General features: G+C 39.4%; 1 protein-coding gene and 2 long non-coding RNA genes across 4 annotated transcripts; 1 reads left to right on the top strand and 2 right to left on the bottom strand.

Moving 5' to 3' along the window:
- Positions 1 to 2,237: 2,237 nt before the first annotated feature.
- LOC309844799 lies at positions 2,238 to 4,465 on the bottom strand. Its single transcript, XR_014300911.1, has 2 exons — positions 4,158 to 4,465; positions 2,238 to 2,410 (listed from the first exon to the last, which is right to left on the bottom strand). It is a non-coding gene; the product is annotated as an uncharacterized lncRNA (long non-coding RNA).
- On the top strand, positions 3,394 to 8,986 carry LOC309844797. The gene is made up of 3 exons (XR_014300909.1): positions 3,394 to 3,426; positions 6,031 to 6,066; positions 8,385 to 8,986. It is a non-coding gene; the product is annotated as an uncharacterized lncRNA (long non-coding RNA).
- A 4,215-nt stretch (positions 8,987 to 13,201) lies between these two features.
- Positions 13,202 to 66,661, bottom strand: STARD3NL (STARD3 N-terminal like). 2 transcript variants are annotated; one of them, XM_082692030.1, is made up of 10 exons: positions 66,458 to 66,655; positions 56,787 to 56,840; positions 37,691 to 37,958; positions 31,489 to 31,566; positions 28,334 to 28,411; positions 25,635 to 25,688; positions 25,404 to 25,521; positions 25,100 to 25,195; positions 14,841 to 14,916; positions 13,202 to 13,699 (listed from the first exon to the last, which is right to left on the bottom strand). In XM_082692030.1, exons 3-9 carry the CDS (start codon positions 37,913 to 37,915, stop codon positions 14,858 to 14,860), a joined length of 708 nt encoding a protein of 235 aa, XP_082548156.1. In that variant the 5' UTR covers positions 37,916 to 37,958; positions 56,787 to 56,840; positions 66,458 to 66,655; the 3' UTR covers positions 13,202 to 13,699; positions 14,841 to 14,857. The 2 variants fall into 2 exon arrangements, with proteins under 2 accessions (XP_082548156.1, XP_082548155.1); XM_082692029.1 differs by lacking the exon at positions 56,787 to 56,840 and having other exon boundaries at positions 66,458 to 66,661.
- Positions 66,662 to 72,089: the final 5,428 nt, after the last annotated feature.

Here is a 72,089-nt window from a genome sequence, read left to right as displayed (position 1 = left end):
ACATTTATTTGATCATTTATTTGATTTCAAAAATAACCAATGGAAAAGAACAAAAAAATGCTAAACTTTCATTTGTCAGAGGATGACTAATATAAAGTATCAAAATACTTAACTGTGTAAACATATTCAAAAATGTATAAGCTAAGTTTTTTTCCCCCTAAATTCAATCTATTAAATTTGTTCATTCTTCGCTAGCCTTAGAGATGAAATTTTGCCTGAATGAGGAAGAACATCTCACAGGGACGTTTCTAGCATACTGGGTCTGCACAAATAAAAGTTTTCAAGAATTTCAACAAAGGCAGTAAAACATTGAAAAAAATGAAAGAAAGTATACATTTTGCTTTTCTTAGTGGTTGTGATGATAGGTACATATGAATTCCTAAACTGAAAAACAAGGTTCTGGTCTTTTTTTTTTTCCAACTGACTGCATAATCAATGTGCATTCTAGCAATCGAATTAAATAATGCTTAGTGAACTATTATATTGAGAAAACTTGTGGAAGTTCAACACACATTTTAATTTTTTATAAACATATATATATATTTTTTTTTAATTAAATTTATTTATTTTCAGCATAACAGTATTCATTATTTTTTCACCACACCCAGTGCTCCATGCAATCCGTGCCCTCTATAATACCCACCACCTGGTACCCCAGCCCCCCACCCCCCCACCACTTCATTACCCTCAGATTGTTTTTCAGAGTCCATAGTCTCTCATGGTTCACCTCCCCTTCCAATTTCCCCCAACTCCCTTCTCCTCTCCAACTCCCCATGTCCTCCATGCTATTTGTTATGCTCCACAAATAAGTGAAACCATATGATAATTGACTCTCTCTGCTTGACTTATTTCACTCAGCATAATCTCTTCCAGTCCCTTCCATGTTGCTACAAAAGTTGGGTATTCATCCTTTCTGATGGAGGCATAATACTCCATAGTGTATATGGACCACATTTTCCTTATCCATTCGTCTGTTGAAGGGCAGAAAGATTCCCTTCTTTTTTTTTTATATATAAACATATATTTTTATCCCCAGGGGTACAGGTCTGTAAATCGCCAGGTTTACACACTTCACAGCACTCACCAAAGCACATACCCTCCCCAATGTCCATAACCCCACCCCCCTTCTCCCAACCTCCCTCCCCCCAGCAGCCCTCAGTTTGTTTTGTGAGATTAAGAGTCACTTATGGTTTGTCTCCCTCCCAATCCCATCTTGTTTCATTTCTTCTTCTCCTACCCCCTTAACCCCCCATGTTGCATCTCCACTTCCTCGTATCAGGGAGATCATATGATAGTTGTCTTTCTCTGATTGACCTATTTCGCTAATCATGATACCCTCTAGTTCCATCCACATCGTTACAAATGGCAAGATTTCATTTCTTTTGATGGCTGCATAGTATTCCAATGGAATACTATGCAGCCATCAAAAGACATATTTTATCCAAAGAATAAAACACCAAGAATCTAAATAAGGAAAAGGGACAGAAGATAAAAAACAGTGTGTTACTGTCTAGAAACTTTTCAAGTTCATCATTTGATTTTCAATTTCTTTACTATAATGAATCAGAAGTATTCCTATTAAAAAAAATACAAAGTTTCTAAGATGAAAATTAGATTCCTTAATATTTGAGTAGAGGTTAAAATTATGTAACTATTATGTGCAGTTGAAAAATTAATTTTTAACATGATTTTTAAATTAAAAACAATGTGTATGGTTGGAGCAATACACAGTGTCTTACTATTATAATCAATAAAATACTATTTGCACTGCAAGCAAGATGTATAAACTTAAAATAAGTATGTTATCATCTAATTCTACTTATACCTTGAATAAGAACTCATTGTTTTCTTACTGAATTAATATGGAAATCAGGAGTTTTGCTACAAAGGTAGAAATTCTCATGAATTTTTTTGGAAAAAAAAAAACAACAATATTAAGAATCTCTCCAAAAAGAACTTTTTCCTTCTCTTCTTAAATGAGAAATCCAACTCCTCTCTCCTTAAGAAATTGAATTATTAAACTAACTTCAAAATAGCTCAAAGAGAATATCAGAAAAATACTTGAATTTCATTTGGAAATCAATTTTAAAATGTTTCTAACATTTGTAATTTCAATCATTAAATTAATAGTAAATGTATAATCAAGTAACATACCAACATTTTCAAGTGACACATCCTTTAAAACTATGTTTTGTTAAATATTTTGACATTATTTCAAAAAAGTCTGGAATCATAACTTTTATACTACTAGTTATATATCTATTTTATTCAGCAGGTGAAATTACAGAATATTATGGCATTCTAAAAATATTTAGCAGTGTTCTAGAGTAGATTCAACTTTGAGGGGAGATGCTGAGAGTCCAAATTCTTCATAGTGTGTCTTCTTCTTAGGGTGTCTTCTTAGTTATACCTAAAGTACAAATGAAATTCCAATGTAAAATGTGTTTTCAATGAACATTTTCCAAAACAAAACAAAATTCTGAAAAGTGTGTTACTTGATAAAGTTAATATAAAAGCATTCCTGAAAATAAGCTTTCCAATAGCAGTTTTGAAATACTGCCCCTTTGCTTCTAAATTCAAGGCATTATAAATAATTGGGAAGTACAGTTTTAAACATTGTCTTACTTAAAACCCTGGAGTCATTCAGATGTGAGATTGAGATATTTTATAAAATCAGGAATTAAGAAGGAGACCTCCACTACTTCAGAGTGGGCATGGGATCCATATTTGAAGAGTTAAATGTCAACTTGATAGATGGCCAAATACATGTTAGTAGAACCCATTCAAAAAGTGAGCGTGTACTGTTTCAAAAATCTCACATTTTAATCCAGACTCTAAGGCTTACTAGCTGTGACTTTGGGCAAGTTATATGATTTATTGAATCTGTTTTCCCACTGAAAATAAGAACAATCAATATCTCATAACCCACTGTGGATGAAAGACCATGATAAGCACTAATTCTAGAGCAAATCCCCCCCTCACTTCACTCTGTACTAGGAGTTCCAAACCACACGATGTTTGTATTTCTCTAATGTGTTTTCTAGAGTCTTTAGTTGCTATTGTCTTTAATTGTCTTTAATGTTTTTAATTGCTATTCTATTTTCCCCTACAGACAAAAGCCTTGATGCAGACATATTCCCCAAGCCCATAATTTTTTTCCCTTCACTTGCTGAAATAAAATTCCACATGTCCGGTACATATATTTGTCTTCTTGAGAATTTTTTCCCCAAAGTTATCGAGATACATTGGAAAGAAAAGGATGGCAAAAGAATTCTGAAATCCCAGCAGGGAGACACCATGAAGACTAAGGACACATACATGAAATTCAGCTGGCTGACCGTGGCTAGAGAGTCATTGGCTAAAGAACAAAAATGTATCATCACACACGAGAGTATGAAGAGATTGTTTTTCGTTCAATGAAAAAAGGTATATGCATATATGGAGATATAACCTCTCATTACCTATTTTTTTCCAAAGGAAATACCACACCTTTTCTGTTAAATATTAATGAAAAGAAACAAATAGAAATATCTCTGAATGTTGTTACCTTTAAAGGCAGTATAAATGTCCTGCTATTTCCCCAGTGAATTGAAATAATATGGGCTTTGAAATATTAAAAAAGAAAAAGGAAAAGAAAAATTCACTTATTCTTTCTTGCTTCAGTTTATCATCCAAAATATGAAGGGCACAACGATTTTTTTAGGGTCATTGTAGAGATTAAATGAAACAATACACATGAAAGTATATAGCAAATTAGCGCACCATATATGTTTAAAAAGAGAGTCCACTTTTGACGATCATACTTAGTCAGGAAATAAAAACAATTATACACCTTTCAATAATGTTCTACTCAGAAGTCAAAGTCCCTCTCACTTCAACCTGGTCTACTCAAGGTATAACCCATCAACGATGAGTTGGTGACAAGATGCTCTTCATTTGATAGAACCAGATCCCAACTCAACAAAAAACAAACAAAACAAACAAATAAACAAACAAACAAAAAACAGAATAATTTGGGAGCTGAAGTTTTAGTATGGTCTTGGGTTTTTTAGATTTGAATTTTATATACGCCATAAGGTGAAATTTGGTAATTGAAGATTGAATGAGGCTAATGTGTATATATATTCTTCATTCAACCCAATGAACATATTTCTTACCTTTGGTAAAGCTGCTCAGCAGCATTCTTGCAGTCCTGGTGTGTCCCAGGCCGGGGAGGGATGCAGGATGAACTACTGTCCCAAGGAGGACCACTACAGTAGAGAGAACATGCTTTTCCTAATCACTCTGGGTCACTTGTGATTCAGGCATGGTGTCCCAAATGAACCTCATTGGTGCAGATACTGGATATATTTAGACAGTGTGGGCAGACGGCTGAATGCGCCCTGGCCCTGCGGTGATCCAGTAACCCACTAGACTCAGTGAAGTGCTGGCATTAACATCACAGACTAAGACCCAGAGGGCCCATAAGAAGGAACCAGTTTGTACTTTTCGCTGTGGTTCACAAGCCCTTGGGAAGCAGCAGGGGACAAACACTAACAAGATGTGCAAAGACCATTGCAGTATACCACTCTGAATTGCTGAGGTGATTCTTTATCTTCTTGGATCTTTAGTTTTTCTAACAATCAGATTGGGGTGGAACAATTATCTTCCCTTTTTCCTGGCATATGGTGAAGAAGCAGCACAATAATGTCTGAAAATGCTTGTTTTTGAAGACATAACATGTATATATTTATTCATATATTTATTGTATTTATGTATATTCTTCCCTAAAATAACTGAAGTGAGACTGAAAACAGTCTGAATTCTTTTTATTTCTACAACTAAGAAACAGAGAGGAGGCAAATGAGCTAAGCATAAGGTTAATGTAACCACTGGGCTGAAGTCCTTTAGGTATTGATTTTTATACTGATCAATGTGAAAATATACTATAGTAACATCCCATGGTGATGATTATAACAAAAGGAGAAGTTCTTATGATGTGTTCTTTATGATGTGTTTTACTTGGGAATTAAATTATGAAAGGAATGTCTCCCAAGGTCTTCTCATAGCAAAAAAGCTAGTGAGGCCATCTTGTTAATGTTTTTCCTCAGCAAATTTCTAATGCTATTTCTTGTTTGTTCTTTTTGTTTTTGATGAAAACTAAAAATATATAGAACATGGAAGCCCAAATTGATGAAGTGATTTTGAAGAGGTAAAACTATCTGGTCCAAGCTTTCAACCAAGCTTGATTGAGAAAGAAGTATTCTTTCTTGGGTGGGAGATTTTAGTAAAAAGGACATTAGTTGTGATGAGCACTGGGTGATGTATGGAAGTGTTGTATCACTATGTTGTACACCTGAAACTAATATTACACTATATGTTAACCAACTGGAATTTAAATAATAATTTTAAAAGTAATAAAATAAAGTGCAAGAAAGGGCCGATACCAAATTTTCTGCAACTTTAGGAGGTCAAACTCACTCCTTTGTCTTTCCTGAATACCCTCATTTTAGCCACGATGTTATATGATAATTTGCATTTATTATCCTTTGAACTTTTTTAGGAAATACATGATGTCAAGAAATAATTAGTGCTAACAATGGTGGGACAAGTTGGCTACTCAATGAATGATCAAGCTGAGTCTGTTCATACGGAAATTTCTTTTATGTGTTTATCTCCAAAGAATCAGAAATTCAGAATCATTAGCCCTTAGCCTGGAAAGCGACCTTGAGTGTTGCTGTACTCATAACTCCTTGCCCTTGGCCTGGTAATATGTTAGCTAAGGTCCACAGACCCCTTGAGTTTGGACATGGAGGACAGATCAGCAGAACTTCATGTGCAGAAATACAATATATGAATTGATCTACTGAATTACAAAGAATCAGACCAAACATTTCAGGAAGTGTGGGGCTCATATTTGCAATGGATCTCTCCTCTCTGTTTACTAATAGTTATCTACTTATCATCTACCTATCCATTTATCCACAACACAGATACTTGTCTAATAGTAGATATGAATATTTGAATAATACTTGTTCTCATTTATTTTAGAGCTCACTGCTATTGATTCTACAAAAATTGAAGATGGTAAGTTGTTGTTTTTTTTTTAATATTTTATTTATTTATTTATTTATTTGACAGAGATCACAAGTAGGCAGAGAGGGAGGCAGGGGGTGGGGGGGAAGCAGGCTCCCTGCTGAGCAGAGAGCCCGATGCAGGGCTGGATCCCAGGACCCTGGGATCATGACCTGAGCCGAAGGCAGAGGCTTTAACCCACTGAGCCACCCAGGTGCCCTGAGGATGGTAAGTTTTTGTCTATGTTTACCTTTATGTTATGCTGTAGCATTTTTTTCTTCCTGATCAACTTAACTTTTGAACTCCCCTGGCTTCAGGTAGAAACCTCAGAATAGCTGGATCTTGCAAAAGAGACTGAGTGTTATGTGAAGTCATCTTCACACAGCAAATGCTATTTGGGTGTAAGAGGACTATAAGTTAGGGGTACAATGATGTGATCTGAATTCTTTCAACAATGGACTTCATTTCTGGGACCTTTGTTTCTACTGATTAAGGAAACCTGGTATTAAGTTGCTTCTAGTGCTTTTTTAAATCTTAGTTCTTGATGGTGAGTAATAACATGAACACCAAGAGGTTCTCATACAGAAGGTGTTATGCTGCACCAAGAGTGCATTTTGTTTAATTCTCCTAACACTCACTGTGAAGGATTTTATTCCTGTTTTACACATGAGGGCAAGGAACTGAAATTAATTAAGTCCCTTGAACCGTGCCACACAGCGAGATCTGGGGCATCAACCCAGACCTTCTGAATCAACAATACAAACACTTACTCAGTTTTTTATTCTTCTTCTATGATGTAATCATAGAGCAAGAAATCCCAAAGCTAAGGCCCTGAGACAGGTGTACACATGGGGGGAGGGTCAGTGAGTGCAGGGCTTCAAGTGCCACAGACTAGACATTAACAACTGGCTTTTAAATATTAGTTGCATGAATATGGGTACAGTAGTTAACATTTCTGAGCCAACGAGGAATAACATGAGTATCACTTCACTCAGTTACTGAAGATATGATGTCACATATGTGGAATACCTAGCATAAGGTATTACATTTAGCTGATACATTTTTTTTTAAAGATTTTATTTATTTATTTGGCAGAGAGAGATCACAGTAGACAGAAAGGCAGGCAGAGAGAGAGAGAGGGAAGCAGGCTCCCCGCTGAGCAGAGAGCCCGATGCGGGACTCGATCCCAGGACCCTGAGATCATGACCTGAGCCGAAGGCAGCGGCTTAACCCACTGAGCCACCCAGGCGCCCTAGCTGATACATTTTAAGTACTGGTTTCTAGCCCTTTCTCCCTGCATATGTACAAAGAATGTGACAAGGACCATTGACTCTAGCCCTACTGATCTACCCTCCATGAACACAATCAACCATGAACCTACTATGAACACAATCAAATTTCCATTGATTGTACCCTTGATAGGAATCTCATTGATGCACAATATGTAATGGCTGAGATGATTCTAAATCAGCAGTTCAAGGGTGCCTGGGTGGCTCAGTGGGTTAAAGCCTCTCCTTTCTGCTCAGGTCATGATCCCAGGGTCCTGGGATCGAGCCCTGCATCGGGCTCTCTGCTCAGTGGGGAGTCTACTTTCCCCTCTCTCTCTCTCTCTCTGGCTGGCTCCCTGTCTGCTTGTGGTTTATCTGTCAAATAAATAAATAAAATCTTAAAAATAAATAAATAAAAATAAAAATAAATCAACAATTCATATCTTTATGCTTAACTCTGTTGTCAGGGCTGTTTATTGAATGTGGAGGTTCAGAATTACAGAGTAGGTAAATGTGTTCTTGAATATTATGTTGCTGGGATAAAATCTGGCTTTTGGTACTTACTGTTTGACATCAGGCAAATTAGTTCTCTGTTCTCAATTTATTTGTGAAATGCAAATGAAAATAATCTCATAGATATTGAGAACTTAAATAAGATTAGAGCTTTGCACACAAACCTCTAAAATTAAATATCTGCCATTTAGTTAGTGGTTAAAGCATATGTGTTATTATTATTACTTACAGACATGGTAGGAGTAAAGAAATGATAAAAGCTGCCTACCACCAGTGCTTTTTTCAGGTTGACTCATCCATCTAAGACCTAATCTTACTTTTTAATACTTGAGAATGTTCTAAGTGAATTTCCCAGAGGTTGTTGTTTGACTTGATGTACAAGCTGGATTCTGAGTTGTCTTGGTGGCAATGGTGGATAGATGTTCACTCTCTGGTTGTTTTGTGGTGGGGGTGTCCTTCAACCTAGATATTAAGAAATATGTGACCCCCCCATTAATAAGACCTGGTCTTTCAAAAAATAATGTGAAACTAATAAATGACCTCTTTTAGCCACCCTGCAGCTACAGCTCAAGACCACCTCTGCCTGCTACACCTACCTCCTCCTCTACTTCAAGAGCCTGGTCTCCTCCACCATCACCACCATCTATCTGTTTGGGAGACCAGCACTCGCTGGCAATGGGAAGAGTTCCTAGCACATGGTGGCACCAAGGATCCACTTTTCTCCATTGGCTGTTGTCGTTAAAAATCTTTCTTTCTTGGTTAGCTTTATTTCAGTTCATGCATGCATTTTCAATTGTGTCATTTCTGCAGAATGGGTTTACAAATCACTAGGCAAACAGCAATTTTCAGTCTGCAGCAAGAACAAATTCTGCCATGACTCCAGGGCAGGGCCAGGGGGCATCTAGAGGGGCATCAGCACGCCGCTCTCCTTAATGTCCACCAGCTCCTCAGCCACCCAGTCCCCGTGCCTGAGTACAGCCAGCATGCAGCTTCTGTCCCCTGGGGCTCTTTAATCAGATAATTGCCAGGAAGCCTTTTACTCTGCACATCCAAAGAATACAAGAATAAAAGAAGCCTTTTATTCTACACATAAGCTGCAATCTTTGCTACGTGAATTTTGTACTGTTTTACAATAAAAACAATTAAATGTCTACTTTGGCCTCTGTGTACTTTCACTTGGTGCAATCTGAGAGTCCAAGGTGAGGGACAGGATGACAACTGAGCCTTCCAATTCAGCAGTGATTGTAATAATGGTCAATTCCACATTTCTAATTTTTTCTCTGAGGTAGTCCTTATGATGCCTTCTTTGGGGGCACCAGCTGTAAGAGAGCCACAGCCAGTGAAGGTGCCCTGGTATTTCTCCTTCAAAGGTCAGCAGATTCACTCATTTGGTTAAAGATGCTCCAGTGGTGACAGTATAACCTGTCGCATGACTGGCAGGTGTGCTCAGACCTGTCCCAGTATGTCACCGGCACCATGTTCCTGATCTCACAAGAATCCCATGACAGCAGCACTAACACTGGAAAGGTAGGGTGGGGAGGGGTTAAGTGCTTGGACTCTGAACCCCAAGTGCCTGGATTGAAATCTTTGGTCTACAGCTATTTGAACTCTCTGTGCCATTATTTTCTCATCTGTCAAATAGAGTTGTCAAATGTGTCCTGTCTCCTGGGGTTGTGTGGATGAGAAGAGTTAATTTTGGGGATACATGGGAGTCCTCAGCAGCATTAGCATCTACTGTTGGCAGCTCTCCTTTAGAAATAATAGTTAACACACCCACCCAGCCCCACACATACAAAAGGTATGCACTAAGATTTATGTGTGATACCATAGTACCATTCACAAAGGTCCCAAATTCACTCAAATGCCAGTAAGAAACTAAAAAATAATTAAATGGTATTATATGATGGAGTAGTATGCATCTACAAAAAATATAGGTTGTCAAAGAAATGTAAAATTAATCAGAAAGTGTTGCTGAAGAACTATGCAAGCCAGGACCTTTCTAAAATTCTTTTTTTTTTTTAAGATTTTATTTATTTATTTGACAGACAGAGATCATAAGTAGGCAGATAGGCAGAGAGAGAGGAGGAAGCAGGCTCCCCACTGAGCAGAGAGCCTGATGTGGGGCTAGATCCCAGGACCCTGGGATCATGACCTGAGCCCAAGGCAGAAGCTTTAACCCACTGAGCCACCCAGACACCCCCACTTCTAAAATTCTTAAGAGTACAACTTCACATGGTTCCAAAATCAAAACACTCTAAAAATGAAACGGGAAATCTTCCTTCAACCACTGTATCAACCTCCCCGGCACTTACAGGTCACACTTTAGTTTCTTGTGCAACGCTCCAATTTTTTATTTATGAAATATGAATGTACATATAAAAAACAAATCCACATGAACTAATTTTCTTCCTTCTAACACAAAGGGAGTATACAACATACAATATTCTGCACTTCTCATTTATGTATCCTTGAGCTCTTTATATGTCAGTATACAGGGACACTTAGCTCCAAAGTATTTTACAGGTGACTCTAAAACTTTCTAAGAGACATTATAAAGTCAGTTCCTTGTGATAGACCAATGGATTATTTCCAGTCTTTTACTGTTATAAAATATGCTGAAATTATAATATTGCCTTATGTCAATATATGCTTTATGTCACTATGGACATGTGGACTGGTCATTTTACTAGGTACTGTCAGCTTACCCAATAGAGACAGCACCATCATGCATTTCTACCACAATGTAGGTGAATGTCAGGACACTGCTGCCGAACATCAGGATTTTGCTAATCTGACACATGAAAAACAGTATTCTATCATGTTTTGAATTTGTCTCTGATGAGGATAACCACCTTTTCATTTTTTGAGTTTTTTACATTTGTGTGTGCAATATTTATTCAGTCCCTTGACCACAATTTCTATTGAGTAATAATACTAACAAGTATGACACTGATTTATATGTGTGTGTATCTCTTCAAACATGAGTATAAAACAAAATGTTCAATGTATGGTCAGTAGAGGAACAATAAGTGGTTGTTTTTCTTCTTTTCTAATGAATCCTTTTAAAGTAGAAGTTTTTATATATTAGAATAAAACAAGACCTCATTTAAAATTCGGAAGGAGGGGCTCCTGGGTGGCTCAGTGGGTTGAGCCTCTGCCTTCGGCTTGGGTCGTGATCTCAGGGTCCTGGGATCGAGCCCCGCATCGAGCTCTCTGCTTGGTGGAGAGCCTGCTTCCCCCGTCTCTGTCTGTCTACTTGTAACCCTTCTCTCTGTCAAATAAATAAATAAATAAAATCTTAAAATAAATCTTTAAAATCCTAAAATCTTTAAAATCTTAAAATAAAATAAAATTGGAAAGTTTTTTTTGTTGTTTTTTGTTTTGTTTTTACTTAAAATCAGCTTTATTTTCTGTGAAACAGATTCTGTTGGAAACCAAGTAGAGGTTCCCATGTGGAAACAACGTTAAGACCCACAAGATACAAAAAAGTGGAAATTTAATTTTGTTCTATTCATTGATTCTCAAGAATGTGATCAGACTTATTTAGGGCAAATGCCTGGCCTCTACTTAGAGATCTGAACCTGTTTCCACATGTGGAAAGCAGAGAGACACAGAGGGGAAACTAACAAATGACCTACAGCTCTGTGGGCTAATGTCACTGCTGGGCTCCTAGGCAGTGTCTCCTGTGGCTTCCAACTCCCTTCCCCAACTGGCCCTGAGCTGCCGTGGACTGGGAGGTGCAGAGAGCAGGAGGGTGGTGGTGCTGGAAAGCCTGTGAGTGGCAGGAGAGCTCTGCTGTGGCGATGGTGTCTATTTTCTCAGGCTTGTTTTTATCTACGTGCTCTGTCAAATGTGGTTGATTCGTGGAAAATGCTTGAAGTCAAACCGGTCCCTGCTGGTTGGGGCTCTGCAAGCATTGGCTTTGGGTCTTGTAAGATCAAATAAGGACAGTTAAACCACAACCAACTAGCTCACTTCCTAAAGGCCACAGCTAATAGAAAAAAACATATCCATCACACAGGCATGCTCCTGCTGTCAAACATACTCTCAGGCTGTGGGTGAGGGCCCCCTATTTTATACTGAGTTCATTCCAAGTAGCTGCTATGTGAGTTGGGATCGTATGACTAGGACTGTCGAGATGCTGCTCCCTCAGTCCACTCCGATGACACTGTTCTGAAGGAGAGAGCAGGCACACTCCTTGTAGTAGCACTAAGTGATTCCCGACATTCCTCCAGGGTCTGCGCTTTTCCACGGCAGGTGATTTACCATTTTCAGTCTCATTTTGTCAGTGTAGGCAGGGTGAAACGAGATCCTTGCCATGAAGCTACCAACACAGGTAGACTGTAGTCAACACAACAGCAGGTGCGTCTTTCCTCACAAGAACACAGACATACAGAGGCCCTGAGTTCAACTATGTCACTGGAAGTCACAGGCTGAGTCATCTCAGTGCGTTCAGTAGAGTCAGGCTGAGCCAGGCTCCACAGAAGACATGCACATCAGGTAAGTGTGCGGGGGTGGGGGGGGGAACCAGACCTGATCTGACCTGCACAAAGATCACTTTCTAGCCAAACCAGCCCCAGTCAGTACTCACAACTGAGTTTTTCTTGAAGAACACAATGAATAAGGAAAGAAAACTAAGAGACACAGTGTCTCCGCATGAAGCATTAAGGGAAATATTCATGCTGGAAAGAAAGAGTTCACAATATAATTCAGTTTATTTTATTTTTTTTTTTTTTTTTTTTTTTTTTTTTTTTTTTTTTTTTTTTTTTTTAATTTATTTTTTATTTTCAGCATAACAGTATTCATTATTTTTCACCACACCCAGTGCTCCATGCAATTCGTGCCCTTTATAATACCCACCACCTAGTACCCCAACCTCCCACCCCCCACCCCTTTAAAACCCTCAGATTGTTTTTCAGAGTCCATAGTCTCTCATGGTTCACCTCCCCTTCCAATTTCCCCCAACTCCCTTCTCCTCTCTAACTCCCCATGTCCTCCATGCTATTTGTTATGCTCCACAAATAAGTGAAACCATATGATAATTGACTCTCTCTGCTTGACTTATTTCACTCAGCATAATAATCTCTTCCAGTCCCGTCCATGTTGCTACAAAAGTTGGGTATTGGTCCTTTTTTTTTAATTCAAATTAGTCACACAAGGAGAATGATGGCAATGATTTCAGACTGTGGATTCAAAATAAGAGTCTCACACTATTTTGATAAGAAAGATGCTATTGCATAATGAAAATAATACAAAAATGTCTGGTTACCCTATATATGTACTCACATTCCGTCCTGGCCCCCTCTGGTAATTCCAATACTGCAAGCCAAATACATAATGAAAAACAAGAAAAATAAAATGAACCATTTTGATATGTTGGTATTTATTACTTTTTAAAACTGTACAAAGAGCGCATCAGCGTGAGTTAAAAAAACACAAGGGAAATGTTGGATGTTAAAAAAGAAATACAAAAGAAATCTGAGACATGAAACAAAAAATTTCAAACTGCGGATCAAATAAAAAGATATTTTGCTTACTAAAAAAAGTGTTATTCCAATATATTCAGAAGTCTTTTGATCAGGAATATAGCACAAGACTTTGCTCCCACTATTCATGAACAGATCAGACTCAGTCTCACTGAACAAGGGATGGATCATCACATTATCTTACCAGCCACAAGCAGGTCCTAAATGTATGTGATCTGGTACAATGTCTATGAGGTATTACAATAAATAAATTCTTTATTAACTGTTCATTAAAGTCAGCAGTGGATGTCACCTTCAACTTTCAATAGCAAGACCCCAGCTCTGGTCCTTTTTTTTTTTTTCTTTTCCTCCAGTGACTTTCAGTGATGAATTTTCACACTTGGAATAAAAGAGAAGAACGTAAAAATATTTGAGCTGCAGTGTTACAAAGTAAAGCGCTACGCTTTGCCTTATGTTTTTATGAGAAAGTCTGTGTGCTGAAGACAAGCTGTTACAGACACAAAAAGACTTGGGTGTGGCCACACAAGAATTTATCATAAGGCATATTAAAGCTTTACTATTCACAGGGCCCCATCTCAGCTGCGTCTCAACCACAGATGCAGAAAGCATGTCTCGAGCATATGGGGGTGTCGGGGGTAGAGAAACAGGGTCCACCCACTGGCCCAGGCTGCTCTGCAGCCGGTCCCCACCTGTCCCCGCTGCTCGCCAGCTCCAAGCCAGCCACTGCTCTCTTCTGTCCTCACATAATTAGGCAGCGCTGCTGCTACTACAGTTCACTTATAATGCTGGCATTTTTGAGGTGGAAGTGATTCCCTTTGATGATCTGAACAACAGGCCCCACCTTGAGGCCCATCACCTCCTGCTCTGATTGGACCACATGCTTTCATCTCAGAAGCTCCACAACACGTGGGGGACATCGGGATGCAGGGCCCCGGTGGACCCTGGTACCAGATTGGGTACCAGGTGAGTCCCAGCTCTGCCCCTTGCCTGCTGTGCTGCCTGGGGTGGTCACTCACCATTCCAGGCCCAGGGGCTCAGATGTAGACAGACACTCGGTCCCCACACCCCATCCCACTGCTACCCTCACTCAGCTATTAGGGCCTGTAACTGAACAGCATCTGACACGGAGACATGCTGGCTAAGTAAACAATAATGAACTCATCCTTATTCTATAGAAATGGAGATGGTAACTAGACTTACAATGGCAATCACACTGTAGTGATTTGTACCATATACAAATACCAAATTCTAATGTTATACACTTGAAATTTACATGTTACATGCCAATTTTACCTCAGAAAAAAAAAACAAAACTTGAACTCTGAGGCATTTTTCATACTTTACAAATTCACATCTATGCAAAAGAATGTTAAATTTTACATGAATAAAATATAATTATAAGTCCATGTGACTAGGATAAATCTGACTATATATTTGTACTCATATTATTGAATTTGACCTTGACAGTACCCAAAGAAATGATCCAGTTTTTGTTACACTTTTACTTTCAAACACTTACTTTAACAAAAGTAGTACTCATAGCTCCAAAAGTGGTTTTTCACTGTCCTGTTTTTCTTCAGCTTCTTCTTCAGATCCTAAAAGGTAGGGAAAAGGGAAGGAGAGAAAAAAATGGTGAATCTTATATCATTCATACATTCAAGCCCACCATTTCACTCTGGAATTATTTGTTTAGGAAGTATGTCTAACGAAATGATATTTGTTTTTCATTAAGTAGATTTTGACAAAAATGAGGGGGAAAAAATCTAGATGCCTGAGGCTAGAAGAAAGTTTAAAAATTATTTTATTTCCACAAAATATTTCATATCCACTTGCATTTATGTAGTTCATTACAGCATGGAAAATGCACATTTTATAAAGTACAAGCAAATATATAATGAAAAGAACTATATCCAATAGGATCGTAATTACAAAAATAAAAACCCAAGTACATATGTGCCAATCAGAAAGCCTACAAGAAAATAACCAGAGGACAGAATCATTTCCGGATATTCCAAAACGTGTACAACAAACCAACTTTGTAATTTTTAAAATTATGTATTTTTTTAAAAAGGGTCCAAATAAATACCTTTATTTATATCCTTTATACCCATAATAATAAATTATGTGGAATTACAAACACAAAGCCAGCAGGAGACAAACTGCTGTCTACACTGCTGTGGCACAGAGTGAAGGACAGGTTCTGTGATTGCTGTTCTGTGCACATTTTTATAAAAGCATGTGATACTCTCACAGTCAGGGAAGGAACACAAAAAGAGATCTGTGGAAAGACAAGGTAGCGGGTGAGGGATAGAGCCGACTCACAAAGGAACAGCCTGCCTCACTGTTGCTTTCCTCTGGTCAGATACCACACCTCAAACAGCACATTTCTGCTTCTGAGAATGTCTGCCTCATTAGAGCCAAGAACTAATTTGGTCCAAGAGAACAGTTATAGTAGAGAATCTTAAGATTGTACTCCATGTCTTAACCTCATAAATGGCACACGGCTCAGGTTAAGCTTGTGGTAACATACACACATGAAGGTATAGGGGTTGGAAGGCTTCACTTTTCATCCTATTAAATTGCTGTAAGTCATAGTCACCCTGAGGCAGACTAAATGCCTTCTCACTTTGAAATGAGTCTAAGGCAGATCGTCATACCATGTCTTCCTGCTTCTGGACTTAACTGTCCACCTGTCAGACAAATGGCACTTGAGCCACAAGAGCTGACATGTCTTGTAATTATTTGGGAGTCCTAATTAAAGCCAAACTTTTAATTAAAACATAGGAATATATATGTTTTACATAATTTAAAAATAAATGCTAGCAAGGCCATCTTGTTATGGTCAAGTGAAGTTAACAAATCTCCTTGAAAAGCAACTATAAAACCGGACTAGATGAACAAAATTAACCATTTCAGCAGTTGGGCAATGTCCAAAATACACAACAATCAGAAGTGATTTTGCTTGAAAAACTGCAGATCAGAAACAACAGTAGTGCTCTTGCCTGGAGCTGAGCCCATTCCTCACCACCTCCCAATACCCAGCTCCACGGGCATGAAGATTTTTCTATGACAGGATGGCCCATGAGGACTAGCAGTACAATTACACAGTGTAAGGAGCTGGGTTAATCTGGGATGGGGAAGCACACAAAGGTGAGCTGACAAGCTGTGTGGTGTGCAAGCAGGAAGGCCAGGGGCTCTGTTGGTCTGCGGTTGGGGTCATGACTGCAGCAAGCATGTGCTCGGCTGAAACTGTGTGCGTGCTTAGGGAGACTCAAAAGAGCCCACACCAGCCACACACTTCCTGCTTGACCCTGAGGCTTTGGATATATTGCAGAGGAGATGTGAAAAGACTCGGTAAATAGTACAAGTAGAGGAAAACTTGAAATTCCCTAAAATCTGAATATGCTACTCAATATAAACACATAACTATCTATCAGAGGATGGAGGTCTTTATTTAAATTTCCAGTATGACTAATGTATACTGCTATATTTGTTTCAGACGTACAATATAGTGATTCACCAATCCCAAACATTACTCAGTGTTTATCCCAATAAATATACTCTTAATCCTGTTCACCTATTTCACCTATCTGCCTACCTACCTCCCACTCTGGTAGAAAGTTTGTTTTCTATATTTAAAAGTCTGTTTTTTTGTCTTTTTTTTCTTTCTTATGTTCTACAAATGAGTGAAACCATATGGTATTTGTCTTTCTCTAACTGATTTATTTCACGTAACAGAGGCTGGAATTCTTATCAAGGTGCCTGAGCACAACCTCCACCCAGTCACTGGCTATGACTAAACCACGTAGACACAAAGGTGGTCCCTGGGGAGCCAGGCTTAAAAATAACAGAGTAGAGCCACTGAGAGACACAAACTGCAGGGGACATAATTTCACAGATTTAGCCTAAGCAATTTTTTAAGCAAAAGAAGAACAATAAAAGCAACCTTTTGGGGAAAGAAGTCAGACTCTAGAGTTGCTACAATGTTTTTTCCACAAAATATTTTTCAATTAAAAAAAAAAGAAAAAGAAAGGCAAAGAATCAATAATTGGGTGGCAGAAACCCTGATAATTCAATAGAAACTGTCTCTGGGTGTGTCCAGGTTTTTTTGTTTAGCAAAGACTTCAAAGCGGCTATTATAAATATGTTCAAGAAAATATGGAAAGCCATGTTTAAAGAAGTAAAGTATGACAATAATAAATGAACACACAGATATTCTACAGGATGCAATAAATTATAAAAAAGAAAAGATTCTTTAGAAGTAAAATGTAGAATAGAAAAATATAATAATTTAAGTATTCTCTAGAGGAGTTTAAGAAAATATTCAAATTGGCAGAAGAAATAATCTGTGAACCTGAAGATAGCACTGTATGTTATCCAAGCTGAGTAACAGAGGAAAAGACTGAAGAAAAAATGAACAGAGCTCAGAGGCCAATGAGATAGCATTAATGGAATGGGACTCCCAGATAGAGCAGAAGAAAAAAAGAACAGGAAAAATGTTTGAAGAAACAACGGCCCAAACTTCCTTATGGCTAACACGTCCAATATTGTCGAGAAATATTAATCTATAAGTCTAATAAAGTAAAGGAATACTAATTAATATATATACAAATATATTCACCTAATAGGCAACCTTCTGAAAGCCAAGAGTACATGAAAATAAACACATAATACATCAAATCTCCTAAGAGGTTGCTAAATGTCTAAAAGAAAATTAATAGCTTTAAATACCTACATTAGAAAAGAAGAAAAATGTAAACTCCAACATGGAAAAGAAGAGCAAGCTAAACCCTCCCAAACACAATAAGGGAAATAAAAACTGGAACGGAAATAACTGAGGTAGAATGCAGAAAAACAAGCGAGAAATACCAATGTAAACCGGATGGTGTTTTGAAAATATCAGTAAGTTTGATAAACCTTAAGCTAGAGTTACAAAGAGGGAAGGAGAGAAGACAAATTACCAAAACTAGGAAACAAGAACATCACTACCAATTCTGCAGAAATTAAAATATTAGGAATATTAATTAAATTATTAATTAAATATTAAATATTAGTAATGATTAATTAGGAATAATTAAATAATTAGGAATTAAAATATTAGGGATAATTTATGTCCACTAAGTAATTTAGAAAAAATTGTGAATTCCTATAAATTCACAAATTATCAAAGACTCCAGAAGAAATAAAAAATCTGAATACATCTATATATAAAAGGTAAAGAAACTGAATGAGTAATTAGAAGTCTTCTCACAAAGGTAACTCTTGCTCCAGATGGTTTCACTGATGAATCTATCAAACATTTAAAGGAGAAATAATATTAATCACTCATAAGAAGAATTCATTCAGAAAATAATATGTTTGGAAAGACTTTCTAATGTATTCTATGAGGTCTGCATATTAAAGGTAAGGACAAAACAAGAGAATTACAGACCAAAAGGTAAAATATCGTGAGTATATGTTTTATATCTACACATAGGTACAAACATTCTCAGGAAAATATTAGCAAATCAAATCCAGAAAACTACTACTGGATTATACAACATGACCGAGTCAGATTTATCCTTTATATATAAACAGTTGATGTGATATACAGATAGTACTTAATGTGCGTCATCATATCAACTGAATATAGGCTAAAAACCATACTATCGTTCAACAGATGCATATAAAGCAGGCAAAACATTTAATGTTTATTCAGGAGGAAAACTCTTACACTAAGAATAAAAGCAACCTTTTTTAACCTGATCAAGGGCATCTGTGAAACCCACAGCTGACATCATACTTAAGGCTGAAAGACTGACCATGTCCCCCCCAGACCAGGAACAAGACAGGGTGTCTGCTCTTGATATTTCTATTTAACACGGTACTACAATTCTCGACAGTGTGGCTAGAAAAAAAATAAAATATATTTAACAGAAGGAAATTAAAAGTAAAAAAGTCTTTTACCACAAATGACATGATCTTGTATGTAGAAAACGCCATGGAATCTATATGTACACAAAACCAAAATTAGAACTCATGAACAAGCTTAGCATTGTCACAAGGTACACATTCCATATACAAAATATCAGTTAGATTTTTATATACTAGCATGGAAAACTGAAAATAAAATTAAGGAAACAATTCCATTTACTATAGAACTAAAAAGGATAAAACACTTAGGAATTACCTTAACAAAAGAAAAGCAAAACTTATATGCTGAAAATTACAAAACAATGCAGAGAAAAATTAATGGATATCTAAATAAATCCAGAGAGGATCCATGCTAATGGATTAGAAGATTCAATATTGTGACACCAATTCTTCCCAAATTCATCTATAAATCCAATGTAGTAGGCTTTACTCACAAAAATTAACAAGCTCAACCCAAAATTGACATGCAAACCCAAAAGACCTAGAATAGACAAAATAATGCTGAAGAAGAACAAAGTTGGAGAACTGACGTGGTCACCCTACAGAAGCAATTGGGGGGGGCGCACCCAAAATTTGATTTGGATGATGAGACTGATGATGCCGCACACACAGAGGGTGTGGAAAGCTTTGTCACTGACACATGGGGACATGTGGGGACATGGGGACAGCAGGGTGGGCCTTTCAAGCACAGGCTTGCAGCACCTGATTTCAAAGCTACAGAAAGATTAAGTTACAGAGTAAGGCCAGTGTGGTACTGGTGCAAAGAGAGCATACAGGTCAGTGAAAGAGAACTGAGAGTCCAGAAATAAACCCTTACACTTATGGTTAAATGGTTTTTGACAGATGTGCTGCATTAATTTGGTGCAGGAAGGGAAAGTCTGTTGGACAAAGTGTACTACCACAGCCAGATATTCGAAAGGCAGAAGAATAAACTTAATTCCCTACCTTTTCCATAGATGAAAATTAATTCACAATGGACCTTAAACTTAGTGGAAGAGCTAACACTATAAAATATTCTCTAAGAAAACATAGGAAGGATACAAGACTAAGGCAAGGAGTTCTTAGATATGGTACAAACACATTATCCATAAAAAAATATATTCTGATAAACTGGATATCATCAAAATCAAAACACGTGCTTCAAAAGGTTCCATGAAGATGAAAAGTCTACAGCCGGCAAAAGAAATATTTGCACATCATTTAAAGGACTTTTATCCGAAAAAGGACTTTTATCTATTTTATCTAGAATTTCTAAGGAACTTCTACAATTCAATAAGACATACAACATAACTTAAAAAAAAATAAAGGCGGTAAAATAGACATTTCTCCAAAGAAGACATATGACTAATTAATAAGCTCATAAAAAGGTTCTCAAGGTCATCCATCAGTCCTTAGGGACAAATGAAAACAACAAGGAAAGAGCACTTCAGACCTGCTAGAATAACCATAATCAAAAAGCCCCTGCCAGGTATGGAAGAGTACATGGAAAAACAAACCCTTACACACTGCTAAAGGGAACGTGACATGGTACAGCACTTTGGAGAACACTTTAGCAATCACTTGAAAAGTTCAACAGAAACTCACCCTAAGATTCAAATCAAAACAACATTGAGATACCACCTTACACCAGTTAGAATGGCCAAAATTAACAAGACAGTAAACAACAAGTGTTGGAGAGGATTTGGAGAAAGGGGAACCCTCTTCCACTGTTGGTGGGAATGCAAGTTGGTGCAGCCACTTTGGAAAACAGGGTGGGGATTCCTTAAAAAATTAAAAATAGAGCTTCCCTATAACCCTGCAATTGCACTACTGGGTATTTACCCCAAAGATACAGATGTTGTGAAAAGAAGGGCCATCTGTACCCCAATGTTTATAGCAGCAATGGCCACGGTCGCCAAACTGTGGAAAGAACCAAGATGCCCTTCAACGGACGAATGGATAAGGAAGATGTGGTCCATATACACTATGGAGCATTATGCCTCCATCAGAAAGGACGAATACCCAACTTTTGTAGCAACATGGACGGGACTGGAGGAGATTATGCTGAGTGAAATAAGTCAAGCAGAGAGAGTCAATTATCATATGGTTTCACTTATTTGTGGAGCATAAGGAATATCAGGGAGAACATGGGAAGATGGAGAGGAGAAGGAAGTTGGAGGAAATTGGAGGGGGAGACGACCCATGAGAGACTATGGACTCTGAGGAACTAACTGAGAGTTCTGGAGAGTAGGAGGTTAGGAAGTTGGGTGAGCCTGGTGGTGGGTATTGTGGGGAGGGCATGTATTGCATGGAGCATGGGGTATGGTGCATAAACAATGAATTCTGGAACACTAAAAAGAAATTTAAAAAATAAATAAAAATTAAAAAACAAAAAAAAAAAAAGGAAAAGAAACTCGCCCTAATACCCAGTGAGTCCTCTCCTAGGAATCTAAGAAAAATAAAAGCAAATGTCCCCAGAAAGACATGCACATAAAAGTTTGTAGCAGGATTAGTCATGATAGCAAACATAGCCAACAATTCCAATGTTTAACTATTGATAAAGAAAAGACTGTATGTCCCTAAAATGTAATAGTATCAAGTCACATAAAGGAATGAACTACTTATACATGCCACACCATGAATGGCTGTCAAAAACATTATATTAAGTAGAAAAAGCCACATGCAAAAATTACATACTCTATGATATTGATATTAACTGTCCAAAAAGGGCATATTTTTAAGACAGAGAGTAGATCAGTGGTTTATCTGGGACTGGAAGTAGGAGTGAGGGTTAGTTAAAAAATATTTTTGGATGATAAAAGTGCTCTAAAATTATACTGTGATGTTGGCTTAAAAAGTACAGGTTTACTAAAAATCATGCAGTTGCATATTTACAATGGATCAATTTTATTTTCCAAATTATAACTCATTAAAGCTACTCTTTTTTTAAATTTTTTATTTCTTTTCAGCTTAACAGTATTCATTGTTTTTGCACCACACCCAGTGCTCCATGCAATCCGTGTCCTCCCTAATACCCACCACCTGGTTCCCCCAACCTCCCACCAACCCCTCCCCCTTCAAACCCTCAGGTTGTTTTCAGAGTTCATAGTCTCTTTTTTTAAAATCAAGGTTAGACAGTATCTTCAGTGGTGATGTTTTAATACACTTCAAACTTTTAAATAAAAAGTAGTAAAACTATGTTTCAAATCTGTTGATTACAAATCAAGTGACTATAGAACTGATCATCTAAACGAGAACATTTCCAATAGATCAAAGAAGCTCTAATAATAACTACATGGAACCACAGGACACTGCCAAGACTGTCCAGGGCAAACCAGCATGTATGTTGCTATTAGAAAGTGTAAAATTATAATTACAGTGTCTTTCTCTAGATTTGCTTACCACAGATTGTATTATGCAACTGAACTGTTCTTCAAATTAAGTCTTCTGATGATTTACGAGGTGGCTAACTTTTTCTCAGCATCACAACCGGTTCACTTCAGCTGTCTGACCCCATATAACACCTTCAGCCCAACTGTCTGACAGAGGATTGTGGTTCCTTGTTCCTTCCACTGAATACACAGGGAAGCAGGACACAGACCAATACGTAAACTGGCAAACACATCACAGTTATAACCCTTCAAAGTACATCTAACAAAAGGTGCTAATTTTCCAAATCTCTATGATAATAAAACTCAACCCATCCCTTTACAAGGAAAAGTGCTAACATTTTAATTTTAATTCTCTTCTCATCCATTCCTTCCACAGCTATCCTCTACTCTGTGCCGTTGCCTCACTAGGTGCTAGAGAAAGAAAGTCAGGAGAAGGCCAGCAGCCCCCAGACGCCCTCTCCTCCACCAGGGGCCCATCAGCGCTGGATCCGTCCCAGAGCAGCAGGAGCCCAGATGTCCTGTTTCATTTGTAGCCACTGGCCGAAAGAGCCCACAGTGCTTTAGAGTCGAATCTTACGTTGTAGGAACCTTATTCCAATAATAGTTTCAATTTTAATAACTTCCTAACTTGATGGTCAGACAATGAAAATATAATAGTAAAGTCAGTCATTTTGAACACTCCTTCTCTGCCTGCTACTCAACTGCATTTTGTCTTGAACAAAGCACAACACCGCGACAATGTTTGTTCTAGCTCAGCTCCTTGATCCAACGAAATGGTAATGCTAACAACTACCACTAGGTGGGGGTAAAAGTCAGAGGCAGGAAGACAACCATAGATTCAGAACCAGAAAGCTTGACGAAGAATGTCTAAGTGGTATTCCTCCTGTTACTATTCTGGTCCTCTGAACTTCTAACTAAGTAAATACATTACTACTAAGAACGTTTATTACTCTTAGAAAAAGAAAATCTATATGAAAGCATGAACAACATTGTAAACTTCCTTTTTTTAAAAGGAGTCCTATGACAAAAAAAAAAAAAAAAAAAACTCAAGGAAATAATTCTCTTATGAGGTAAGCAGAAGTTTAACACTTATTTCAGTTACTGTTGGCTGAAAAAGAGATCTTCTGCTAGCTTGCATCTGTATCTTATCTAACTCTGTGCTTTCATGGTTTAATCTGCAAGAGTCCATAATACAAAGTTACTTAAGAGTTCCCCTGACTCACTGTCCCATGGCCATGGCCATGCCTCTGATCTTTAAGTCTTTCTGCCTGGAATCTGCTTTACTATTGTGTCTGTGTGTTTCATTACTTACTTAGGGTACTTAGGGTCAATGCTGGGAATAACATAACACAGTCTCTAACTCAGTTTACTATCCCAGTAGTGGAAACAGGTCAGGTCAGTGCAGAGGGCAGTGCAGCCAGCACACAGGACAACGTTGGGGAGAGTTCCTAAGGAAATGCAGAGAACACCTCCCAACAGCCAGGGGTTGGGGGTGGGGTGGGAGAAGCCTTCTCTCCTGGCAGTGGAGAGTAGGACTACAGAGCAACAGTGTGAAGGAGAGAGAAAGCAAGCTGCCGAATGGCCTGAAGGTTTGTTTAGGCGCACAAGGTCTTCAACAAAGTTCAGAAGAGAACACAAGAGGCTACGGGGAGGTTGGACTACTGTAAGTGAGGTCAAATGGTGCTTCTGCCAGGCCAAGGACCCATCACTTCCCTTATCCTTTTTGCCACTGAAGGATTTTGAACAGAAGAAGATGGGATCAATGTTACATTTCCATAAATACTGAGAGCCCCCACATGGATTAGCTGTGAGCGTGGACTCCAGCACTGAGACGGGGTTCAAATCTGAGCTCCCCTTCTCACTCTTTATATGGCCTTCCACAATTACTCCCTTTCCTATGGCTCAATCTGCTCATCTCTGAAATAGGCTCCTAGAGTGGATTGAGGAACTCATGGAACAATGCAGTGTTCTATGTCCCATGGCACTCTGGTGGGGCGGGGAGAGGCTGACTGAGGCAGGGAGACAGGAGCTGGTGCAGGATGAAACACGTGGTACAAAGCATGAGGCACAGGAGGCAGGAACACAGAGGATGGAAATGGCAGGTGACCAGTGGGATGGGGGCCTGAGAAAGCGCAGCTCCCCAAGGAGGCTCTGGTCTCTGTCTCGGGCAACCTGGAGGACAGCGCTCCCGCCTCACACAGGGGGTGTCGGAGGACGGTCAGGTGAGGGGATGACAGGGAGTAGGAGAGCATCAAGACCCTTCCCCTGCTCTGTCTTCTGAGATGCAGATCACACATCACAGGGTCTGTGGCCCTCGGTTACATTTATTTTACACTCTGGGTCTCACCACAGGTCCCACAGCAAGGCCATGTCTCAACGCCTGCTGTGTTCAAGTCTGCTCAGGTTCTAAGAGTAGGTGAGGGAAAGGAAAAGGAGGGAGGGTCGAGCTATTGAGTGATGGATGAAAACACAAACGATAATCACATTATTTTACCTGCTTCAGATTCAGGAGGAGAATAAAACTGACCATCTGAAAGACCACCAGGTATAAGTGCTGCCCTCTCTGAAGCATCCTGAACTATCAGGAGTCCTAGAAGAGAAGAGATTGAGTTGCTGGGGATGATGGCACAATTCTGGGAGCTTCTTGGCAAGGTTAACCAAAATAAAATGCTGCTATCATTACATTAAAAAGAAGTCTTGGCAAAAAGCTAAGCTCTGTTCAAATCATGACTACCAGAATCTTCCTTCTGGCCTGCTCCCTAACCACTCCCGGGAGACTAACCTGGGGAAACACTTACTGTTTTCCTCTTCTGCCTCTTGAGGTAAGACTTTGAAATCCAGGAACCACGTCTCAATCCAGGCAAGGAGAAATGAAATGATGGGCAGCACGTAGCCGAAAGCCCCTTGGGAGAAAAGCTGGAAGGACAGACGTGACGAGGAGAGGGACATGCAGTTACCGGGAGCTCACACTGGAAAACGAGGCTTCGCCATTAGAGACGATAATTGTAAGAAAACGTGGGAGGCTGTACCTTTGAGAGGATCACTTTTGCGAGTAAAAAGGCACTGGTCACTGCTGTTGTCAACTGAAAGACACATAATCCAGCACCATTTGAATTAGACATTTGACATTGGGAAGGCACCTGCTCCCAAGACACCTGTCTGAGAGAGAAGCTTCTAATGCCTGGAGAAGCTCTGCCAGGCTGGGCTCCTGCCCACATCACTCTGTCTCCAGCTCCTGAACATGCACTGGGCCTACGCGGGCTTCTCCGTGGTGCCCCATCCCTCCCTGGCTGCTGGTGCTCTCCCTCCTCCCAGGGTCCAGCAGGCTAGTGTGTTGGCAAACTAAGTTTTGTCCCCCACAAGGTGCAACAGTCAAAGGCAGTCTCCCCACAGAAGGGACCCCTGAAATGTAGAGGTGGCACTCCCCTTACTGGTTGGGGACCCAGAGATCATCCCACAGGACCTGGGCCTTGTCCCTCCATCCACCAGCTAGGACTCCTAGTAACAGGAATGCTGTCTGGAGTGATGCCGACAGTAGCCCGACTCACAGCATGGGGTTGGGGGGACATCGAATGTGAAGCTCTGTACGTATTAAGACAGCTGCAGAGTCAGTATTTGTTAGCAATTCACAGCGTGCGCACACACACACACACACGCACACACACACCCCCCAGTCAAAGTAAGCTCTCTGGAAGAGGAGGCATTTTACATTCCGACACTCATTAACTTTATAGGCTGACATTTAGTACCTTTTCAGGTACTAGGTGAGTCCTCCTTCCAGCTGCCTGATCCCTCACTGTGAATGTTTTTAAAACGAAAAATCAAAAATAATCAAATGGATGTGCTAATCATGATTCATCGCTTCATAACTTGGTTTAGATATTGAAGATACTTGGGATGCCTGGGTGGCTCAGTCAGTTAAGTGTCTGCCTTCGGCTCAGTTATATCCCAGGGTCCTGGGATCAAATGCCGCATCGGGCTCCCTGCTAAGTGGGGAGTCTGCTTCTCCCTCTCCCTCTGCCTGCTGCTCCTCCGGCTGTGTGTTCTCTCTCTCTTCCTCTCTGATAAATAAAATCTTCAAAAAAATTTAAAATAGATATTGAACATACTTCCTAAAAAGTTCAGACTTTCACTGAAAGTCACTCTCTCCTCTGAAACAAATACTGACACTGACAGTCTGACAAACACTAGTGTACATTAAGGAGATCTGGAGTAGAACGTCTTAAATGGGATGGCTGTAGAAAACTGGGAACAGACAATCACAGCAGTTGGTTATCAGCAAAAATGTATTCAGGAAAGGGAATCAAGTCTGGCTAACACCGTCAGCCTACAGCTGAGACACATTAGCATGGGGCTCAGCTGATGGTCCGATGTCAGTCCCATGATACTGGGGGTGCTCAGAGAGATGCCCCAGGCCAGTGCAGCTCCTGGTGGACTGTGTCTTAGAAGGGAGTCTGTCCCTCTTAGAAGGGAGTCTGTCCCCAGCTGGGCAAGCCATGCGGGCCCCCACACACACCCCAAGGCCTCACTCCAGGAGCAGGTCTACAGGCACTGCTAAACAGGTCTCTCCAGCTGGGGGAGTTCAGCATTCCTCCCCATACACCTGCCTTATCAGAGTGCTCCAAAGGGTGAGTGTTCAGACATCTGTGAAAATGGCAAAAATAATTGAGGCAGAATGGCTTATAATTCTTCTTTTAACCAGTTAATATTCACTGACAGTGAAGAGCAGGTGCCAAGCTCCGTGTCAGATCCAAGAAACAGAGATGAGCAAAAACACCACTGCCTTCGGGGCTTCTGGGTGGCTCAGCCAGTTAAGTGTCCAAACCTTGGTTTCAGTTCAGGTCCTGATCTCAGGGTGGAGAGATCAAGATCAGTGTCCAGCTCAGCACTCAACTGGGAATCTGCTTCAGGTTCTCTCTCTCCCTCTCCCCCATCCCTGCATTCCCTCTCTCTCTGTGTCTCTAAAGTAAATAAATCTTTAAAAATGCCACTGCCCGGGCACCTGGGTGGCTCAGTGGATTGAGCCTCTGCTTTCGGCTCAGGTCATGGTCTCAGGGTCCTGAGATCGAGCCCTACATCGGGCTCTCTGCTCGGCAGGGAGCCTGCTCCGAGCAGACCGCCCGCTTCTCCTCCTCCGCCTGCCTCTCTGCCTACTTGTGATCTGTCTCTCTCTCTCTGTCAAAAAAATAAAGTATTAAAAAAAAAAAAAAGTATTTAAAAAAAATTAAAATGTCACTGCCTTCAAGAAGTCTGAAGGCAACAACAAAAAGGAACATGGAACTTTTCCCTTTAATATTGAAGGGAGGGGATAAAATAGCAAGAAAGTCAATTATCGAAATAAGCAGAGAACAAGTCATGAAAAATTACCAAGCAGTTTCAACCAAAGAGGAAATTTTCTAAGTATCTTTGTGCACCAGGGCTGATTTCACCACTCATTTGCAAAATGAGGCAGAGGGTGTGCTGGTGCTTGGCCAAGAATCACTGCTGGGGCTCTACGTTCCTCATCCGGCTCAGAGTCCACCGAGGCGAAGCTAGTTACTCATCACCACTGGAATCACCACCACCCCAGCGCGTCGAACCTCCTGAAGGGTGGAGGCAGGGGACTCGGGAAAAGCTAGCAGAGTTCAACCCAGAGGAAAAGCGCATTTTCTCCCAGCCTGTCCCTGCTGTGAGCAGGCCTGGGCCACCAGCATTGGACGGGATGAACCAGCCACACAGACATACTCACCGCTATGGCCCACCAGTGGCGCAGTCTGCATACAGCATATGCAAGTATTAACACTTTAAATCGAAAAACTGCCAAGAGCTACATTAAAAAAAAAAAAAAAAAAGACAAGGTAAGTTTTTAAAAAGAGATACAAGTATCAAATAACTGAGTTTTATGAAGAACTCACCAGAGCATCTTTACTATTCTAACTTTAGATGGGCACTGGGCTGTAGACCCATATTTGGATCTCTGCTTGAGAATCTATGCAGTACTGCCCAAATGAGAATTCAAATTCACGTCCCATTAGCAACACAAGAATATATAATTACATGTTTTATTTTTCCTTTCTGTTTGAGTGCACATATATTTCTGATATCCTTTTAAGACTGGAGAAAATGTTCTGAAGTTGACTTTTCCACTCCTGGTATAAACACCTTTGGAAGATACCAGGTTCTTAGTAAAGTCCACTGCAGAGCTTTAGGTTTTGGGGTTATTGGGACAGTTCTATCCAAGTAGCTACCACCCGGTTATTCAGGGTGGCTCTGGGACTTTTGTGAAATCCTTTATGTGTATTATTATCCCATGTAATCCCTTCCTTAACAATCCCATGCATCAGCTACTATCTTAATCCCATTATACACATAAGGTGGTAGAAATAGTGTACAAGGTCACACAACTCCTTAGAGAAGAAGAAGAGGACTTGAACCCTAGCCGCCAGACTCTACTGAGCCACTACATCACAGCTGTCTTCCTAATTCTCATCATGTAAGAAATACACAGAGGGGCGCCTGGGTGGCTCAGTGGGTTAAAGCCTCTGCCTTCAGCTCAGGTCATGATCCCAGGGTCCTGGGATCGAGCCCCGCGTTGGGCTCTCTGCTCCCCAGGGAGCCTGTTTCCTCCCCTCTCTCTCTCTCTGCCTGCCTCTCTGCCTATTTGTGATTTCACTCTGTCAAATAAATAAAATTAAAAAAAAATACACATAGAATAAGATTTTACCCATTTTCCCTTTGGAAGGCATGCCTACTGTGAGCAGGGAGAAGTCAGGTGACTCTTGAGCAGTGCCTTTTTGGCAGGGGTCTGCCAAAAGTTCCTCACTAATCAATTCTGCCGGAAGGCTGGAGGCTGACAGTCTTTTCGAGGCCACTGACCAGAGAACTATACTACAATTCTTTTATGTAAATAAAGGTCACAAGTTACGTTTTGTTTTTAATTTGCTGTTTTCATTAAAAATGTGTTTTCCAGGGCTCCTGGGTGGCTCAGTGGGTTAAGCCACTGCCTTCGGCTCAGGTCATGATCTTAGGGTCCTGGGATCGAGTCCGGCATCGGGCTCTCTGCTCAGCAGGGAGCCTGCTTCCCTCTCTCTCTCTCTCTGCCTGCCTCCCCGTCCACTTGTGATCTCTCTTTGTCAAATAAATAAATAAAATCTTTAAAAAAAAAAATGTGTTTTCCAACAGTCTGCAAACTGTTTAGCCTCTCTATTCATTCCAGCTCTATCCCTGCATTCTGGGTTTGGCAAAAAGGGTCTTCATCAGCCCTCTATCTCAAAGTCTCCCAGGCCCCAAGGTTTCCTGGAGGCTGTGTCCATTTCCCAGGCCAGGCATGCCAGTCCTTCTAGTCTAAACTAATGGGCCCTGCCTATTTGGCCATTACCACTGACTTCTCCAGCATAAAGGACAGACAACCCTCAGAGATCTGGCTGGTAGATTAGCCTGGTTTCTTGGCTGAGGCTATTTTAAGATAAATTCAGCAAGAGAAAGAAGAGAAAAAAAGAGAAATCCATCTTGCTATTATATGTCAATAGTTTTAGGAGAAAGAAATGGGATCTAACATGCTCTGCCCCCAACTTCAATGACCTGGGTGGGTCGAGACACGGCACCAAAGAATCTCAATTTCCTCATCTGGAAAAATGAGGGGATTAAATTATATTAGCGGTTCTCTAAATATTCTGCAGCAACCAAACACCTGTTCAACACAATCTTACTGGAAACAGACTGTACAGATTAAAACAAAACTACCTGGGTTACACAAGGCTGATGAAAGGGAACCCTAACCTCTACTTATTAGGAGGCCTACCTCCTTCTCCATACACACTTCTGCAGGTCCCTTCAGAAATAAAACAACAAAAAAGCCTTTCTAGTATAGTTTGAAAACCACCAAAAATACAATTACTCAATTATTAAAATTCTCAACCAAAAATAATGATGATGGTAGTAACTGAGGATGGTTCTCTGAGCTCATTGCTCATTGGGCAAATGTTTTCCATGCATTATTTCATTTACTTTTAAGAACTAGGATGATCACATTTTACATACAAAAAAACATACATACATACATACATACAAAAAAACTGAAGTTTAGGCCCAATATATTAAAAGACATACAAACAGTGATAGCGTTGTGAATCAAACCCAGGTTTTTCTGACTTTAAGTGTCCTGTTCTTCCTAACCATTATGCATAACGATTCTAAAAGTAATAAAACAAGTAGGTAAAATGAATTTGGAAGAATTCACTGTGAATATTGCCCATACTGCATCTAACACAACGTTAGGATCTGATTTACTTACACCATCAACTATAAAGAAAATACCAGGGAGGTGTACCAAGCCCAGTGAGAGTCACAGTACGTCCTAGAAAGACTGTAAGCATTCCTTTGAATGAAATGAAGGCCTCATCGACAGAGAATTGAATCTTTGCAATTCTACAACTGGCTGGTGTTGCCCAGGATTCCCAATAGCTCATTTTCCTCAAGAACTCCAATTACAGAAAAATGTAACATAGTATCATTATTATCACTCACAAATCTATCTCAAGGCAGAAAAGGAATGGCATTTTCTTCATGTTATTATATAAAATGGGGAATTTTCCTGTTAGAGATTAGGGTATGTCGCTGGCTTCTATGAAAAGAATGAAGGCTCTCCGTCAAGAAAAGCAGAATGGCTCCTTATGCTGCCTTCTTATCTCTCATTAATCATGTCCTTCTTTCCTGTGACCAGACAATTCCTTATAAAGAGAACGCAAGTACACTGACTGGGCCAGAAACTGAGGGGAAAGGAAGGCCCGTGTTCCAGTGAGGGAAAGAGAATGGCATAGAATGTGCAATCTGTTCAGAGGAAATTTGCCTGGGGGTTACAGATGAATCCTATCTGAAATGAAAAGTAAAACAGGAAATACTTACGAATATATCAAAATAAGAGGAGTAGTAGTCATACTGCACCACCTCCTTCTCTAATGTGTTCTCAATGCCTCCATTCACCTGGGAAGCAGAGTGAGAAGTAAAAATGAGATTCATATGGGAAAACAATACAAGAAAACATACAAGTAAGGTATTGGAAGCACTCTTCTGCCTACCTTCTCAGAACCCTGGAATGTTGAAATAGGAGAAAACTGAAACACTCCTAACTCAGACAGAAAAATGCCAGAAGAGCATTTCCCACTTCAATTCTTCATTCATTCATTTGACAAATGCATGTGCATCATGAGAAACAATGCCTTTTCATTCCTATTTTGGCAAACTAAAAATGTTAAAAAAATGATCCTTTTTCTCTTCTAAGATAAAGTCTTCAATCAAACCAATGTATAATTTTAAGGAAGACAATTCACATTCATCCAGTTCTGCCCTCTCTGACCACACTCCACTGTTTCAGCTCTGGAAGGCCAACAGCTCCTCTGATCTTAGCAAAGGTCAATGACATAAGATAGAAGTATAGATGTTCTCCCTGGTTTTTCTTTTTTATTTGTTCCTGGCATTTGAAAATCCTGCACTCTCATCAACTTTCATATAGATATTTAATTTGATAGATAATGAAATGAGGGACAGACTAGACCTATAATCATATGTGTAGAAGTTACAGTTAAATGATGAAAATCAGACCTAAGATGACAAACTTTCTGTCCTCTCCCAATTCTCCTATCAAGATGACTTTTAAGTGAGCAAGTTCAGAACTCTACATATTACACACTTACAGAAAACATTTTTTTTTTTAATCAAGTAATGGAATGTGTGTCTGACAGCTAAGGCAGCACCCAAGCAGACACTAGAATTGTTAGGATCCGTGGATTAGGAAACATGACGTAAATTCTCATTTCCAGTCTGGAGTACAGACATTGTTTGTCCTGGCAAACTGATGGACATGATCTGAAAAAGGACAAAGTGAAGGGCGGTGGACCCAAGACCTGGATAAAGGGGGAGAAAATTAATAGGGAACATCTTTTGCAAGGTTTGCTAACTGGTCAAACTAGAGATAAAGTTCTAACAAAGAAAAAGAATCCTCTTGGCTTGGAAAACTTTAAAAGTATTTGCATTTGTTATTCAAATGAAAGTATGCCATAAACACCATCGGGTACTTTAAAACTCCCTTAAGGAGGTTTAGATTTCTGCGTAATTTCTGCAGATTGCCCACTGACCTGGTTGAACACAGATCTTTACAAGAAAATAGAATGGAAAACTTGGGAGCAAAGAGAAAACCAATGTAGTCTTCTCACGGTGTCTCTCCAGACTAAGAAAACTTAGCACTAAAATATTAAAAGAATGATTATTCCAGAGCACCTGGGTGGCTCAGTTGGTTGGGCAGCTGCCTTCAGCTCAGGTCATGATCCCGGAGTCCTAGGATTGGGTCCTACATCAGGCTCCTAGCTCCATGGGGAGTCTGCTTCTCCTGCTGACCTCCCCTCTCATGTTCTCTGTCTCTCTCTCAAATAAATAAATAAAATCTTTTTAAAAAATGATTATTCTAAATGATTTATAGCAAAGAGGGGTTCTCTAAGGCACAGAGACTACCCTCCTAGCTGAGAGAACCACAATGAACCTGCTGATACAGTCTTTAATAAACAGCCAGTAGAAAAAGGGTTTCTGTGACATCTGTACTTTAAAAAATGCTGACTGGGGGCAGGGGTCACCTGGGGGCTCAGTCAGTTAAGCAACCAACTCTTGGTTTCGGCTCCCCACATCAGGCTCCACCCCCAGCATGGAGTCTGCTTGGGATTCTCCCTCTCACTGTGCCCCTCCCCCCTCTCGTGCTCTCCCACTCTATCCCTCTCTAAATAAATCTTTAAAAAATAATAAGACTCTGATTTTGTTACCTTTAAATAGAGAAATCTAAAATCTACATCTCTAGCTCTAACTTGTACTCTAAATTCCTTATTTCAAAATCTTTGTCTCAAAATGTCCCCCATAGACTCATCTTTAGTTTCATATGGAACTTCTTCTCACAGTTCTGACAGAGCTTGCCGATTCTTCTACCTTCCATCATTAGAAATCTTAAGAGTCGTTTCTGGACATGAGGGAAAATAAAATCAGCATATCTGTAAGTCTATCAGCATACTTTTTTTTTAGGAGTATGTCTCTCAAATCAGTTTTTTCCTTTCTATTCCTACTACCTTACATGGGATTTCTTTCATAGCTTCAGAGCCAATCTGTCCCTAACGTAATCCAACCGGTAAACCACTGCCACAAGATCTTTATTGATTCACCAAGTATTTGCTGAACACTTATTGTCAAGTATGATCCTAAATACAATAAATTCTTAATCTTTAGTAAACAAAACCATATCTCTGTCTTTCTGGAACTTACATTCTAGCAAGGAGAGATGACAAACAAGAAAATAAGTGCTCTACAGAGAACAAAGCAGGACAGTGGGACAGACTGAGTAACGGTCGACTGCTCTGAGACTGGTGGTAAATGGAAGCCTTCCCTGTGGTGATATTTAAACTGACAGACACCAGCATGATAAGGAGTCAGACTCTGCATCAAGATAAAGGAAATGAACCATTTCGTGAAGAAGGAACAACTCATATGAAGGTCCAAGACTGAAGGCATCTTGTTCCATTGTGAGACCAGGAGGCAAGTCTGGGATGATCTGAGTAGGCTGGGAACAGAGAGTGGGGAAGGAAGTCTGGACAGGCTTCTTGGAGCTATACAAGCCCAGTTAGGCAATTTTTATTCAAAGTGCCCTGCTAGGGCAGTGAAGGGTTATAAATAGAAAGTAGAACTACCTGATTTGTTTTTACTTTTAGAAGTCCCTCTAGAGGGCGCCAGGGTGGCTTATTCATTAAGTGTCTGCCTTTGGCTCAGGTCATGATCCCAGGGTCCTGGGATCAAGACCGACACAGGGATCCCTGCTCATTGGGAAGCCTACTACTCCCTCTCCCACCCCCCTGCTTGTGTTTCCTCTCTTGCTGTGTGTCTCCCTCTGTTAAATAAATAAATAAAATCTTTCAAATGAAGAAATAAAGAAACATTCCTCTGGCTTCTATGAGGAGAACGGATACTAGGAGGGCAAGCATGGAAGCAGGCCAACCAGTTGGGCCTCTGGTAGAGTAGCTTGGAGGAGCGATAACACCGGCTGGGTTGAGGGGGCAACTGTAGAAATGGAGAGGAGAGGTCACATCTTGGATACATTTAGCAGGCATATCTGACAGGGCTTACTTTTCAACTGGATATGGAGTGTGAGAAATACAAAAGAAACACCCAAATTAATCAAGGACGTGTCTTCATTTTTGGCCTCGGCATCTTGTTTCCTTGAAGCAAGGAGGAAAATTGGCTAATGTGGAAGTCACATATGAAGACAAAATATTTTGGTTACGGTTATAATTGCATAGTACAGCTGGGTTCCATTACTCTTCTGAAGACCTAAACACCGTTTGTGCTATTTCTTTTCTCTTTTCAAGACCAACGCCACAAGGCAGTATATGCATTCTATCTCCTCAGCTAAACTTCAACTCTCATATGATTTTTCTGTGGAACCTGCCATACCTGAATCTGAAGCCTATGCCCTGGGACTCAGTAAATGTATAGATAGATGTGAAAAAAGAACAATGGATTTGAGTAATTAGAGATTTATAGAGAGACCACAAATGTAAAGGGTGATATGTAGTGAAAAACCCAGGTCAGGAATGACAACTAAAAAAAAACAGAACTAGAAATGGAATGCTTAAAAAAAATTTAAAAATAAAAAAATAAAAGCTTGCTAAAAAAAGACAAGATGTGCTATCCTAAAGATCACATATTCTTTTTTTTTTTAAGATTTTATTTATCTGACAGAGAAAGAAATCACAAGTAGCAGAGAGGCAGGCGGGGAAGGGGGAGGAGGCTCCCCCTTGAACAGAGAGCCCAACATGGGGCTTGATCCCAGGACCCTGAGATCATGACCTGAGCTGAAGGTAGAGTCTCAACCCACTGAGCCACCCAGGCACTCCAAGATCATATATTCTTGTATGATATTTTTATTTTACAACTGGGGCAATTTGAAAAGATATATGTATACCTGTGTTTACTGCAGCATTGTACAATCGCCAAGATATGGATATGTCCATCAGCAGATGAATGGATATATTATATACACACATACATGCGCCCATGCACAAATACAGTATTAGCCATAAAAAAGAATGTGATCCTGCCATCTGCAACAATGTGGATGGACCCAGAGGTTATTTTATGCTAAGTGAAATTAAGTCACTCAGAGAAAGACAAATACTAAGTGATCTCACTCACATGTGAAATTTAAGAAATAAGACAAATGAACAAACAAAAAAGAGACAAACCAGGGTGCCTGGATGGCTTAGTCATTAAGCCTCTGCTTGCGGCTCAGGTCATGATCCCAGATTCCTGGGATCAAGCCCCATATTGGGCTCCCTGCTCCGCAGGAGGCCTGCTTTCTGTCTCCCACTCCCCCTGCTTGTGTTCCTTCTTTCTCTATGTCTCTCTCTTTCAAATAAATAAATAAAATCTTCAAAAAGTAAAAAGAGACAACCAAAAAGCAGACTCTTAAATACAGAGAACAAACTGATGGTTGCCAGAGGAGCGGTTGGGTAGGGTGATGAGTGAAACAGATAGAGGGGATTAAGAGATATAAACTTCCAGTTATAAAGTATGTAAATCACAGAGATAAAAAGTACAGCACAGGAAATACAGTCAGCAAGACAGCAATAAGGTTCCTTGGAAACAGATGATGACCACACTGATTACAGGCCCTGAGTAATGCAGAGGAACGCTGACTCATGTTATATACCTGAAACTGTGATAACACTGGTCATTATATTTCAATAAAAAATTAAACAGAAATTAATTTTTATTTCTTAATTGCTAGGTCTGGTGATTTTTCATGTATAACATGTTGCACACAGATGAACACTGATCCCCTCTGATGCATAAGAACAGCGTGCAGTCCACTTCACTTCCATTTCAATTTTGTTGAAGCAGTAAGAAAGGGGGGAAGTGAGAGTGTGATCCATGAACCCCACCACAGTTCTACCCCCATGATTTCCATCACTTAAAAGCAGGGAGTGATATTAGTGGTAAATCAATAAATACTTTGATTTTGTGCTGTTATTTAAATAACTTTTACGTGAGCTCCCTGAAAACTGCTACTGTGCTTTCCTGTTAAATGATGGATTAGATTCGAAACTAGTTTTCAATTTTGGAAATCATCTTACTCCTTTGAAAAATACATTAATTTAAATATTGTCTTTAATGTATACATGTGGAACAAATAATAAAAAGAGATACTCTAAATTAATGTGTTCTATCACTGGCTTGTTTGATTTTAAACAATTCTTCCTTGTGAGAGAAGCATTCTGGAAGAGTTACCTATTTGTTGGTAAGGAATATAAACAGAGCCAAGGTTTTAGGGGCAAACAGACATACTGGGTTAAATAAAATATATTATTAAAATGTATTTTATCTGTTTATTTTTACATTTATTAATATAGCAACTAGAGAACTTAATCATCTACGAGGCTTACATTATATTGCCATTAGGCAGTACTTACTGGTCTAGATAATTTTATTTGGCAATATAACCGCAAAGACTTGATGAGAAGGGGACAAACCTCCGAATGGTTCTAGAACATTTTTCAGTAACATATTAATTATCTCTTTGTGAAAAAGTAAAGAATACATGTATGGAAAATCTTAAACATGGGGATTAGAAAAGTAAATGTAACATCTAAAACATATTCCAGAGGCAAGAAAAGGGCCAGGAAATAAATACTTTTGCCTTTGTGGCCCAATATTCAACTCAACCACTTAGCACAAAAGACAGCCATAAACAATAGGCAAACAGTAAGGGCAGGGCTGTGTTCCAATGAAACTGTATAAAAACAGGCCAGCTGAATTTGGGCCCCAGGCTATAGTTTGTTAACTCCTGATACAGAGCAAAATACTGTGAATTCAAATTCCAAAGTGAGTTTTAAATGAACAGGCTCTGCTTTAAAACATGACAGTACAGAACAAGAAAAGTCAAAATCATCTGGAAAAGAGCAATATTACTCCCTCTGGAAAAAAGACAGTTTTCACTAAAGAAAGAAATGATGAGAAAAATAAAATTGTTTGTGTCTGGAAACAATTCTTATGTAGAGCCATGGGGAAAACCACTTACATTTAACTCTATTATCCAGAGTAATGTTACAAATAAGAGGTCAAAGGTGACAAACAAACAGAAAGTCCTCCTGACATCAGATATCCCTTTCTTTTCCCTTCCTTCATAAGACTCGATCCTGGCCATGAGGTGTGTGGGGTTGATGGAATGAACATCGCGCAAAGAAGCGTGAGAGCTCTGACTCCCTGTGAGAGCGTTCTCCATGTCTTCTTGCAGGGGGTTCATCCTGGAGGAGGGTTAAAGAAGCCTTTCTCCAACTTCACCATCCCTAGAGAGAAGAGAGTTTTGTGTTAAATCAGAGCTCATCTAAGACCACCATGCCACCCCCCTACTAGACAACTATTTCTCTGAGAAACAGTGTCTTAACTGAAGACATTTTTCTGATGAAGACATGAAAAGAAAGTGAAATGAGAAGCAATTCTTGATGTTATCAATATTATAAAAGAGCTTTATTTCATTCATTTCTGAATGAAATAAAGAAGAACGCAATTTACAGAATTAAAGACAGAAGACAGAATGCTAACCACATCAAGAAAGGTCTCAGTGATAACGTGAAGGCCAGTTCCTTTGCTGGGCCCTAGAGAAAACCTCTCCAACTCTTGTCATTACTCCTGAACCAGGAATCCATTTCCTGAAAGCTCCCCAGAGAGTTCATAACCAGAATGTGTAAACAAGACAGGAAAAACGTGTTTCCTAAAGAGGAACTGCTTTCCACCAAAGAAAGTATCTAATAAACTGACTTTAGCATTTCCTCATCACCTCATAATGAATAAGCATGTTTCCAGGTCTCTTCTTGGAAAAGAAGTATACACACTTCTAAAGTTCAGCATTCTCCAAATACCTCTGTGCTAATTACACAAGCTACAGCTCTATCTAGAGATCCAGAAACCCCCTTCTCCAAGACCAAGATGTGCTTCTACAATACAACTAAAAGATTAGTCACCTAAGTGGTCTGATCTCTTCATGAATGATGGGAAGTCATGAAACAGTATGGTAGATGGCAGTACTGTTTGCCAAACATTCCTGCTTCCCTCCTATAGCACCTCTCCCCATCGGAGTTTCTATACCACAGGCTCTATTGACCTCATGTGCCTTTCTTTGGCCAAGGGAATGCAAGCAGAAGTTCATGTGCCACTCTTTTTTTTTTTTTAGATCTTATTTATTTGTTTGTTTGTTTGTTTGTCAGAGAGGGAGAGAAATAGGGAGAACACAGGCAGGCAGAGCGGCAGGTAGGGGCAGAGAGAGAAACAGGCTCCCCGCTGAGCAAGGAGCCCAATGCGGGACTCGATCCCAGGACCCTGGGATCATGACCTGAGCTGAAGGCAGCTCCTTAAGCAACTGAGCCACCCAGGCGTCCCTCATGTGCCACTCTTGTCCAGATCCAGGAACCATGCACTAGTTCTCTTTGCTTTTGCCAGTGACCAGCAATGGCCAGATAAGAAGAGGATTTTCAAATCTATGTCATTAGAGGTTGGCTTAGGGATTATCTTCGAGCAAGAGGGAGGGAATAGCAACTAGAGCTCACAAGTTTGGTCAAATTCCATTTCTTGGCCTGAGTAGTGCTAGCATGGCTCTGCCCACTTAATGATAATCTACTGATGTAGGTAGTAGCTTCAGCAGTGTATTGATTTGTGAATATTCAAAATGCTGTACGCCTATGTACATACACATATATTGTCTACATGTCTCTACATGAAATCTCTACATGTTAAGTAGACTTTATCACTTTATCATTATACGTCTATAACAGCTCCAACTAGAAAACAATCTAAATATCTAACAAGGGATTAGATAAATCATAGTACAGCCACAGTAGTCATTAAAATAAATACTTAGAAAGTATGTGTACTTAGAAAAATGTCTGTTTTAATAGTAACTTGACTAAAATCTGAATATTAAACAAAACACAGAGTACGTTCACAACTTCGTAAAAATAAAACCAAATTTTTATAAGAATGTATCTATGAAACATACCAAATCTTAGTACTGATTATCTTTGCCTGATATCAGAACCCCCCGCACTTTTACCTTTTCCATATTTTCAGATTCCCTATTTCGCACATATTGTATTTACAGTAGGAAGGATTATATTAAAATGTAAAATTGTTATAGTCCTGGACAGATGTCCCAGGACTCTATAAGGCTCTTCCCTCCCTTCTCAACACATCTGAGTGACAGTAGATAACATCACCTTGGACATTCTGAAATGCTCAATAGGAGTCCAATTCAGTGCTTTATAAAATAAAATACAAATTTCCAAAAATTGAAGCATTTCTACACAATTTATTTCTCAATGAGATCATTATCATTCTAGGGGAAGGAATGCCAGTGGGATATTCCCCAGTACAGTTTGCCTTAAAACAAAGCTCTCAAAACACTAAAGTATCTGCCAGGCTTCTAAGAGTTAATTCTGGAACAATAACTAAAAAGCAATGTAACTGTTTTTTCTGTGGTGAAACACACATTTTAAAGTTCAAAAAGATACCACAGTTGATCTCTAAATTTCAACCTGGATAAATAAAGACATATTTCTGTAGCCATGCATTCTACATAAGAAAAAGCAATCTAAGTAGTTTTTAAGCCAATCTAATATTCTATTAGCAAGTATATTTATAAATTAATTTAAATTTTTGGTCTACTAAACTGTATAGACAATCCAATAAATTCACAACTGAAACTCAGGACTGTATTTAGGAAGAAAATCACTTCTAAGGTAATTAGATCATTTTCTCAATCTCATCCAGTCCTCCTTCCCTGAACCTACTCCTCATGAATAAAAAATGGTAACAAAGCAAAACACCAACCCTAGAAATCTGAGGCTATTTCAAACTAAAACCTGACATCATACAATGATATACACCTGCCCTGAGAAATGACAATCGTTACACTATTTTTCAGGGGCATGCACACAATTGCTAACTAGCTAGAATTTACAGATACTTGCATACCTTCAACAATAGTTACCCGAAGCACAGACTGTTGTGAGCAGCTTCCTATCAGATTTAGGACAGAGGGAAATCCTAAAAGGGAGAGAGCTTCCTTTTAATGTATAGAAAAGGATACTATATAAAGCCCCTTTCTACTCTACGGTCATAGGACTTCATGCTAACACTGTTTGAATCCCTAAAGATTCAACTGTGAATTCCTTCAGGAAGAGTTCAGTGAAATGCTCCCCACATTCTAATCTCCAGGCAAGGTCAAGTACATCTCCTCCAAGTTCCCCTAGGACTGTGGATATGCCACTTCTGCTACTGCTTACCACAGTGTGCCCTAATTATCCATTTATTTGCCTGTTTCTCCTGCTAGTCACTATGCTCCATGAAGGCCTTGAATTTGATTTGCACACTCCTGTGCCCCGTGGACTACCACAATAGAGCACTACCACAGAGGAGGAGCAATACAACCGGTCAACTAAGTTAATTCTACCATCTATCACAAAGATTAGCACAGAGTCAGCTTTCAACATTCTCTGAAAAGATTACAACTATTTTTCCCCCTAAGGAAGAGCTCAGACAGTCTTCCAGATATAATTTTGGAAGTATTAAATATTCAGTTCTTGGTACCGACAACTTCTCTGGGGTTGGCTTAGGGAAAACAAGCCTCTCTAAAGATGGTATTAAGCATTGATTAGCTGTATGCACCAGAACCTAAATCTGTAATTCAAGATTTAATCCAACCATGGGGTAAGTATGGGGGAGGAGGAGTAGGGTAGAGAATTATTCTTTAAAAAGAAAAACATCTCCTTATCTTTTTCTGGGATTTGTGTGAGGAGATAAGAATCTCCTTTTGTTGCTTCAGTTATTGAAAATGAGATTCATGTCTTCTTCTCTAGATGAATAACTATAATATTAGCCAGCTACTTCTACAATCACGTTATATTGACACCTCCACAAAATTCAGTGGCTTAACACAATCTACCTTTATTCTCAAGCACACAGGTCTACAGGTTGCCTGAAGTTCAGCTGTTCTAGTGGGGGCCCAGCTGGGAAACTGCTTCTGGAGGCAGAAGAACTTGGCTTCAAACTGTGTGTTGGATCTAGGTCTGATCTTCGTCTTCCTCCTTGGATCAGGACTGTGTGGGTCATGTTCTTTTCACCGCAAGAGCACAGGAAACAAGCTAGATCATGTAAATACACTTAAAATTTCTGTATACATGCTGTCTGTTCATAGTCTATTAGCCAAAGTATACCTCAAAGCCATGCCCAAGGGCAGCAGAGCTACCATGTATGCTCCCCTCAAAGAGCAGGAGAATGTAAGTGCATATTTGCTGATTAATACTCCAATCTAGGACAGCTATCAATGTTCTAAACCCAGGGTTGACAAACTATAGCCTGAAGTTCAAATATGACCTGCTGCCTGCTTTTGATTACCAGGTTTTATCGGAACGCCACCACAACCATTCTTCCAGTCTATTGATGCTTTCACATGAAGATGGCAGAGGTGAACTGTCCCAACAGAAACCAGACTTTACGATGGGCATTTTTCTAGAAAGAGGGATTACTGCTTTCATTAGCTTCACAAAGGAGACCCAGGTGAGATTTAGTTGTTGGATTAGCAAAAATAGGCTAATTGATAAATATTCATTTTTCCAATGCATGCTCTGATTGTATGACTGGCAAGAACCTATGATTCATTCTAATTTCTCCACCCGTTGTTCTAGTGACACCACAGGTTAGGGACAGACCGTATTTTGGCTCCCTGGGGCCACTTCAGCAGTGCTTACAACATCAACATGCTGCTCTTTGCTCTCTTTCCTTAATTCCATACTACCAGAATTGGAGAAGAATTCTGTCCCATCTATGTTGGTAGTTTCTTAAATGATGACATCCGTCCCAAGTGGAAAAAACAAAACAAAACAAAAAGAACTCGAATCCTTTCTGTTTCCAAGAGGAATTGCTCACATCTCCAGGATTCTGCCATGGCACCCATCCCCAGGCTGGGTGCAAAGCTGAGGCACAACTTCAACTCCATGGGCTTCAGCACAGAATTGATACTATCAGATGGTAAAAAGGAGCTGCTCTGGGCACTGGCTACCACTGCTAGCATCATACAGGAGTTCCACAGTTTCCTGTACCTTCCTAGAGGAGGAGAGTGAGCCTCTGGGCACCCACAGGTGGCCTCAAACCACATCTTTCAACCGAACTACCCAGCCTCCTTCTCTGCACTACTTCTGGCAACAGCCAGGACACTGTATGTTCTCCTTGAGGAGAGTGTCAGAATAACAGACACTAAAACCATTTCTTTCAGACAGACTTTAGCCATCATCTTAACCAAAGGCCTAGGGAGCAGAGTTGCCTTATAGACATGTTTTGCTTGGTCTTGCACAGTGTTGCTCAAGATTTTGAACTAATTGCGGACATTTAAAATAATGAATTTTCATGTAAAAATCCAGATTTCTAGATTCTCTTGAAAAGTTAAACACAGAACCACTAGTCCTGCATTTCCTTACCATGACAATAAGGCCAAGAAGCTGCTGACCTCCTTAGAGGTGGTAAGATGCCCTTTCCACTTGGCCTCAGTTTGACCTAGCCTGGAGGCATTTGAGTTTTTCACTCTAATCTAGTCCACTCTCTTGTTTTAAAGGTAAGAAAATGCATTAACACCTGGAGACTCTCTTATCACATTGTTTCAAAGCTTTCTTCATGTTTGTTATTAAAGTTATTTTTGTCTATAAAACAAATGTATGCTTAAAGATTAAAAAAAAAAAAGAAGGAAGAATCTGAGGCCTCTGTGGATTATAGGGATGTGCCCATATTTTAAGGATTTAAAATTTAGTTTAGGATTAAAACTGAGGTCTTCTACTTCTTTCTTCCCCATCACTCAGCCTCCTCCCATATTACTAGACAGAAACAGGAGGTACATCAGCAGGTGTTTAAATGGACTTGGGGATGCAGGCACCGAATTTGAGAATCCCGAAAGACAGGGCTACCTCAGCTATGCCCACTCTACCCTAGGACTGGGTTTCTTTGGGAGCAGGGAGCAGCCTGAGCTAGCTAGCCTCTTGCAAGGCCCACATGGGATAAGATCTAGTTTACTGTGGTAGAAGTCCCATCTAGAGCCTAAAGGCTCCAAGATAAAACAGCTAGAACTGGAAATAGGAATACTGAGGGGATAACCTGACATTTACAAACATGCCTTGCCAGTATAAGAAACATAGAGGCTTTAGAAATTAAATATACACAGAAAGAGAGGAGGTGGGAAGGAAGCCACAGCTAATTTGAAGTATCAGAAAACATAAAACCACTTTCATATTTTAAGGATATCAGTATGAGGTGAGGAAAGTTCTGCCATGCCTAAGAGGAGCTCGATAACCTACATGTCAAATGCAATCAATTATTAACCTTTCCTAAAATATAAATTTCTACTTAATGTTTGCTTCAATGAGGCTGCTTATGTTTTTTTAAAACTTCCAATGTTGTTTGTAGATAAGATGTTCTAAACAAAGAAAAAAGTAAAATTCATTGTCCTATACTTCATGTTGTTGATTCTACCCTGTAAAGTAAAAGCCAGGCAGAACTCTGATGAAAGTGGCTTCAGAAAGACTAGCAGGGGACAAGGTTAAGCAGTTGACACCTTTGGACAACACTTCAGCTTCCTGAGCTGGAGAACCAGCATCAAAGTACAAAGATCAAATCCAAGATCAAACCAACCTTTTTTTGGCAAATTGCCCATTACCACTGTGTTCACATTTCAAAAAAGTCTTGGCTTACTTTATGCCATATATACTTCAAACTAAATACAATGTCTAGAAAAATGTTTCTAAAAATTAGGCTACTGGATTGAATTTTATTATCTTTTATTTTGTTTCAGGCTTTTATTTAAATTTTAGTTAACATACAGTGTAATACTGGTTTCAGGAGTAGAATTCAGTGATTCATCACTTATATCACGCAGTGCTTATCACAAGTGCCCTCCTTAATGCCCATTACCCAGCTAGCCCAACGCCCACTAGCAGCCCTCAGTTTGTTCTCTACAGCCACCAAAAAGAATGAGATCTTGCCATTTGCAGAATGGAGCTACTGGGCATTATGATGAGCAAAATCAGTCAGTCAGAGAAAGACAAATACCATATGATTTCGCTCATATGTGGAATTTAAGAAACCAAACAGATGAATACTGGATTGAGTTTTAAAATACTTACCTATCACATTCAAATTAGCAGCTGAAACAACAGGATATTACTGGATAGAGAGAAATACAGATTACTGGATAGAGAAATCTGTGGGCAACAATCAGTTACTGCAAAGGATTAAATAAAAACTCTTTAAAGCATTTAAATAACATCACCCTATTGTTTGGTACAAATAAAAATTAACTCCTCGGTCAGAGTCAAATTTTGCCAGCAGTTCCCTATTAATTTGACTACTGAGTGAAATACTTAAAAAAGAAAAAGAAAACAATACATGTGCATGTATGAAGGTCTGCAAGGCTTTTTACAAATCTGCCCATATCATCAGGGCTACAATGGGGGAGCAGAGGGGAGACGTGTGAAACCATTAGAGTTAAGACTGCTCTCAGAGTTCAACTCTAAGGTCACACATAATGAATCAGAGTAGATGTACGGTGTCCCTAAAGGAGCAAAATGGTTTGCAAGACAAGATAGGAGAACGCTGACAGGGCATGCATTCAGCTCTAAAGAGCAGAGGAGAAAATGTGCCCATCAGAAAGGGGATGGGTCAGTTCAGAAAGCACAGGAAGAGGAGTATCACAGCAAATGGAAGCTGTGTCTAGACTGGCATCTTCAAGGGGGAGTACCTCGCCTGTTGGATTTTAAATATCTCCAGACCGCAGGCCAGATTATTCCTATGACTGATATGACGGCACAAGGGTATCATCAGTGCCTTTTGTCACTGAACAATTTAATAATTCCTGGCATGCCTCCTATCATCTTTTTAAAATTCTGGGTTTTTTTTTTTTTCTTTTCTAATCCATACAATACGTGCCCTCCTTAATATCCACCACCGGGCCCCCCTGACTTCCAAAACCCTCAGTTTGTTTCTCAGAGTCCACAGTCTCTCCTGGTTCATCTCCCCCTCCAATTTCCCCCAATTCACTTTTCCTTTCCTTCTCCTAATGTCCTCCATGTTACTCTGTTTCTTATTAAAATGTCACAGTGTAGGGCCCCTGGGTGGCTCATTTGGTTAAGCAACTGCCTTCGGCTCAGGTCATGATCCCAGAGTCTCGGGATCGAGTCCCACATTGGGCTCCCAGCTCCAAGGGGAGTCTGCTCCTTCCTCTGACTTCCCCTCTCATGCTCTCTCTCACGGTCTCTCTCTCAAAAAAAATCTTTAAAAAAAAAAATGTCACAGTGTACATAGAGAAACAAGAGATTGTTCAGCTTGAGATAGTCATTCAGTCTACACTGAATGTTCACTAAAGATTTGGGGATGTGAGTTGACCCACATGAGGCAGAGTCACTCTCCAAGGGACTCTGGCAACAGATGGTAACAAACCAGGTTTCTCGGGCAACAAGAGGGCTGGACTATAACATTAACAATCAGTGTGATGCCACTAAGAAACTTTTGGGAAAGTGGGTGTCTGGATGTCTCCTGATGACCCACAAAAGCACTGCTCTTTGAGAACTCCTAGAGATACCATTCAGATACCACCTTAGAGATAGTCACCTTAAATATTACCATATCTTATGTATCATGGGCAAGTGGTGACATTCCAAAAGCAAAAGAGAATTATAGAAAGTTGTACTTTCACTCCAGTATTTTTCCAATATATCTTTCACAACTCACATGATAAACAAGAGTGGTGAGAGCGGACCCCTGTCCTGATCCTGACCCCAGGGTAAAAGCTCTCAGATTTCTCCACTGAAGATGATATTCGCTGTGGGTCTTTCGTATATACGGCTTTCATGATGCTGAGCTATGTTCCCTCTATCTCTACATGGTGGAGAGTTTTTATCAAGAAAGGATGATATATTTTGTCAAATGCTTTTTCTGTACCTATTGAGAGGATCATATGGTTTTTATTCTTCTTTTATTAACGTAATGTATTGCACTGATTTGCGAACTTACGTGCAGTTATCAATAATTTACGTGCAGTTATCAATAATTTACTAATTTAAGAGGACCACAGTTATCAGGCTCAAAACAAAGCTAGAATAACTGAACTTGACTCTGTAATGGTAATACAGTACATTTGCTTTTTAAAAAATCTGACCTACAAGTATTTAAGTATGATTATTAATTTATAACCACTAAAAAGCAGGGAAAGTTCAGCAAAAGGCTCTTAATAAGTACACAGATTCTGACATATATCCTCTCAACTTAGCAAGTATAGCTAATATTTGGATTTCTAAAAGTTGAGAAGTATAATACATTTGTAATCAGATTTAAGATTTAACACTCAGTATCAATAATGTATGCAGAGGAAAAAAGCCCATCTTAAAAATGAAGACAATGTAAGAGTTAAGAAAATGAAATGGAAGTGTTGACAGTTTACTTCTCTAAAAAAATCTATTTGGTATTTTAAAGACATACATATGGATGCAGATTATTTGAATACATAATTTTTTAAAGACTGATAATTATTTTTTAACCCCTCAATCACAGACAATATGCTTTTTTGAGGATATGATATGTTATGCTTATAAAATTTAGCATAAAACTATATTGCTAAATAAAATCTAATTCAATAAGTCTTTTAATTAGGAACTGTACATAGGAAAAAACAACACATAACAATCAGAACACTATTTTCTAAAATACTGAAGTAAATATATTTAAAATTTTTATTATTTAAAAAACAACAGGAAGACCTTAGGAAAATGTTTAGAGAGTTGTTTATAAAAGAATTCTGAAGGGGCACCTGTGTGGCTCAGCTGGTTAAGCATCTGAATCTTAATTTGGGGTCAGGACCTATCTCGGGGTCCTAGGATCAAGTCCCGGGTCGGGCTCCACACTCGGCATGGAGTCTGCTTGAGATTCTCTCTCTCCCTCTGCCCTTCCCACCTCCCTGCCTGTACATGTCTGTTCTCTCTCTCTCTCTGTCTCAAATAAATAAATAAATCATAAAAAAAATTAATTCTGAAAATGTCCAACTAACTAAGCAAGAACTAAGTAAGAACATGTCAAACTCTCTGATGTTCAATGCAAATATCCATTTTCTCCTCTCAGGATGAGAAGTAGATTCAATGAAAGTAAAACATCTTATTCTGAAAAAAATAAATAAATAAATTGGGTTGTATAATTTTTTTTAAATGGCAATAAAAGCAGTGGAAAGCTGTCAAAGTTGTGCTTATCATCAAATTCACTTCTTAAAGTACTTTAATTACTTTTTAAGTAAGCAACAAAATTTTAAAAATAGGCACTTAAATTTTAAGACTATAAAAACTACATGTATCTTATAGGGAAAAATATCAAAAAAGAAAAAACAGTTAAGTACGATTAATAAATAAGTCCTAAAGGAGAATGGTAAATGTTCCAAGCTGGGGAATGGGTACAATATGATTCATCACACTCAATGCTCTATTTTTGTACATGGATGAACATTTCCACAGATTTAAAATATATAAATTAAACCCAAGAAATAGGCAAAGAGATAAACCTAGATTAGGAAGAGAGAGATTAAGAAAGAAATAAAAGTACCACTATAGGAGAGGCTATTTTTCAAGCTACAAATGATACTTAACAATAATTACATTTCAGCATCATAAAGGTAATACTCTGGAAATATTTTAGTATTCTTGATTTATCAAGAAGACGATGGCCTGATTAGAATGAACCATCCTAAAAAGAAAAATAAAAAAGTTGACAAAGAATTACCTAGCAAAGGAACTACAGCAAGACAGTTTGCTCAGTATTTCAAAATTTGAGAAAAAAAAAAAAAGATAAAATCTTGCAAACTACTCTAGAACATTAAAAAAAAAAAGCTATTATAGTACTAAATAAAACTAGCATAATCCTGACATTAACTGTCCAAAAACACACAAGAACAAAGAACACACGTATTAACTAATCCCACCTATGACCATGTATATAACACTATATATACCACATATTAACCTAATAGCAAAATGAGTAATTTTGTTAGTGCAAACTGAGTTGGGCATATTACGGAGTACTTAATTTACAATATAGTCATTTAACCTCACAACAGCTCCCATGAGTAAGACTCCCATATCTGAAGGTATTTCTGAAACATCACATAAATTAATCAAAACTCATATAAATAAAAGCTAAACCTAATAAGGAGGCAGATATTTCGGTTTCTTTGCATTTCAAAAGCATGCATGAACACAACTTATGATTCATGTGGGCCAAAAAGCTTTGAAATTATGTAAATTTTGACTGGTTTTCAATTTGGGGGAACTGGGATGATTTCAAATTTTGTGGGGCTCATCTCCATATTGACCTGCTGTCTTCCACTTTCTTTAAAGCGAGGCCCTTTCAAGTCTCTTATTCTCCAGGTTTTGAAAGAGATATAGGGAAACAAACTAGTGATATAAGAAAAACAACTGCAGACTGAAGGAAAAAAGTGGCAAGTATAATCACGCGGAGACAAGGAACAACAGACAGAAGAGGAGTGTGTGCCAATCTTCATGGGCCACACAAGTGGACAGAGAGGCCACAATGCTGATTTATCAGAAGTCAGAAATTTTAACTGAGAAAGGAAATTAACTACCAAGTATTAGTTCAATTAAAAAAAAAAAAACACTAAAGATCAAGGAAAACGTATTACCTATAAGCCATCTGGCCTGTACTTTTAAGCTCTTCAGCAAAAAATATTTACAGATGATAAAAATGCCATCTAAATTCAGTTACAAAAGAAAGAAACTATTAAATAGTCATTATGGCTCATGGAGAAAGAAATCTATACATCGATATATACTGAAGGTTCCATTTAAAAGTTAACAAAACAAGGGGCACCTGAGTGGCTCAGTCATTAAGTGTCTGCCTTGGCTCTGGTCATGATCCCAGGAGTCCTGGGATTCAGCCCCACATCAGGCTCACCGAGAAACCTGCTTCTCCCTCTCCCACTATCCCTGCCTGTGTTCCTGCTCTCACTACCTCTCTCTCTCTATCAAAGCTACCTCTCTTTCTGTCAAATAAATAAACTTAAATTTTTTTTTTAAAAATAATAAATTTTTAAAAAGTTAATGAAACGAAACCATTTGAATGTGTTATGCAGTAGAAGAAACTGCAGGTAAATAAATGTTTTTAGGATGAGGAATTTAAAAGAACATCTACAAAGAGATACATATGAATACATAAAAATCAAAAGCTTCCCTATATTACGTTAGAAAGTGAAACTTAAAGGTGATTAAAGACCTAATGAAAACCTTAAAATTCAACCGGAAGAATGGGCAAAGAAAAGACAAGGCACACAAGATAAAGAAATTTATTGATAATCTAATAAAAAAAGAATTCTCATCAAACACCTGTAAATTTTTTAGAGAAGCAAATTTGAGATATGATTATTTATTAAAGTTTCCTGGGACCTTCAGGTAGACACACCTGAAACTCTTTAATGTTGCCTAACCTAACACATGGTCTACTTCTGCCTCCCTCTTCAGAACCACTTCATGCAAGAAATTGTAAGCACTTCCCTAAAGGAATCAAATTCTCTGGAAGCTCTACTTGTACTTTTCTCTCTACCTGGAGTGCTACTCTCCTTATGTCTATGGCTTACTCAACCTGTAAGCCTTAATTCAAAGGTTGCTTTCTCAGGGAAGCTTTGGCTTCCTCCCACTCTTCCACACCCTGCTGCCAGAGCAGAGAAAAGCATACGCAGACGTCTGTAATGACCTTTATTATGCTGCAACAAGATTATTTTTGCTTTTCATTTTTTTTTAAAGCAAAAGTTTGCTTAAAATTTTGGGATTCACCTACTTACCAGTCCCTTCATTCCGGACAGTGAAAGTGGGAAGAAATTAAAGACAGACAAACATGGGGTACCTGGGTGGCTCAGTCAGGTAAGTGTCTGACTCTTGATTTAGATTCTGGTCATGATCTGAGAGTCCTAGGACTGAGCCCTGCATCAGGCTCCCTGCTGAGTAGGGAGTCTGCTTGTCTCCTGCCCCTCCCTCTGCATGCACTTTCTCTTTCTCTCCAAATTAAATAAATAAACCTTTGAAAACAATACAGACCGAAAAAGACTATTTAAAATTGCATCAAAAACATTAAAATAAATTTAACAAAATATATGCAAGTTCTCAACACTGAAAATTTCTGCTTAGAAAATAGAGATGAAAATAAATGGAGAAATATATAATGTTTATGGAGTAGAAGAACTCATAGTATTAATATTTCAGTTCCCCCAAATCAATCTATACATACAACTCAATCCCAATAATAATCCCATCAAGTTTTTTTGGTAGAAATTGACAAGCTAATTCTAAAATACATATATACAAAGGCGAAGAAATGAGAATATCCAAAGCAATTTTGAGAGAAAAAAGAACAAAACTGGAAGACTCACATTGCCTAACATAAAGATTTTCTATAAAGCTTCAGTAATGAAAACAGTATGGCACTAACATAAAGGTCAACAAATAGATGAACGGAACACAAAAGAGAGCCTAGAAATAGACCTGCACTTATATGATCACTTGACTTTGGACAAAATATCAGAGCAATCCAATGGTAAGAAGACAACAAACGAAAAGAAAAGGACTTTGAACCCTGACTCACACTGTGCAAAAAATACGAATGTATAGGAGAATATTTTTAAACATTTCTGTAAGCAAAGATTTCCTACAGAAGATACACAAAAAAACCAAAATCATTTAAAATAATTATATAGGCTGTCTTGAGGGGCTCCCACTGGCCAATGTGGGACAACCTGAACATGAAAATAAGTAATGGCAGTAATGTTAGTAAAATCTAAAAGTTCCAGAAGTCCATTAGTATGTAAGAGAGAGAGAGAGAGAGAGAGAGAGAGAGAGATGGGGCAGAAGTTCTCCTTTACCGAAAAAAAAGATAAAAAAGGAAGAAGAGATAATGAAATTAGAAAAATCAACAATTTGTAACCCACAGTTGGAGTAACTGAACCACGTAAGAATCTTCAACAGATGCTAAAAATTATTAAGAGGTTGTTGAGAAAAAGGATCTTCACAGTCTCAAAAGTATTATCCCTCAGATTATCCAATAAGTCCACTGGGAGTAATACACCTTTACAGTGAAGAGATCTGGCAGCCACCATCTGTACCCAATCAAACAGCATCATCAATATTGGAATAAGCTGACATTATTATATATGTCCTGAGGTGATGCAGTAAGAAGTACACAACACCACTTATCCATCATGACATACCCTCGCAAAAATGTTTAACCTGATTTTAGTCATAAAGAAACAGTTAGATAGACACAGTTTTGGGATGTTCTCCAAGACAGGTATTGCAGACTGTTTAAAGAAGTCAATGTGGTTAAAACAAAACAAGAACAGAAAGAAGGAAAAGTGTTGTGGATACTCTTTGAACTTAAAAAAAATCAAGAGATACAACTACCAAATGCAATACACAAGCCTAGATTGAATCTTGAATATGAAAGAAAAAAAAATAAAAGAAAAAGAAAAGAGAAGAGAAAAAGTTACAGAAAACAATTGGAGAATTGATTATAGTCCAGTCTCCTGGTTATGTAGAAGAATGCCCCTATTCTTAGGAGACGCATGCTGAAGTACTGAGTAGTAAGCGTCATGAAGTACATGGCTTAATTTATGAATAGTTCAGAAAACAGGAGGACAGAAAGATGTTTTGTAATAGAGTTGCCTCTATGTATCTATCCATCCATCCATCTGTATCTGTAAACCTACATATGATACAAATTTAAATATAATGTATACATGTAGATGTACATACATACATACATGTAACATGTAGCATACTGCTATTACAGAGAGCAAATGTAAATTTTCATTACAAAAAAAAATCATTAAATTAACTCTGCCACACTGTGAGCTACCTTTCGGAGCACAGAGGAACCAGAATCATCTTCGGAAATAACTTATCATTCTATAAAACAGAATGCACATGAATTTTGCAAATAATTTTGCCCTTTATGTAACTATCAAATTATCCCCACACAAATGAAAACTGGTTGAAGACTTCCTAAGTACTTGTGACTGAAGATGGCAGGCATTCTGTCTGAACGTTCACCAGTGTTAAGTCAAACCCCTACTAATGGCCTTTCTGGTTGTTGTCCTGAGGCCTAAGTGGAACATTGGAGAGTATACTGAGCAACAGTCTGGGCTCTAAAGTTTGCCCAGGTCTTTAATGAACATGTGCACAAGATAATCACTTTTCTATAAGCTTTTAGAAGCCAAATCTGTCCTTCATTTGGTTCCACATATTAGTACCCAAACTCTTCCTAGACTTGGGGAGAGATTTTTTACACGGCACCATCCACCGAGGCTTGGACATACCAGATGCTGTTTAATTCATGCAGCTGATTTATTATACGACTACTGATTGCTATACTTCAATACCACTTCCTTCTGTTCTTTCTCTTAGTTCTCTTTAAGAATTTAGAATTTCTGGGCACCTGGGTGGCTCAGTGGGTTAAGCCGCTGCCTTTGGCTCAGGTCATGATCTTAGGGTCCTGGGATCGAGTCCGGCGTCAGGCTCTCTGCTCAGCAGGGAGCCTGTTTCCTCCTCTCTCTTTCTCTGCCTGCCTCTATGCCTACTTGTGATCTCTTTCTGTCAAATAAATAAATAAAATCTTTGAAAAAAAAAAGAATTTAGAATTTCTGACTCCATAGTAATATCTCTCTATATACTTTCCACTGTTTCATTCCAAATATTTATTTTCTAGGTCTTTTCTAGTGTTGTTTACTCACTTGGGATATAATGAAAGCTTTTATTCCATTCTGATAAATCTGCTCTCTCTTTGCTGCTATTTTCCGCCCTCCTCCTGCCCACTTCCCCCAACACACACATTTAAAGCTTTCTGTCAAAAACCTCTGTCATTTCTTGCAGTCTTGTATCACTCAATAATTTCTGCTAATATCAGCAGATCAAAGTAACCATATGTGCATAAATAGGACTTAACCTTTCAATGATATGCTTTAGGACTAAGATTTATTTAGAAATTGGTATCAATGACCACAAAAAATTAAAGCAAAAAACAAATATGCTATAGTATTTTTAAGTAAGTCTTCTAACAACACTAATTTATCTCCCAAACCCAAACCTGTTTTTTTTAATTAATTAATTTTTTTTAAATAAACATATAATGTATTTTTATCCCCAGGGGTACAGATCTGTGAATCGTCAGCCCAAACCTGTTTTTATAGAAACTTAATTTCTAAGCAATCTATTTCTATAGCAATAGTAAAAATATTAGTGAACTTTTTTTGACACTAAATATAGAAATATTAAGATTTAAAGATGGCTGGATAAATGTATATTGATGTTTGCAAAATTTATGAGGCGAACTCAAACATATACTGAGAAACTGAATCTAGATGTGTACTACAAAATTTTAAAATTGCACCTGATAATTTCTGAAAATTCAAAGTTTGCCAGGAATATACTATGTCTACTTCATTTACTCTACAAATATGTATCGACCACCGAAAAGCTGTACCAGGTCTTCCTCTGAACATAGGATGTGGCAACGAACAAAATAAAAAATATTTCCTATGCTCACAGAGCTTACTTTCTTTTTCATTTTTTTAAAGACTTTATTTATTTGAGAGTGAGCGAGAGTGAGAGAGAGATCACAGAGGGAGAGAGAGAAGCAGACTGGCTGCTGAGCAGGGAGGCTGACTCAAGGCTCGATCCCAGAACCCTGAGATCATGACCTGGGAAGAAGGCAGACTTTTTTTTTTTTTTTTTTAGTATTTATTCACAAGCATGTTTATTGGGTTAGAGTCACATAAAAACTGAAAATAACATGATTGTTTATCAGTGGAAATAAGTGAATAGGCTATTGAATCAGAAGCTGCTTATAAAAAAAAGTTACATCAGGGGTGCCTGGGTGCTCAACTGGTTAGATGTCTGACTTGATTTCAGCTGGGGTCATGATATCAGGGTTGCAGGATCCATCCCCACATCTAGCTGCCCACTCAGTGGGGAACTGGCTTGGGATTCTCTCTCTCCCTCTGGAAGGCAGACTTTCTAAAGGGGGCAGGAGGTAAATAAAAAAGCACTGTACATTTAAACTGCGTGTTTACAATGACCTCACCGACGAGGTGGAGCAAAGACCAGCAAAGAGCATTGCAGGGAGAGGGAAGAGTAAGGGCACTGCCCTGAGGTGGGTGGACTTGGCCACCCTGGAGTACAGACAGTCATTAGCTTTCAGCTTGGCTGTAGCTAAGTAACAGAACTGGAGAGCAGGGGCGTCTGGGTGACTCAGGTCATGATCTCAGGGTCCTGGGATCCAGCCCCGCATCGGGCTCTCTGCTCAGCAGGAAGCCTGCTTCCTCCTCTCTCTCTCTGCCATCTCTCTGCCTACTTGTGATCTCTGTCAGGCAAATAAGAAACAAACAAAAACAAACAACAACAACAACAAAAAAAACTGAAGAGCAGCAGGAGGAGATAAGAGAGAAGTTGAGAAGAGGCAGAAAACCTTATAGGCCACTGTAAAGATTTTAATGAGACAGGAAGACACTGAAGGTTTTCAGCAGAGGCTCTCTAGCTGAGAGAGTCATAGAAGCAGGAAGACCAATCAGCAGATACGGTAACAGATTCCGGAAGGAGGTAAAACACTGACTTAGTAGACTAGCATGGTAGCATGGAGGTGGTAAGAACAGACTGGTTCTAAATACAGAGTTGAAAGCACTTGTTGATGGGTTGGCTGTGGGGTCAGGGATAAAGGAAGGATAAAAAGAGAACTGCTGGGTTTACAGCCTGGGGAAATTGAAGGATGGGGCTGCTATTTACGGAAATGGAGAAGATCGTGGAAAGGCAACTTCGAGGAAGAACATCAGTTCAGTTTGGACACATCAAGTTTGAAATGCTTATTAATATCCAAGTAGATAGTTATTATTATTAAAGGAAATTGCCAGAAAGAAGTCAGGAGTTCAGGGAAGCGATCTGAACTAGAGAGAGAAATTTTAGAGTTAGTAGCTTAGGGATGGAAGTTAAAAGCATTCAATAAAACAGAAATTTGAATGTCCTCCCTTCTTTCCATAAAAGATGAGAAAAAAAAAACAAGGCTCCTTTATCTGTAGAACAGAAAATAATTAAGATGGGGCCCACTCTAAGTCCACTAAAATTCTCATTTTATTAAATAATAAGCACTGAACACCTACAAAATGTAAAGCCCCAAGGACATTTAAAAGGTTTCAAAAAGCAATGTTAAGTGTTCCCTTGCTTTCAGAACTGCCATCTACTTGAGGAGACAGCTAGATAAATAATAGAAGGGAATGACGAAGAGGAAGAAAGGAAGGAAGGAAGGAAGGAAGGAAGGAAGGAAGGAGGGAGGGAGGGAGAGAGGGAGGAAAAGGAAGAGAAGAAGGAAGGAAGCTAGTCAAGTGAGTACCCCGACAATAACCATGCCCCTGGGTGTTGCCTGGTCCAAGGGAAGATGAGCCAGCTGGGGAGAGGAAGGACACTTGACAATGTAGATTTGTTCTTCCACAGATCACAGGTTGGCAAAATGGCAGCACGCCATGGAATGGCCAGTCACGTTGGGTAGTTCATGTTGTTCGCTCACTACCTCCGCAAGGGTTGACAACTCGGTAGACAATTACGCCACCAGCCCTGGCTGAGTCAGATGGCTGGCAGGTTACAGCCACATCTCATCACCATCCAAATTTAAAAATCTCTCTCAAGATGGGCTCTGGCAAACAAGAATATTCATCTTTTTCAAAAACAGCTATCAGGTGGCCCAGAATAACTGGAACAACGTGGTCTCTACAGCTACTTCCCTCCAACTTCTACTGTTTCTTTCCAAACTCTGAGTCTTCTCCTAGTAGATCTCTTTTGGTGCTCAAATAGATTTTTACAGCTTTTCTCCCTTTCACAGCTTCAGCTCTAACTTCTATACTCATATACTACCTTCACAGCTCACCTAGAAACAACTTTATTTTAATCTTCTAGGTCACAGAAGCTATACATAACCCCATTTCCCTTCATGAGTCAAACAAAGTCATTTCCACAGGTATAAAAGACTGCTGATTTTCTTGGTTGCTGACTACTCACCATTTTCCAGAACTTTTTCTTCTTCCCACAGAACAAAATCTACTTTTAGCTTTCCTAAAAAATCACAGGAAATCAGTTATTATGGTTATTATGGAGTTAGCACTATTTTTCCCGATTTTGCATTCATTAGTACTCTCAACCGTCAGTAGGTGGTAATTCAGAGCAACCGTGTTCCTCCTTAGTGCACACATTCTCATGAATATTTAAAACTTCCTCTCAGGATGTGCTACCAGCTTTAGCAATGATGGAGTCAACCATCATATTACTTCCTTTGGAGGAGATCGTCACGATGTGACCACCAGCCAACCTGTGAGCTGGACCTGGCCACCGGGAGACTCCCCACCCCCTTTCCTGTCCTTGGAATGTATATTCTGCTCGTCTTCCTCACTCTCAGAAGCTGCTCCAAAGATACAGGCTTGAAATAGAACTGTGGTGCTGAGACCATCTGGACTGGGTGTGTGTGACTGACTGAACTCACTTGAGGCCTTGACATAAACTTTGAAGATTCTGGAGGCCGGGTGAGGAAAACTACTCATCTTGCAACTGCTCAAGACAAGCCTTGTAAGTAAGTTCCTTCATCCCTACAACTGCCATGGCAAATGTGAAATGGTCTGCCTCTTTCTTCACTGTCCCTGCCCTGCACACACAGCGGCCAGTTTCATTTACACCCCAGAAGCTCCAGAGGAAGCTGTAAACCAACAAATCCCTCAGTTATGCAACCTAAATATTTTCCAATGCATATGAAGACATCTCTGCGCCATGTACTGCCATTTCGTCAGTGCTCACTGCAAGCAATTTTCAAAAAGAGGATTTGGGTTCTCAGGACAGAACTGCGATCTTATTGATCTCTATCTGAAAATCAATAATGTCCCAAGACAGTGAGCTCAATGACCTCCCACGAATCATAGCCAAGTGGCTACAAGTGGACACTTCTTTTAGTAACCGTCTCTCTTCATCTCAATGACTAGAATTAAGAATATGTTCATCACACATTCTACAGAGCCCTCCCCAAACTTATCTCCTCTACAGGGGAAAAACTGTAGAGTAGCCAGCTGTAGCTGGCCAGCTGACAAGTAGACAGCAAAGCTAAGGTGGTTATTCAGAAGCGAGGAGCAGGGTTTCTCTTCATTCAAAGGCACAAGACCCTTTCCGTGAAAGAGGAGAAATAGGGGCGCCTGGGTGGCTCAGTGGGTTAAGCCGCTGCCTTCGGCTCAGGTCATGATCTCAGCGTCCTGGGATCGAGCCCCGCATCGGGCTCTCTGCTCCACAGGGAGCCTGCTTCCCTCTCTCTCTCTCCGCCTGCCTCTCTGACTACTTGTGATCTCTGTCTGTCAAATAAATAAATAAAATCTTAAAAAAAAAAAAAAAGAGGAGAAATAAACATTCCTGCAAATGTCACTCTAGCTGACAAAGCCATCCTCTCCTCACTGCTCCTTGGTGGCTCCAACACTGGGAGAAGTAGTACACCAAGAGCAATGCCAGGGAAGACAGAGTATCAACTGCCCCTAGCATTATCCAAGGCCAACTCCCTAATTCACAAACCAGGACAAGCCAAGAGAAGGAACGGTCATTCACATCTTTGCCCAGGAGTATCTACCAACAGGCAGAAGTTACATATGTCACCTCCTACTCTGGTATACAAAATGGCACATAGTTCCTAACATAATTACTAATCTTTATGGTGGGTGAAGGTCGGCTTGGTGCACATGACAGATTAGGAAAATCAATGGCAAAATCTTGACATCTGGATTTGAAGGGGGAAAAAAAAACTGTAACCTTTCCTTCTTTCATCAGACTTCATAGGTGGCCATATAGGAAACTGATCTTCAGAAGATCAGCATCAGATGACTTTAGCTTATGCTTCAGGAAACAGAATCACAAAAACAAAGACCACATAAGACTCAGTGCAGTTATAGGCTAATATACTCAGGAAACAGAATTAAAGCCTCATAATGAGAACGGATTTAGAGAATGTTACAGAGGTAGAGGATATCATAAAAGTAGTAGGAGCTCGGGCGCCTGGGTGGCTCAGTGGGTTAAAGCCTCTGCCTTAGGCTTAGGTCATGATCCCAGGGTCCTGGGATTGAGCCCCACATCAGGCTCTCCGTTCCGCAGAGAGCCTGCTTCCTTCTCTCTCTGCCTGCCTCTCTGCCTACTTATAATCTCTGTCAAATAAATAAATAAAATCTAAAAAAAAAAAAAAAAAAGTAGTAGGATCTCTTTAAGCTCTCAAGGTTCTCAAAAAGGTTTGAAACCAGCTCCATTATTTGCTCTCAAATAATGTAACAAGAGATAAGTAATTACAAAGTCTAAAACAAAACTGTAAGAATGACTTAAAAATACAGATATTGGTGTAGAACATACATACTACCCGTAAATACTTCAAAAAATATTTAGGGAAGGAAAAACTAACAAATAATAACCCATTATTTCTTGTGTACAGCTTTTATTATGAAGATAAGCATTAAATTTGATTCTGCTATGAGCTTCATCTTCCGAACTGGTGACCATGTCGTTCCCTAATATCTTTTACTGGACTTTTCCAGTTTTCCCAATTATCACTCATTCACATTACTCAATAATTCAGACTCACTCATCTCTGAAACATCTTCCATCCTGGTATCACGCTAGTTTTTTTTAAAAAATGAAAACTCGAACGAACCATTTTATCCCCTTTCTCTCATACTTAGGGCTCTAGTCATAGGGGACTATTTTTAGTTCCCTGTGCAGGAGGAAATTTCACCATCCATGCCTTTGCTCTAATGCTCCATTTTCCTGGAGAGTCTTATCATCAGAGCACTTAAACAACAGCAATAAAAGCCTGTTCACTATTTAAGGAAGCTTAAGTACCACTTCCTCAAAGAAACCTTCCATAAACTCACTGGATGACACACATGTCATGCATCTTTTATGGCACCTCGAATCTTTCACACATTATTCACATGTCCTTTTCCCAGTGCTAGACCAACGGTTCCTACAAGACATGTAGACATATAATCCTTCACACCTAGGGAAATGCCTAGCTATGGGTTATGCATTTGATTTGTTTGTTTAATTCATGAATCACAAATATCATCATATAAAAGTCTGGGGTCTGGGTGCTTGTTAACTAAAATTAGGCAAATTTATACACATGTCTGGGATTTCAGTATATTACGTTAAATGAACCAAGAATATTTAACTTTCTTTAATTACTGTAACTGACAAAACAATGAATCAAAACGTCCCAAATTAATTAATTTGGTCATCTCTTATTCCAATGTATTTTCAATGCTATTTACTGAAGTCATCCCAACAACACACTACATAAACTGATATAAATATATGGAAAAAGGGAAAGAAACCACTAAAGGAATGGGACCCAAGTAGACAGATATTAAAATCTACCACAAGTAAAATACTATGCTAGAAGCTGTGAGGAAAACCAAAATGAGAAAGACAAGCCCTTGATCCTTAAGTAGAACAGTTTTATAAAGGAGGTAAAATGGTTATACAAATAATTAGAAATCAAAGCCTAAGATAATTATAATACAGAGAAGACTGAACTTTGGATTGTGGTGACTAGAAAAGGCTTCATGAAAAAGCTGGCCCAAGAGTAAACATATGACTTTGCAAGAAATGGAAAGGAAATGCATATTGTGAATAAGGGGAAGACTGGAGTAAATTAAAAACGGAGGTGCAGGAGCATGTCCAGGACCAGTGAGCCATGGACGGTCTGGGAGGGACCCCATGTGAGCATGCCTCAGAGGGTGCGGCTGGGCCAGGAAAGAGGACAGGTGACAAGGGCCATGGATGGTCAGCACGGGAGTGAGGGCTCGCTTTTCATACCTAGAGCCGGGGCATGAGGGTACACAGGCTCGACTAAGGGGGTCAGAGACTGAGGACAAGGAAAATGCGTCAAAGGCCACAGCTGTCCATTGGCTACTGAAATGCAGGCAGAGATGCTCTTCAAAGCATTAAACCAGACTCAATGGGTTTCTGGCTGCCACAAAGTGAGGTGCAGTTGTGGTTTGCTTCTCCAAGGATACAATCATTACAGGATTCCAGAATTTATGCTTTCTCTCTGTCCTATAAAAATGTGTATTTTACCACCTGTACACACAGAGGGCAAGAGAGAAACACCGAATTGCCAATACTAAAATACTAAAATATGAGACTTTCCCCCTCATAGATCCAAATTTCTAGTTTCTCTTCAAATATAGGCAATCCTGGCAATATTTCCCAGCTCCCCAGTTTGACATCCTGCCACCTCACTTACATGCAGCCCCACCTAGTCCTTCTTGGCATTTGTTTGGGCTCCTAGTTTACGTGGTCTTTGGATCCCCAATAGTTGGGGTCCAGTCTCAGCTGGCTGTGGGAGGACGGGGCTCACAAAGAACACTGCCTAGTGTCAGTCCCCTCCTTACTATCTGTGTAACCTGAGACAAGCTACTTTAACCTCTCTGTGTCTCAGCTTCTCCTTCTGTAAAATGAGGACAATTATGATGTAATGTACTTCAGAGAGCTTTTGCGAGGAATACATTAGTTTCTAGAAAGCAGCGGTTGGGCAGGTATTGGGGCCAGTGAGACGTTTTTGGTTGTCACAACTGGGGGAGGTGTCCCTGGCATCTGGTTAGAGTCCAGGGATGCTGTAGGATGGCTCCCACAACAACATCAACAACTAGCCAGCCCAAAATGTCAACAGGATGAGCAATCCAGACACAAAGCGATGAGAACAGCGCTGGCCCAAAGGAAGCCCTCTTTTAAGTGTGAGCTCTTATCAATAATGCCCAAAGCGAGGACTGGCTGGTACTCCTGGCTCAGCTGGAGAAATTTCTGATAGCTCAGGAACTCCTTGCTTGATGAATTTAAGTACGACACAAATAGCAAAATGTACTTGAAACTCCCTGGTTCCACATATTCACTCAACAAGCAAGTGGTTGATATAAAGAAAACAAAAACAAAAATATGAGAGTCTATTTTCCTAAAACAAAAAGCAAACAAGAATACACCCAGGGGAGCAATAATGCACAGGATTTGAAAAGCACACTGGGTGGTGGAAACCAGTGACTACTGCAACTTAGAGGGTACTAGGCCAAATTCCTCTCCACTCCAAGTTTTATACACTGAGGATGCCCACTGGTCCCAAGATAGTTTTTGGAAAACTGTGACAAGACGAGAAGTAGAGGAGAAGGGTTTTAAACTAAAGAGTCAACCAAACCCCGTACCACTCCAGTGCCTGCGCAGGAATATCCTGCAGGCTGGCAGGGGTCCTGTGATGGGGAGTCATCACAACAGGTACCTTCAAGATCCAGACTGAGAACAAGCAAAACAAGTAAAATAGCTCAGACAGGCTCGAGCTCTGCAGGACAGTAGAACTCATGACATCTGGTGCAAGCCTCCGCTGTCTCCAGCCAGGGATACGGACCAGGCTTCTTAGCCCAGCACCACATGCATCCCTGGCTAGGCTCTCTGGGCCTTTTCTAATTTTTAATATTCAAAAGCTAGAACTGCTATTATATTATCCAGTACCATAAACACAGGCAACAATGATTTTTACTTGTGACCACTTATAACCCAAAGATTTGAGTTCCTCTCAAGGGATCCCTTGGTAACTGCAGAAGTCAGACCCTTAACTGAAACAGGAAAGAGGTTCTGTTGAATCAAAGCCAAGAAAAACAGAACAGTGCTTCTCTCAAAGATGAGATGATAAAAGTATAATAAAACTAAAGGGCTCTACAAGCTACAAAAAACTTTGCATGTATAACAAGAATAGTTAAGTGTCTCCTAAGCTCAAGCAAACATATAATTTGAACACCCATGTATAAAAGAGTGAATTATCAAAGATACCAGGATTGGTAAACTACATCACAAAGAAAGACTCCCAAAAGTGTTATGAAAGAGAAGGCTTCCGTTAAAGAAGGAAATATTCCATTAAATAAGCAGCACAAATGAAACATGGAAGGACAGGCAGAACTTTGGCTGGATTTGTCCATCTATGAGGCATTCCAGGCAGAACACAAGCAAAGACACGGAAGCTGAAACAGCCGGTTCAGTCTGGGGCACTGGGTTCGGGGAAGGATGGCGCTAGAGTCTGAGACCAATTCATCACAGCCTAGATCTTCAAAACATGGACATTGGTTGCACGAACAATCTTGAAGGACAGAGAAACTCAGTCAAAATACCCAGTGAATGGCTTAAAGAGCAAAAGCTCTCTTTTGCCTAAATTTAAGACTTTCCAATGTGTAAGAAAGATAAATGCATTTACATAATTCTAATTCAACTAATGAAAGACAATCCCTATTACATTACAGGAGAGTCAAGAAATCACCAGAAAGTAAATTGAACTATTTGTTAGTTTACTATTACTCACCTACCATATCCCAGTCATAAGAAGCAAAGCTTGGAAATAAATAATGAGTATTTTTAAATTGGAGAACATAGCAACTCATTTTTTAACCATAAAATCCATGAACCGATTTTTACTTAATTTTTTAAACTGATTATATAGTACCAAGAAAGAAGCTATATCCCAAAGCTGACCCAAAGACGTCCTCAATTCTAGGAAGAAACTCCACTTGCTTACAAGAGTATGAGCCAGCAGCTCTACACAATGTTCCCACACCTGTAAGCACAAGGTTAATGCTAGGAATTCAGTAACAAGTTTTGAACTCCCTTTCAAAGATGTGTGCAATTAGGGGCACCTGGGTGGCTCAGTCAGTTAAGCATCTACCTTCAGCTCAGGTCATGATCCCAGGGTCCTAGGATAAAGCCACACATTGGGCTCCCTGCTCAGAAGGGATCTGGCTTCTCCCTCTCTCTCTCTCAAATAAATAAATAAAAATCTTTAAAAAGGAAAAAAAAAAAAAAAAGATGTGTGCAATTAAACCTTAAATTTTATAGTCATTTTTGAGGGGCACCGGGGTGGCTTAGTCGGTGTCTGCCTTCCACTCAGGTCATAATTCCAGGGTCCTGGGATCGAGCCTACTTCTCCCTCTCCCTCTGCCTGTTGCTCCCCCTGCTTGTGTGCACCCTCACTCACTCTCTCTCTGCCGAATAAATAAACAAAATCTTAAAAAAAAAATCATTTCGAAACCACTGCCTACTAACAAAAATTTATAAATCTACTAACAAAAATACTGTATTCTCAGGGGCGCCTGGGTGGCTCAGTCAGTTATGCATCTGCCTTAGGCTGGGGTGATGATTCTCTGGGTCCTGGGATCAAACCCAGCATCAGGCTCTCTGCTCAGCAGGAAGCCTGCTTCTCCCTCTCTTTCTGCCCCGCCCCTTACTCCAGCACTCTCTCTCTCAAATAAGTAAATAAAATCTTTATAAAATAAGAAGACTAAATCATGATCTCTAAAATGCCATTTCAAAACATATAACTTCAAAAAATATATAACTTCAAATAATAGAGATTTGTAGCTGTAGCTAGGTATTCAGAGAAGCAGTGAGGTAGAGTAACATGGATTAGGCTTTGGGGTCAGGCTAGCTGGAATGTTCGAATCTACGCTCACTCAGTACTAGCTAGATGGCTGAAGTACAAGCTTCCCTTCTGATCAAGAAGGATTAATATTTACCTTTGCAATATGTTGGAAGGACAGAATGTATGTAATGCTCCTGGCACAGTGTAGGCACTAAATAAAGGCAGACATTAACTCTCTGGTTAGTTAAAATCTCTGATGAAAAATGGTAATCCACTTGACCATGCAGTTTCCTAAAACTCAGCTTGGACAAGAGCAGGGAGTGACTGCCAGTCCTTTCCAAAGGGTGACCCCACATAAAGATTGGAGGGCTCATAGGAAGGAAGGATAAAAGCAGGGAGCTGAAGACAAGCAGAGGCTGAGAGTCCTGCACATAATAATGAATGGGAAAAAAACAGCATGAGACACTGTGCTAAAGGGAAAGAGAGAAGACTACTGGTGAAAAAATATATACATAATGAATTGCTGCAATGATTTCATAACCAAAATAAAACAGAGAGCTAGCTAGAGTCTATGAGGACCATTAAATAAAGAGGCGTTTGGCAACACACAAATCCTATGCCTTTTGCCTGAATGCCCACCTCTCAAGTGTCATCTCCCCCCACCTCACTCTCTCCAAGGTTCAATCCATTCCACATGGTTTCTCTTTTACCCCTGGTATACTCTAAGCCCATTTTTCCTTTAGCTCCTTTGCACTGCAGTGTCTGCCTGGAAACTTCCACCAGATCTTCCCATGGCTGACTCATTCTAAACACTTAGGTCTCATCAAACTATCACTTCCTCAAGGAAACCTTCTCTTGTCACCATATCTAAATTCTCTCTTACTCCCCCATATCCCAGTCACACTCTATCCCCTTATCCTGAACTATTTTTTCTATCATTTATCATTATTTAAAATAGTCATTTTTTCTTTACATGTTTATTAGACACCAAAATGGAAGGTATTTGAGGGCAGTAAACTAAGTAAACTTTTCAATCTCCAACACCTCAAACCAAAATGTGGCACAGATGGGGTACTCATCTGATAAACTTGTTCAAAGAATAAACTGAAATGATTGAAATTGCCATCCTGTGAACATAAGGAAAAGTCTCCCAAAGTGACTTCAATTTCACTTCTTTAATGCAGTTTTATGCAATCATGCAGACTTAAAAGTTCACTGCTTTACCAAGATTTAAAGAGAATGAATTTTTAAGGAAAATATTATATATGTATGTACATACTGTACACCACACATTTTCACTTTATGGGAATGAATCTATGCATAAAGCAAAGGTCGTAAAAGTTTTATTTTTTGAGATCCTGCTTTTAGAAAGAGAGTAGATGGGTAGGTGGTACACTGAATTATCTGAATTATCTTTCAGAACCTTTCTCAACAAAGATTCTGAGGTAAACAATCTGAACTAATTCCTGGATATTTGAGAAATTAGACCTGTTACTTGGTTACCTTGCTAAACTTATCCAAACTATTACTGAGTCAAGTGATGAATTCAGTGATTCCATCTGTGAAATAGAAGACAAATGACATGGTGAATAACTGGCACATTAATGGAAGGGTAAGAAAAGTTCCACAATGTTAACCCATATTTGAACAAAAGCGGGGGAGGGGACAAAAACAAACAAACAGAAAAACCCTCTTTCTAGAAAATCCTAAACAAAAATAAGCATGCTACTTTGATTTCAAAATATGGCCGGATACTATGAGTGGGCAAGGCAGTGAAATGAAACTAGGGCCACAACACTCATAACTTGGGCTTTGATTTTTCAATGCTGTTTTGTTTTGAACACAGATTTTCTTAATGAGTAAAAGAGGCCAACGATCGACCTTGTCTGTATAACCCACGCATCACCCTAGTCACCGTTCGTGGTTAACTCCGGAGGGCCCATGGCGCCGGCACGGGGCGGGACCCCACCGAGGACTCCTGGAGGTCCGCAGGGGGAAGGAATGCAGACCTCTCTACCAGCATCCCAGCCTCAGCGCTGGAACGAGGTGGGGCTCAGCATTCTGCAACTTCACTTTTGCATCCTGTATAAACACAGCCTGCCTAGCCCCTCCTCCTCCCCGAGGACCGCGCAGCGCTCCGCAAACACCCGACGCTCCGGCTCTGGCCTCCGTTCAGGGGTCTACCATGAGCCCCGGGCAAGTCATTTGATCCCGGGTGACTCAGTTTTCCAATCTGTCAAATAGGGTGACGAGAAACCCAGCCTACCTTATCGGGTGGTTTCGGGCCGGCCGCCCCAGGCTGGCCCGGGGACAGCGGTTCCGTGGTTGCGCCCGCGCCAGGCGGGCGGAGGGGCGGGGCTTGGCGGGGCGGGCCCGGGCACCAAGCCTAGCAGCCGACGCGCAGCCCACCGCCGGCAGTCAACCACCCCCTGCCCTCTTCGAGTACCCGGCCCGTGACGTCAACACGCTGACGTCGACGCACAGAGGCTCACCTCGCCGGAGGGACCAAAGACTGGGCGGCGGCCTGCGTGCCCCCCGTAACAGAGCCAGCGATTGGTGCAAGGGTCTGTCGATCATTTGCTGCCCAGTAAGCGACACAAGAAGCCGGGAGGGGGCGGGCTGGCTTGGCCCGAGGGGAGGGTGTGAATCTGGACTTCGTTTTGAGAGCCTCGAGCTGGTTGGACTTGATTGAGTGTTGTCCCGCGGTGTTTTGTTAATGGGCCGCTTCTCCCCTGCGGGAGATTTTGCTTCTTTCGCTTTCCTGCAGTCTCGTGGTGGAGTTTTAGGTTCCAGTTTGCGGAAAATAGTCATGGCCTGGATTTCAGGGTCCCTGGCACTTCCCACTGTGCTCTCCGGTGGAGAATGAAAAAGTAGGACCTTATATTTCTCTGTTGAAACGTCACCTCCAATTTGAATTCTCCTCAAAGCCCCCAGACTTATTTAGGAGACCCTTTCTCTGTTCTCCTGTGGCATAATAATTATAGTCCCATATAATTATATTTGTTTTCCCGCGAGATGGGGCGCCTTTTAACGATTTTTTTAATTCAAATTACCTTTAAGTTTTAAAAGATCTTTTTACCAATAGATGATATATAGTTCAAATATTTAAAGGTGTAGAAGGTCATACAGTGAAAATTTTTTCCGCTTCCAGTTTCTCAGGCATTCAGTTCGCCTCTTGGAGGGAACCACTGTTACTTTCTGGATGGATAGCCTTTCAAAGTAGACGTTCTAAGTGCTATGATCAATTTTAAATTACACATAATAGTAAATGTAAACGTTACAAATAGGCTAAAATCATATTCAGGCCCTAATTACAAACCCAGTCCCTATATGATGACTTCTAGTTCCTATGCATTTACATATGTGTAGGCTTTTTTTTTTTTTTCCAATCAACATTATATTCTTGAGATTTTTCCGTATCTCTATATAGATCTACCTCATTCTTTTAAGATACTTCATGGCAGTCCTCGGAACCAATAGATACAATTTATTATTTCCTTACCGTTGGATATGTACTTAATCTCTTTTTTGTTTTTCTGTCAGAAGCATTGCTACATTGAACATAAATGCATGCTGAAAATACATACATACATACATACATAAATGCTACTCCTTTTTGTACCTGTATCCAACTATTCTCCAGGGTAGAAATACAAGCAAGTGAATGTGCTGGAAAGAGAATTTTCAGAGTAGATTCTTCATAGCAAATTTTAAATCTTCATAGTAGATTCTTTCATTTGCTCCTTTAAGTAGCTGTTACAACTTGCATTCTTACCTGTAATATATGAGCAACTCCCTGCACTTGCTAAAATGGAAACAAATTTAATTTAAAAAAATTTCTGAACTGATCAGTGTGAAAAAATTTTTGAAGGATAACACTTGTGCAAAAGAAGTGCAGTAATCATGAGTGTATGTGTTGGTAGGAAAGTGAATGAACTTGTGTAAGCATCTCCTAGATCAAGATTTTGAAAATTTACCAGGAACATAGAATCTCTCCTTATACTTGTTCTAGTCATTGCACGCCTGGACAGAAATAGCTACTATTTGAATTTTACTACCAAAATTAGTTTTGCCTGCCTGAACCATTGTATATGGACAGAGGTAGTATGTGCTCTTGTGTGGCTCTTTTAGCTCAGTACTATGTCTATAATATTGATTCATATTAAAGAATGTAGTTGTTTGTTTTCATTTTTGTATACACTTCCAAAGTTTCTCCATTTATTCTAATATTGCTTGAGGTGAAGTTGTTTGAAGTTGGGGTGGCCACAAGTGATAGTACTATAAATATTCTTGTAGATCTCTGTTGATGCACATAGTTACACATTTGATTTTGGTATATCCCTAAGAATGGTATTACTGTGCCACAGGATATGCTTGTATTCACTATTAGTAAAACCTGTCAAATAGTGTTTTGTTTTGGTTTATCAATTTACAGCTCACTAGTGGTGAATGAAAATTCCAGTTGCCCTACATCTTTGCCAACATTTGATATTCTCATTTTTGTTTTGTGCTTATCCTCTTTTTTTCTGTTTTCAATTTTATTGAGGCAAATCGAATACACAAAAAGTTGCATATATTTAATACAGAAATATTAATGAGTTTAGATGTGTGCATATACATGATACCATCACCACAAACAAGATAATGAACATATACATCACCACTAAAATACTTATTGTGTCCCCTTGCTTTTGATGTTGCTCTTGTTGGTAAGAGAACATAACATAAGATCTACCTTTTTAACAAGTTTTTAAGTGCGTAACACCCTGTTGTTAACTATGGTCTAATATAGATTTTTCATGTAAGTGGAATCATGCAGCATTTGTTCTTCTGTGGCTCACTTATTTCCAGGCATAATGTTCTCCATGGTGATATGATATCTCCTGTTCCTCACCCAGAACTTCATGAAAGCCTCAAACTGGGCTGGTCTTCAGTGTCTGCCCTAAGGATAATCATCCTGAGGGGACCACAGCCGGTAAGAGGGCTGTGGTGACAGTCGGTCACCTTCTACTCCTTTCTATCTGCAGCCCCTCTTATCCCTCACCTCAAACTTCCCCCAGACCTACCACCTAAGCCTGAAAATTTCTCTGCTCCCTCCTGATTCAGGCTCCAGGGATCCTTGTTTGCCTGGATGTCCGGGACAGGTTTTGGCCTTGGATTTTGTATTCCAGAAATCCCTAGGAATTGTCTAGGAAAGCCAGATGCTATAAAGAAAAAGTGATGATTGAACTGAGTAAAACAAATCAGAGTAAGAACACGTCTGGTTGTGTAACTGGCCTATCACATGATAGGCCACTTTTAAGCAATTAGAACTAGATAATGCAATCATTTCTTACCCAGTTAAATTTGTAAGCCCAGAAATGCATGAATTAGCACTTTAGCTTTTGCTTCAAAGCACTTTAGCTTTTAGATGAAAGGACATTTAAACTGAGAAATGGATTTTGATAAAAAAAAAATAGAGAGGTGTAGATAATATGCACTTCTTGTTAAATGTTTGAAAAATGTATGTTTTCTCATCTATGCATGATGTCACAAATGGTAGGATATCCTTCTTTTTTTAAGGCTGAATAACATTGTATTGTATGCATCTTCCACATTGTATTTACTCATTCATCTGCTGATGGTAATTTGGACTATTTCTAAATATTATTCTTGTGAATCCTGCTGCAATAAACATGGCAGTATAGCTATCTCTTTGAGATCCTGATTTCAATTTGGATATATACCCAGGAATGGAATTATTGGGTCGTATGGTAAAAGAAATAGAAAATATGAACAGACCAATAGACAAGTAAAGGAAATTGAATCAATAATCAAAATCTCCCAACAAAGAAAAGCCCAGAACCAGATAGCTTCACTGGTGAATTCTATCAAATGTATAAAGGATTAATACTATTCCTTCTCAAACTCTTCCAAAAAATTAAAGAGAAGCAGCACTTTCAAACCCAAGGTATGAAGCCTGCATTACACTGACACCAAAACCAGAAAACAAAACTGTAGGTCCATATCTCTAATGAACATGGATGCAAAAATCTGTAAAAAAAAAAAAAAAAAAAAAAAAAAAAAAAAAGTCTAGATGCAAAAGCTTGTAACAAAAAATTCTAGCAAACAGAATTCAATGGCATATTAAAAGGATCATATACTGTGATCAAATAAAATATATTCCTGGGATGTCAGAATGTGTTAAAAGACATTTTAACAGAATGAAGGATAAAAATCATATGATTGTCTCAATAGATGCAGAAAATCTATTTGACAAAATCGAATATCCCTTCATGTTGTTGAAACTTTCAAATTGGGTATAGAAAGAATACACCTCAACATAATGAAGGCCATATATGACAAGCCCACAGCTAAACTCCAGCTTAATACTAAAAAACTAAAAACCTTTCCTCTAAGATCAGGAGCAAGATGAAGGTGTCCTTTCCCACCACTTCTATTCAACATAATACTGGAAGACCTAGCCAGAGCAATTAGACATGAAAAAGAAATAAAAGGCATCCAAGTTCGAAAAGAAATAAATTGTCTGTGTTTGCAGATTATATGATCACATATGATCATATATATAAAACCCTAATGATTACACACACATGCATGCACACACACATATTTGTTGGAGTGAATAAATAGATCTAGGAAAGTTGCAGGGTATAATAATCACCATATACTCTTTGTTTGAGCTCAGGTCATGATCTCACGTTATGAGATTAAGACCCCTGTTGGGCTCCGCACTCAATGTAGAATCTGCTTGAGATTGTCTCCCCCTTTCCTCTGCCCCTCCTGCTCATGCTCTCTCTCTCTCAAATAAATAAGTAAATCTTTAAAAAAATTTTTTTAATCACCTTGTAAAAGTCATTTGCTGGGGCACCTGGGTGGCTCAGTCGGTTAGACATCTGCCTCAATCTCAGGTATGATCCAGGGATCCTAGGATTGAGCCCTGCATTGGGCTCTCTGATCATCGGGGAGCCTGCTTCTCCCTCTTCCTCTGTTTGCACTCTCTTTCTCTCTCTCTCAAATAACTAAATAAAATCTTTAAAAAAAAATAAGTTGCATTTCCATACACTACCAATGAATTATCCAAAAAGGAAATTAGGTAAATATTCTCAGTTACATTAGCACCAAAAACAATAAAATATTTAGGAGGTGAAAGGTTTGTATACTGAAAATGATAACACACTAAAGAAACCAATTAAAGAAGACACAGGGCACCTGGGTGGCTCAGTCGGTTAAGCATTTGCCTTCAGCTCAGGTCATGATTTCAGGCTGCTGGGATCAAGTCCCACATCAGGCTCCCTGCTGGATGGGCAGCCTGCTTCTCCCATTCCACCACTTGTGCTCTTTCACCCATGCACACACACACTCTCCTTCTCTCTCAAATGAATAAATAAAATCTTTTTTTTAAGAAAACATAAAAAAGTGAAAAGACACTTTATGTTCATAGATTGGAAGGCTTAATATTATTAAAATGACCATACTTGGGCACCTAGGTGGCTCAGTGGGTTAAAGCCTCTGCCTTTGGCTCAGGTCATGATCCTAGGGTCCTGGGATCAAGCTCCCTCTCTCTTCTGCCTGCCTCTCTGCCTACTTGTGATTGCTGTCAAATAAATAAATAAAATCTTTAAAAATAAATAAAATGACCATACTACCAAAGCAATCTCCATATTCAGTGCTATTCTCATCAAAACTACAGTGGCATTTTATACAGAAATAGAAAAATAATCCTAAAATTTATGTAGAACAGCAAAAGACCCAGAATAGCCAAACCATCCTTGAAAAAGAACAAAGCTGAAGGCATCACACTTCCTGATTTCAAAATATAATACAAAGCAGCTGAAGTTAATATGATACTGGCATAAAAAGACTTGCAAACTAATAGAGCATACTAGAGAGCCTGGAAA

The sequence above is a fragment of the Mustela nivalis genome (assembly GCF_964662115.1).
Source record: "Mustela nivalis genome assembly, chromosome: 12".
NCBI lineage: Eukaryota > Metazoa > Chordata > Mammalia > Carnivora > Mustelidae > Mustela > Mustela nivalis.
The sequence above is the reverse complement of the archived record's forward strand: the minus strand, read 5'-3'. Positions and strand labels throughout refer to the sequence as shown.

Coding starts and splice junctions, on each gene's coding strand:
- STARD3NL (XM_082692029.1), bottom strand. CDS start 37,915: ATGAACCCCCTGCAAGAAGACATGGAGAACGCTCTCACAGGGAGTCAG. Junction 25,196..25,403: donor AGAGGCAGAAGAGGAAAACA/GTAAGTGTTTCC, acceptor CTTCTCTTCTAG/GACTCCTGATAGTTCAGGAT. Junction 14,917..25,099: donor TCCTCCTGAATCTGAAGCAG/GTAAAATAATGT, acceptor CCTACCTTTTAG/GATCTGAAGAAGAAGCTGAA.